This window comes from Vidua macroura, chromosome 14, assembly GCF_024509145.1.
Source record: "Vidua macroura isolate BioBank_ID:100142 chromosome 14, ASM2450914v1, whole genome shotgun sequence".
Classification (NCBI taxonomy): Eukaryota; Metazoa; Chordata; class Aves; order Passeriformes; family Viduidae; genus Vidua; species Vidua macroura.
In genome coordinates, this window is record NC_071584.1 from 16,199,697 (window position 1) to 16,269,683 (window position 69,987).

General features: G+C 48.8%; 4 protein-coding genes across 5 annotated transcripts; 3 read left to right on the forward strand and 1 right to left on the reverse strand.

Annotated features, from left to right (window-relative positions):
• Positions 1–12,771: 12,771 nt before the first annotated feature.
• On the forward strand, positions 12,772–20,346 carry LOC128814323 (putative P2Y purinoceptor 10). The gene is made up of 2 exons (XM_053990055.1): positions 12,772–12,800; positions 17,872–20,346. The coding sequence occupies exon 2, from the start codon at positions 17,874–17,876 to the stop codon at positions 18,894–18,896; it is 1,023 nt and encodes a 340-aa protein (XP_053846030.1). The 5' UTR covers positions 12,772–12,800; positions 17,872–17,873; the 3' UTR covers positions 18,897–20,346.
• A 4,275-nt stretch (positions 20,347–24,621) lies between these two features.
• Positions 24,622–30,085, forward strand: LOC128814321 (putative P2Y purinoceptor 10). Of its 2 annotated transcripts, none has more exons than XM_053990051.1 (2): positions 24,622–24,842; positions 27,920–30,085. In XM_053990051.1, the coding sequence occupies exon 2, from the start codon at positions 27,970–27,972 to the stop codon at positions 29,083–29,085; it is 1,116 nt and encodes a 371-aa protein (XP_053846026.1). In that variant the 5' UTR covers positions 24,622–24,842; positions 27,920–27,969; the 3' UTR covers positions 29,086–30,085. The 2 variants fall into 2 exon arrangements, with proteins under 2 accessions (XP_053846026.1, XP_053846027.1); XM_053990052.1 differs by lacking the exon at positions 24,622–24,842 and adding an exon at positions 26,335–26,397.
• A 9,168-nt stretch (positions 30,086–39,253) lies between these two features.
• On the forward strand, positions 39,254–40,231 carry GPR174 (G protein-coupled receptor 174). The gene has a single exon (XM_053990057.1). The coding sequence runs from the start codon at positions 39,254–39,256 to the stop codon at positions 40,229–40,231; it is 978 nt and encodes a 325-aa protein (XP_053846032.1).
• A 9,824-nt stretch (positions 40,232–50,055) lies between these two features.
• On the reverse strand, positions 50,056–59,761 carry ITM2A (integral membrane protein 2A). The gene is made up of 6 exons (XM_053990172.1): positions 59,612–59,761; positions 55,957–56,088; positions 55,552–55,740; positions 54,421–54,531; positions 53,185–53,335; positions 50,056–51,132 (listed from the first exon to the last, which is right to left on the reverse strand). Exons 1-6 carry the CDS (start codon positions 59,693–59,695, stop codon positions 51,044–51,046), a joined length of 756 nt encoding a protein of 251 aa, XP_053846147.1. The 5' UTR covers positions 59,696–59,761; the 3' UTR covers positions 50,056–51,043.
• Between the last annotated feature and the right edge of the window lie 10,226 nt (positions 59,762–69,987).

Here is a 69,987-nt window from a genome sequence, read left to right on the forward strand (position 1 = left end):
TGACAGGGGATGCCCAAATCCCACTGGGATTCCAACAGGCACAGCCCCAGGAGGAAGCTCAGCAGTGTCAGGGATAAGGGCACTAATTAATTAAAGGGGGAAAATGAGGGATGGATTGCATTTTTCTAAGGGAAAGGGAGAGATTTTGGCACAGGGGAATAAATCCTTCCTTTAGCTCTTCCAAGACACTGCAAAGGATTAGAATTAGAGAATCCTGGAATGGTTTGGGATGAAGGGACCTCAAAGCTCATCCAGTGCCACCCCCTGCCATGGGCACCTTCCACCATCCCAGGTTGCTTCAAGCCCTGTCCAACCTGGCCTTGGACACTTCCAGGGACCCAGGGGCAGCCACAGCTTCTCTGTCCCCCTCAGAGGCAGGAATTCCTTCCCAATATCCCACCTAACCCTGCCCTTCTTCAGCTTAGAGCCATTCCCTGTGTCCTGTCCCTCCATCCCTTGTCCCAAGTCCCTCTCCAGCTCTCTTGGAGCTCTTTCAGGCACTGGAAGGAGCTCTAAGATCTCCCTGGAGCTTCTCCCCTCCAGGCTGGGCACACCCAACACTTTCAGCCAGCCAAAGTTTGCTTTCAGGAGTTTGTTTTCCATTATTCCCACAATTACCTGGCACAAGCAGTGCTGAGGCACCTGCTGCCATCCCACAGCCAGAGGAAAACACTCCAGGCAAGAAAATGAACTTTTAAGGAGCTCAAAGTGGGGGTGAGATCAACTCTGCTGTGCAACCCCTTCAGCTCATCCTCTATCATCAGCTACTCCCTGGCACCAGTGTTCACTGTGGATTTATTGCTCCAGGCAGCTCTGTTTGTCCAAAGAAGCTCTAAAATATCCTTACAGAAAGAAAAAAATTCCCCCAAAAGCACTGCTGTACTTCCTCAGGGTGTGGAGCAAACCCTCCCCTCAAATGGCACCGAGAGAATCCACAGGAATATGGTCACAAAAAACCACCCAGAGCTACCCTAAATCCAATTATTGAACCACTCATCACACCAACTCCTCTTCTGCTGTCCCCATCCCGGTTCTGACCTGAGGATGAGGCTCAGGTGTGGAACAAACCCCAGCTGGGCCCATTTTCCATCCCCCTCTCCCATGAGAAATTGCTCACTGATACCAAATTGCTTCAGAACTGCAACTCGGAGTCACCCCTTGGCACTGAGACAGCAGAGCCACAATCCCAGAGGCAGAAATTCTGGGAATTAGTGTGAGACCCTAAAAATACAGGTGCTGGTTTAGTGATTCTCCTCATGACTCCCTTTATCCAGCCCATCCTTGCCCTCAAAGGGAACCCAAGTTCCCTTGGTCATTGTAACAGACTTTTCAAACAATTATAAACAGTTTATGGGCAGGAAAAGGCTGAACTTCTGCCATCTTCATAATTCCACAGTAAATCAGGAGCATCCCTGGCAGACACAGACTGAAAATCATCCCATTTCCCATGGACACTCTGACCTTCAAAGCAGACACAGCTTTGAAGAAGTGGTTAAAATTAAAAAAAAAAAAAAAACAAAACCAACCCAACACACCAAAAACACCTGTTAAACTGTCAGCCCAAGCAGAGCTATTTCTCCCTTGAGGTTTACAGAACAAAGCTCTGTCTCCTCACCACTTTCACACCATTTGGAAAGTTATTCAACTCTAAATTGAAAGCATTGATAATGACATTGGATGTCTCAGATAAATTCTGGGAAATGAATTGTGTCATGGACTCTCCTGGGTTGGAAAGGATCCCATTAGCAGCACCCCTCTAAGTCTATTTTTAATTAAAGATAAACCAGCAGCTGCAGAGAAGAAGGAGAAAGGCAAAAATGAAGCACTTGCTGAGGGAAATCTTTCCTTAAACCCCCTCAGGTTTGTATTTGCTGCTAAAATAAATTCAGGTTGGATGAAAAAGTGTCAGACCAAAAGTGGTGAAAGTGCTTTGTATCAAAATTTCATCAGGTTCCTTGTTTCAATAAAACATCTTTTCCTCCTCTCAAATCCTTTTAATAACAACTTCTCCTTCCCTACACATTTTCATCTTGTTTTCATTTCAGCTAGAAAACATTAAAAGTTCATTTAAAACTAATTCAAGTAGAGTTTTTTTTTGTGATTATTTTGTTGGTTGGGCATTTTTAGCAATTAACATTTTTCTTCTATTTCTTCTCCACCTCCATTTTATTCCCAACTCCACATCCTTAGACTCCTGCATTAAAAACTCAAGACAGAATCCAGCTTTTAACAGCACATTTGCAATGTTTTATGTGGATAAATTCCTTCATTTCATTGCTTTTCAGTAGCTGATACCTTCCAGCCTGAGGCAAATAAGGGCTTACAGAAATTTTACTATCTCAAGTGGAACTGAAGCTGATTGTTACAAATAGTCCCATAATGAGGTTAAAAGGGCCATAAATCTTCACAAAGTCAAGTTCCTTCCTGCTCTGAAGGCACATTTTCAGCAAAGGAAAGTCTATTTAGGCAGAGCATGGAGCTGAAAAATAAACTTAAAACAGCAAGTCAGCCCAAGAAGTTAAAAATCATTGTCAGAGAAATTGTTTACCCTGGAAATACAATTGCCTGAATTTGGGATGAACTCCAGGGAAGCAAGAAATGGGTGGCAGGGAAGAAGGGAGAGCCACATCACCCCATTATTGGGGGTTTTATGCTTGAAAGGAAAAAAAAAAAAAACAAAACAAAACCAGAATAGGCCCTGGATTGAAGGAGAAGGGGCCCTGCTTTGACTTTCATGCAAAATGTGCCAGGTGAGAGCCTAAAAGGGTTTTGGCAGCTCATGGAAAGGGAAATTAAGGAGCTGAAATCTTAAGATATTTTCCTTTTCCCTGGGAACACATGGGAAGGACCAACACCTTGTCAAGCCCTGCACCCACTCCAAATCCTAATATTTCCCCCTTTAACACCAGCCTTGGAATCCATTGTCTGCTCCAAGCACTTTCTTTGGGAGGCAGCAGCTCTCCAGGCATCCTCAGGGATTTGGGTGCAGCCTTGGGCTGAGCAGGAGGGCGGCTCATCCCAAAAGAGCAGGAACCTGGGATCCAGGGATAACCCCAGCACAGGGAACACCCTCACCCCTCCCTGAGACCCTCCTGGAGGGGCAGCTCAGCCCCTCAACAACCCCAGGCATGACAAGCACAGCCCAGGCTCCAGCCAGGAACTCCAGAACAAAAGGAAACAGAGCCAGGATTGGAGACGAGCCTACAGCAAGACCCCAAAAATTCCCCCAAGAGCCAGGATCAAATCCCAGCCTGGAAATAAATAGAAATGTGCATCCAGGGGCTCATCCCAGAGGGACATTATCTGCTGAAAAGTCTGTGCTGGAGGCAGGGTCAGAGCTGAGTGTGCCGAGGCAAGGAAGGGAATGAGGGCTCCAGGCTGAGCTTAACTGGAACGTGAGCAGCTCTAGGGTGAGGCTGCTCAGGGCCATTAAGGGGAGTTGAGGCTGCAAAGGTTTATATGGAACAGCTGCTGGGAGATTGGGGTCTGGGGAAGATCTGCAGCTTCCAGACTTTTCCACAAGAAGACACTGAGTCTCTCCCACACAAATTTCCTTCCTTCCAGCAGCCCCCTAAAAATCCTCCTGGCTTTTTCTGCAAACCCATGTGCACAGTCAAGGCCTCTTTCCTCTCCTCACCACCACCCTGAGTGCTGATTCCAGGCTGGGAATGTGTCCTGTGGGTCCAGGATCTGCCCTCCAGCAGGTCCCAGCTGGGCTCCTCCAAGCCCAGGGCAGGATGTGGGGATGGGGCCAGGGACTGAAGTTTGGGAGAGCTCTCAGGATCCATCCCTGATGGATCCATCCCTCTCTGGATGGAACAGAGAACAGATTGAGAACCTGCTGCTGTTCCAGGGGCAGGGATTTGGGATTTAGGGAGTTTAAAAGACCCTAAAATCTGTGAGGATGTTCTGGGGGCTGTGGCCTGGCCCGTGGCCTCAGGGAGGGCTCTCATCAGGACAGGCAGCTCCAAGGCAGAGCCAAACCAACAGTGACAGGGGACAAAGGGACCAAGCCCTACATGAGAAACAAGAAGAAGAATTAAGAAATCTCTTAGCTCTTGCTGCTTCTTGGTCCTATCTGTGAAACAGAGCTCACCCTTTCCATGCAGGCTGAGCTCGTGAAAGGCCACGAGGTGCTCAGATAATTAATCAGAATCTTTATCTAATGCACAAACACTCCTGTCACAGCTCGGTGGCCTGCAGACCTGGGGAGCTAATGACAGTTTAGCCACAGCTGCACAAAACCAGAACAGGATCTGAGCTGCAGAAATGTCCCCACACCTCCTGCTCTGTGTGCTCCTGCAACCCCTGCTCAGTGCTGAACACTCTGAGGTTCAAAAGGTGCTGCAGCAGCTGCAGCACAGGGATTTGTATCCCATAGAATCCCATGGGATGTGGGATACAAATCCCATGGTTTGGCTTCTGGCCAAGGCAGTCACGCTCCAGTCAAACACATCAGGATGAGCAGTGGGAAGGAATGGCCAAATTTATATAATGGGACAGAATTCCTAGCTTGCCACTCCAAAGTGAGTATTTCTTGAAGGAATGGGAAACCCCAGGGAATTCAGGCAGGCCCCTGTGCCAGTCTCAGCAGCCTTTTGCCCAAGTTTACTCTTTTGTTTAGAAAAAAGCACTTTCCCCTCCAAGCTGTCTTTGGTAACCTCTATGGGAAATCCTTTGCTGTCTTCCCTGGTGACCTTTCCCTCAGCAAGGACACTCCCAGACGCTCAGGCTGAAGCTGGACAAAGGACTTGAGATCCTTAGGAGTGGTTTGGGTAAGAGAAAAACCAACTTGCCAGCAAATAATGGGCATTTCCTGCCTGCAGCCTCCACCTGACTTCACTTGCACCTGACCCTGTGTCTGTCTGTGCTCAGGGGCCGTGGTGACACCGTGTCCCTGCTGCCACCTGCCAGCCCAGGACTGCTCAGGACAGGATTATCCCTTTCCTACACCTCTCCCACGGCAGCATCTTCCAGCACTTCTTGCTTTCTGGGCTGGCTGAGCATCCCCAGCCGGTGCAGCTGCTCAGCCTCTGGTGCTCCCTCTGGAATGTCCCTCCTGCCCCGGAGCTGCTCCCCCCGGGGAAGGCACAGCTCCCCTTCCTCCGGAGCATCTGTGAGGCTGCTGACAAAAGGCAGGATATCGTCTTCCTGAAGCCTGCTGTCTCTGGCTCTGCAGAAATCTAATTAATGCATGCTAATGAGGCTAATTCAAAATCCCTGATCCAGCGACTGCCCAGTGCTTCTTCCAGACTTCAGTTCTCCTTCCAGCTAGAAAGAAAGGGAGAAAAAGGAATTATCAGAGCTGATCTTTGCATCTTGACACTATTACACAATTTCACTAATGTCTCAACCACAAACCAGCAGTTTCCTTTTTTTTTTTCTCTCCTCCACCTGTACAAGAATTCTCAGAATAAAATGATTGCATAATGAATGTATGAGCTGCAGCTCTTCCAGACGAGGTGTTTGGTCAAGTGGTGGCTACAAAGGTTTTTTATCCAGACACAAAATGATGAGATGCCCTGGGAAAAGCAGCAATGGGGCTGATATCAAGGTGGAAGAGGAACCTGAGAGTTACTGATGAATCTGGGAAACACCTGGGTTCTGTTTGTGAAGAGAAAACAGGAAAAAAAACATAACCCCAAAGTTTTATGTAAACTCAGCAAGCAAAACAACCAAACCAGACCCAAACAAAAAAACCCCAAACCCCAATAACTCAGCCTGAAATGAGAAAGGGAAAAGTCCAGTTCTAATTCACAGATGATTATAATTTTCCAGTCAGAGCCCAGTGCTAACTGGGATTATGTATGGCCTGATTTATGAGGGAATCATAGGAGTGTTGTGGATTTTTCCACTGATTTCAGGGAGGAAGGGAAATAAGGACCTTTGCTTTTAGTCTAAAATTAGTTGATTTAAGAAGCCAATTCTGAACGGTTTTTCTCTCTCACTTCTCCTTGGGTTCTATGTGTGGAGCCTCCCCTGTGCTCCATTTTTGCAACAGCTCTTAAAGGTGGAGGACTTATCCCAATCCCAAATGCCTCTTCTGAATCTCCCAAATGGATTCTCAAAGGTTCTCATTTAAAAGCAGCAAGATTTGAGAGTTTCAATCCAATGAAAACCCATTGGAAGTTGATGGGATATTTGTTTTTTCCAGGGAGGGAGGACTCCTGGGATCTGGTGCCTTGAGGAGGTATCTCAGCTGAACTGCAAATTGTTTGGGGATGTGTCTGCAGGAAATGCCCCCCCAAAAATGGGATTTTGCCAGTTAAGGTTTGGATTTCGCCCCAGTAAAGTTGTGGTACTGGTTCAAGGGGAGTGGAACTGGAAGTTGTGCTTTCCTTCTCAGAGTACAGCTGGAGTATGGGGGGAAATCAATTCAGACTGACTCAAAGGCAGCAAATATTCCTTCTCCCAACTCCTGAATCTGGGAATACATGGTTAGAAACAACCATTTAGAGTAAATCCATTATAGCAACTGATACCCCCTGTTTGGAAATACTATCCAAGGAACTGGTAGTTTGATGCAATCCGCGTTATGGATAGAAAATGAAATTAAAAAGCAAAACATGAAGGAAAAACATTGGAGAAATAGGGTGTAGCTTAGCTGTTGTTTGACCCCAGAATCTGAAGGATTCTTTCTGCAAGACTGGGATGCTGCAAACACAACTTAGACATGATTGTGCTGCATTTCCTCCCCAGGTGTCAAAGGGAGAGGAAATGCAAAGAGGGAGAGGTGTCAGAGAAAACTGAGGAGTGAAAGACAGATTTGAAAGAGAAAATAGAAACAAGGAGTGAACCTAAACACAGAGCTACTGGAGAAACCGTCAAAACAAGAAGCAAAATCCAACAGGGCCGATGAATTTTGGCTGCCAAGGAAATCTTGACTCCTCTATCCAAAGGAACTCTTGTAAGAGTAAATACTTACTCATCCTTTCCAAGACTCAGCTGGATTTACATCCTCGTGGGCTGCGAGCGAAGGACAGTGCTCTCCAAAATGGGAAGAAAGCTCCAGGAGCTGCTGGCTCCTGCTCTGCTCCTCCCACCAGCTCCGGGAGACAAATCCACCTTGTGGGACGGCACAGCTCCTTCCCAGCTCTCCTTGGCTGTTGCTGAGAACTTGCTGAACTGAAGGTCTTCAGTAGTAGCTCTGGGGGGCAAAAAGTTGGAATTTGTGACTGGTGGGGTTCAGCTTCAGCAGAATCCAGGCCCATCCAGGCACTTGGAGCAGGACTAGGAGCTGCCTAAAGATCTTTATAAGCCAAAAACCCCCAAGCAGATGGTGCTGATCTGATGTTTCTCAGGAAGAGCTAAAATCAAGCTGTTCCATCAGCATCTGCACCTCTGCTGTTGGGCAGGGAAATCAAACCAGCTCCCAGGACTTTGTCCTGCTTGTTTAGAATCCTGGGGAGCAGTGATAGAGCAAAACCATCTCGTGGTTTTTCATTATTCCAATCAGCCAGTGGAATCTGGGTTGTAGCTGTTGTGATTTGTACGTGCTGCCAGTGTTTCTAATCTTATTGAAATGATAAAATGTCTCATGAGGCTGTTTTCTCCCAGGAATCATTTTCCTTGGAGTCCCTCCCCAGCCAGGAGCACCCAGAGCAGACCTGAGACACAACTGCTGCTGCTGATTTCTTGCTGATTTCTTAGTTTCTTGATTTCTTAGTTGTTGATGGTATAGAATTAATTTTTTTCTCTGAACAGATTTATATCTTAGGCCCAGGCCTGTGCCTGTGTTCATGTTTGTAACACACCCCACACGTGTCCTAAATGGCACCTGACTGCTTCCAAATCCAGGTTGGACAGGGATTTGAGCATCCTAGTCTGGGTGGACACCTGGAAGGGGGGGTTGGAATTTGGAATGAGATGAGATTTAAGGTCTGCTCCAGCCCAAACAGTCCTGTGATTCCATGAAAAACCTGACAAGAATGAGTCCAGCCTGGCCTTGGACACCTCCAGGGATGGGGCAGCCACAGCTTCTCTGGGCACCCTGGGCCTTCCCACCCTCACAGGGAAGGATTTCCTCCCAATATCTCATCTAAAAGTCTCCTCATTTTTAAATGCAATCAAGTTCTCTCTTTGCTGGAGTCTTTGGTGCTGTTTCCAGACAAAGTGAAAGGGGAAGCAGAGCCTCATGAAGAAAATGTGATGAAGAACATGACTGGGGTTGATCATATTTGTTTGGAGGGGGTTTTCTGGTCTCAGGAATTCCCCATGGAGTTCATTGGGTTTGTCTTCCAGTTCTCATGAAAATTCTCACCCTTCTCTTTGCAGCCTTCATGGGGAGGCTGCACCAGTGTCACAGACAATGTCTGGGACGTTGGCTTTTGGATCATGGAATCCCAGGATAGTTTGGGATGTGTTCAAGCTCACACTGCAACTCTCAGACTTGTCCTGCCTCTAGTGAGGGGTGAGTCACCTGTGGGTGAGAGGTGACAGAGTTCCAGGAGATACTTCCAGGCTGAGTTGGTCCCCTGAGGCTGATGCTCCAACACTTTTGCTGGAAGCTCTAAATGAACAAATTATAACCTTTACACTTAGCTGGATCTCACCAGATTGTGCTGGTGATTCTCCCCCAGGAAAAGGAGAGCAATGGCTTTAGCACAAAGCTCCAGAAGGAACACAAACAATGCACTCAATTCTCTGTGCACGTAAGGAAAAGGAATTTCATGTGCCAGCTTGTGGCAGCTGCTCCAGGGGAACTCACCACTACAAAGACCCCCTTGGGAACAGAACTTTTGTAAAGAAATTAAACTGGGCAAAGAAATTAAAACCACCACAGAAAACTAAGAGGTCATTTTCCTCCTCAGGTCCCTCTCCCTCAAAATTTTCATTTATCCCCTCAAAAAAGGCTGCTGCAATCTGTCTGTCAAGGGATTCTGAGCTGCAAGGGATGGAGGAGAAGTTTTCAGCAAAGAGAACCAATGGTTATTTTTAGCATCAGCTGCATGGAAAATACTTCTCAGAGGCTCTGGTTGGTTAGAGGGGAAGATACATTTTCTCCTTTTTAGTTTCTGTAAAAACCCAGAATTTAGGAAGTAAATGACTCTGACAAAGAGCAATGGTTATGATGGGCAAATCCTTGCGGCCAGCGCTGGCAAACCCTGGATCTCCCACTGGAAAAGCTCCTCAGACTCTCCTCCAGCTCCAGGGATTCAAGCTGCTCTGAATAAAATCCAGGGCGAGCTTCCAAGGGTTTGGCCACCAGCATTCCAAGATCTCCTTTCTCTTTCTGCTGTCAGGGGGGAATATTTTTGTTCCCGTAGAAACCCTTGGTGTGTGTTTTCAGCTCGTTACTTATCCCCAGTTCCAAGCGCCCACGGGAGGGAACGGCTGTCGTGGGACACAGGGATGGGCTGGGACACAGCTACCAGGCAGCTCTGTTAGGAAAAGCTGCTGTTTTGAATTAAAAATCAATTTCTTTGCAACAGAATCAGCCTCTCTTTTGGACAGGAGGAACGTGTGTGTGTACTGGGGGCAGAGGAAATCGTTAACGACATGGTGCAATTGAAGCTCTGTAGCAGCAGAGAGAGGGGCACTAATGAGCAATGATATTTCAGTGGCCAGAAAATGTAGGTAATTAGAAGTTATTTCTCACAGAACACCCCGTTCTGACTTTTTCCATGTGCCTCCTGCTCCTTTTTGTTGCAAGAAAAAAAAATTATTATCAGCTTGAGGCCCAAAACCAGAAATAAAAGGGAAGAATGTTTAAATGCTTGTCATTCTCTGTTCCTCTTTCTCTTATCTGATATATTACAATAAACAACACTGTTATGTAATTTAACCTCCACATATACATTTCACTCTCCTTTAAATAATCCTTTAAACTCTCCGTAGGAAGAATCACTAAATCAGGATACAATTATTTATTTTCTCCTTGTGTCAGAGTACAACTATTGACCAAACTTAGATAAATTTCTTGGTGTGATCTTTTGTTGAATGTCTGCTTTTCCACACCCCAAAGGCTTGACTTGACAGCAAAAAAAAATTGACGTGAAATCTAAATCTTGATGGTTTTTATTGGCTGCTCCATCCAATATCATTATTATTTACTGGATGCCCCATCCTTGGAAGTGTCCAAGGCCAGGTTGGATGGGGCTTGGAACAACCTGGGATAGTGGAAGGTGACCCTGCCTATAGAAGGGGGTGGAGCTGAATGGACTTTGAGGTCACCTCCCATCCAAATATCCTGGATTTCTGTGATTTTAGAAAAAAATTTATAATTATGCATTATTATGAATATTGCTATATTAATAATACTATACAATGTACTATATTAATGTTTTCTACATACCAAATAATACATTTTCATAAATTACATACCTATCTCAATAACAGTTGAGAAATGCAGCTGCTTTTCCTCTGGTTCCCACTGAAGGGCTATAATTTGTTCTATGGGAGGGTTTTTTCCTTTTTTGATTTCTCCCCTTATAGATGTGGAAAACCTCTAAAAAACCAGCTACAGTTCTATGGACTAAACCACAAAAAAGCCACAAAGCAGCCACTTAATTTTGGATTTGGGGAAAAAACTTGGCAAGGAAACAGAAGCATGGAGAAGGCATGGAAACTTCTTTCTATTTGGGATCATTGCACATCAAACCTAACTCCTTAACAGCAAACAGGCAAAGCTGGAGCTAATTTTTTGGGTTAAAACCATGGGATTGCTCAATTATCTGTCACATGATGATGGCACCAAAGTCCAGGTGGCCTTGCAGGATCCAAACTCTCCTTTAATCCAGGTAATTAATGGTAATGAATATTTCTTGGAAGCCATAACCAAGAGGAGGAAGAGCCTTTACGCTGCACAAGCTGAAGTTTTACCCTCAGAATGAGGGCAAAGAGCTCTGTAGGGAAATTCCATCGGACCCAGCATAACTGTCTGCAAAATCTCCAGGCAGTTCTGGTTTATCAGCAGAAAAAGCCACTTCCTGAGCCCTTGTCTGCAGGATAACTGATAAACCACCCCAGTAAACAGGGTTCAGATCCTCTGCAACTGTACTTATTTAAGGAAGAAGAAATTCAGCAGTACATTCTGCAGGTGCAATGAGTTGCGCTTTTAAGTTTCCTGTGTGGTTCTAAAACGCTCCTGTAACAACCTGCCCCAAGCCAGAGCAATTTATGGCCATGGGGAAAGGAAGGAACAGCAGCTGCATCTTTTCCCTCTCCTTTTTTCACAGGGATTGTGGCTTTTGCCCAGATCAGTCAAGCCTGTGCTAGATGGAGATTCATGCAGAGAAGAGCATCTGCAGAAGAGCTGATAATGAGGGTGGGCAGGCCCTGGCACAGGGTGCCCAGAGAAGCTGTGGCTGCCCCTGGATCCCTGGAAGTGTCCAAGGCCAGGTTGGACAGGGCTTGGAGCACCCTGGGATGGTGGAAATTGTCCCTTGTCCATGGCAGGGGGTGGAACAAGATAAGTTTTAACTCCTTTCCCTTCCAAACCATGCCACGATTCTGTGATTCTCTGAATGTTTGTTTTCCACAAACGCTGGTGGGGTCAGTGAGGGAAATGCTGCTCCCAAATTCTCAGCTTGCCAGGCTGCAGAGTGCGGTGATTTTATGTGAAAGCCGATTTTGTGATTGGATAAATTCCAACAAATATGTTTCCATTGCTGAGGAAAACAAAAAAAAATCAGCTAAACAGGATGTGCTGATAAACACTGCAGCACCGGCCAAAACCTCACTATTGCTTTTCACAAGGTCCATATAAATAATTTTAAAATAAATACCTGGCAAGCTCCCAACTTCTACCAACCTCCTTTGACAAGTGATGGAAACGAGACTGTCTGGAAAGAACAGCACTGCACTTTAGGGGGTGCTCATGTGGAATTACCTGTATGAGCCATCAGTTTTGGGTTTCTGAGGTTTCTGAGCTGTCAGATGTCAACGCTTGCATTGTCCCCATGGCAGGTAGGAGCTGCTGTGATGTTTGATTTCACACACTCAGACCACAGCAGAGCAGACAGAATTCAGCTGGTGACAGCTGAGTGCTGAGAGGCAGATCCCAGAGAGGCAAAGCAGGGCAGATTCCTGGTGGCTTTCTGAAAATCCGAACAGTGAGATCCTCCAAGGGGGTAAAGCTGTAGCCTCAGCTGTGTATTCATCCCCTGGGATAAGGTGAGGCTGGATCTGTGCCCGTTCCTTGAAGCAATGTCAAAAGTGCCACCCTTGGCATGGAGATCCAGCGAGTGTAAAACGAGCTGGGGACTTATTTAGTTCAGGAGAAATGTCAGGCAAAGCTCACACTGTGCTAAAAAAAGCCATTGGGAAGTCAGACCTCATCCGCAGGAGGATTGAGCTGGAGCAGAGCACCCATCAGGTCCTCAGCCCCAGGGGCAGGAGGGGACAGCAGGGCTGAGCTGCCAGGCAGGAGTGGGCAGAAAGCTCCGGAGCGTTTCCATGGTCTGCTCAGAGCTGTGCTTAGAGAGAAGGAAGAATTGGAGGGGAGGAAGAGTTGGAGAGGAGGAAGAGTTGGAGGGGAGGAAGGGGTGCTCTGCACCCAACTCCACTTGGAATCTTCCCAGTGGGTGCCCAGCCAGCCCGGCAGAGCCACAGGACAGAAAACACCTGGGACAAAGGCACGTAACCCCATTTTGGGGTCGTTGTGGGGACACCTGACCAGCACTGAGCTGGCAGGGCTGGGAGCAGGGCTGGAGCCACAGCTGAGCACCGGCAAAAGCAGCACCTTTTGTGGCACCTCATGATGTCACCCAGGTCCCCTCGCCCGTGTAAACAGTGGTGCAGGAGACATTCCACTTCCTCCTGAGCACTCGGCTGCGCTGAGCACGGCTCTGCCCGCCAAGGTAAGGCTGCTTTAAACCCTCTCCTTGGGAACTAGAGCTGCTCCCGTGCTGCTTCCTGCAGAAACGTCCCTCTCTTTCCTCGGGCTTTTCCTTAGGGGGTGACTCTTGCCAGGAGGAGTTTTGTGGCACTTGGAGCCCTGCAGCAGCAGCAGCAGCCGCTGCTCTCCTCGTGTGCCAATGCTCTGGGTGAACACATGGAGGAGTTCAAACAGCGGCTGCTGCGCCTGCAAAAACAAATGTCAGGCGTGGGCAATTAGCGGTGCTCCAGCTGTTCTGCAGTGTCGTTAATAGGGATAATTTCTGTCTCTTGCCTGATTCCTCTGGGAATAGATTTTATTTTAAAGTCATACTTGACAGTAAGGGTAAAATGCAAAACTGTTTTTTCCAATGGGGATTTATGCTGCCATAAAATAAAATCCATGTGCTGCCCATCTTTGTGCCATCTGAGGCTCTGTGAGTGAGCAGCAACAGGAGGAAATTGATAATAGTGAGGGGACACAAGATGACAAAAATAGCGGGATTGCTTGGACTTGCATTTGCTAATGAGAATTCTGAGGTGTAACATTTGCTAATGAGAATTCAGGCTGTAGTCACTGCTCTGGATTAAAACTTGACTTCATGGGCTGAAAGTTTTAAACTTAACTTCATGGGCTGAAGGCTTTAAACTTGACTTCATGGTCTGCAGGCTTTCAGCTGTACTTTGTAAAAGGTGCTTTTCTGCTGGCTTTGCTTTCACTTGCACCAGCAGCTCAGCTCTGCTGGGAGCCCAGCAAACAGCCCGTGGGATGGTCACAGACAGGATTTAGAGTGGGTGGCCCCTGAATCCAAGATTTCTGCACGTGGATCAAGAGGGAATCTCAGAGAAGGTGAGTCAGGATGTCGGGATCTGCAGGAGGGGATTCCCCAGCAGGCTGGAGCAGGCAGGAGCTGTGCAGGGACAGTGGGGTTCTTTTCAAGGGCATATTTTTGGTGTCAAGTAAAAGTGCAGGGACTTTGGCCCCAGTGCTGGCATCATCAGCTGTGGGAATTCCATCCATGAGGGAAGTGCATCCGTGGGACAGCCCTTGCCCAGCCTGGAGCCAGAGCCCCAAGGGGGCTGTTGCTGTCTCTGCTGGAGCTGCAGGAAGGAGTTCCACCAGTGCTGCAAAACGAAAATACAGCAGGCAGCCCAGACCTGCTCTTTGTTCTGTGAAAGAGAACCAAAAAAAGCACCTTTAACTGTAAAATGTTCCACTCCGAGCGCAGAGGTTTCACTCCAGTGTCATGGCTGTGCACTGAGGGCAGAGTGTGGAGATGTTTGTGCCCAGTCAAATCAATTAACCTGGCTCTGATGGGCACCTCAGACAGATCCAGGGCTCTGGAATGACATCCCTGGGCTTCTCAGCCTATCCAGATGAACATCTTTTGCCTAGGAATGCTATGCTTAGTTTCCAGTAATAACATGCTCTCTTCTTATATCCTTATTGCATCAGCATTAGGGATGCAGAATATCACAAAAATATAAAAAATAGTGGTTGGATCTCAGTGTGTTTATTTGACACTTTTTTTTTTTTTTAAATTCATATTCTGAAAGCAATGTTGCAGTGGGAGCCACATCTCTGCAAGATGTAAGTGAGCACTGATGAAACCTACTGGAGATTTCAATTTTCTGCAGCCCCTGCTGCATACCCACCATTCAGTGAAGGACTTTGGAGATGTAATTTTAGGACCCTCAGTGGTATCTCAAGCATCTGCTTTTGTGCACAAGTGGGAAGAGAAGGGGTTGGTGTGGGATTAAGCCTCAGTCTGAGCCAAAGTGAGAGGAAAAGCAGAAATGCAGTAATTTTGTCGTGCACTGTGTGTGTCTGGGTGCATTTTGATTAAAAAGAAGGCTTAATCTTGTTATGTTATTAGGGTTTCGTAATGAAATTCTTAATCCTCAGAAAGGCCCTGCTGATGAGCCAGCAGACACCACCCTGTGCATATTAATTGTGGTAATGTATTAATTGTGTGCACTGCCAGCCAGGTCACCCTGCTCAGACCCTGAGCTCCCTGAGGCAGAAAGGGATTTTCTGACTTCCACCTCCTCTGAATTAGATCTCCTGGGATGGTGGGGCTGGGACATCACCTGCAGGATGGGTTTTATAAACTCCTGGCTCCAAGGTTCACCACAGCTCAATGATCTCCACCAAAGTGCAGCTTTTCAGGATTCTTCTACCTGTAAATTGAATCATAGAGTCATTTAGCCTGGAAAAGACCTTTAAAGATCATCAGAAAAGATACCAGCAACCAGGCCCACTCCTGGGAACAATTTTTTTTCCCTAATATCAGTTATTCAGCAACACTGGATATTTTCAGTTTGGGATCCTCCTAAACGATGGCAAGGTGGACTCATGAGAGCTCCCAGTGCTGCCACTCAGACAACACTTGGGGGTGAGAAAAACAGCTTAGAGAGAGCCAAGAAATGGAATTTGGATGAACTCTGACACCTTGTGGACAATTAGCAGATGAAGGTGATGGTTGAGGGGGAAGCTCTCCATGCTCTGGGCTCCCCCAAGGCCTGGGGCAGGGTTTGTCCCACCAGGAAGCCAAGCTGAGCTCTGGGATGGAGTGTGTGCCCTCAGCATCACCCTCGTGTTCCAGGGACACATGCTGGACACAGCAGTTTGCCCTAAAACCCCTGGTCAGAGCCCAGTTTGAGTCAGCAGACCTTCACCCCATCACCCCAACTGTGCTTAGTGTCACATGAGACCTAAGTCACAGAATCACAGAATATTCTGGGACTAAACAAGGCCTTGCTGTATTTAAGGACCTGGATAAGCAAATTGGCTGCTGTAACTCATGGCACTGAAGAACACTGGCCAGCATTTAATTAGATAATTAATTATAAAAGTGTCTTTAAAATATAACATTTTGCAGTTGTACCTAATCCTGTGTGGTTTTAATGGTCACCCACCAGCTGTGTCTGGAGGAGCAGCAGGCCAGACCTTCCAACTTTGATATCCAAAGAAAACCAGGCACGTGAGGACTTGGAAAAGGATTTCTTGGCAAAGGGAGGGGTGACCTGAAGGGACAGAAGGTGCAGTGGGTGTGCTTTTACCAGAGACAAGGCCATGGCCAGCTGGACAACAGCTAGAAGGGATGAAACCTCCCGAGCAGCAGAAATTCACAGTTCTCCCAGGAATTGGGATGTAACCCACATCCCCCACTCTGAGGGGAGGAACAGCCCCGTGCTCAGCTCCAGTCCCTGTTCTGTTCCACTCCCTGTCCTGACAACTCCCAGATGGAGAGCAGGAGGCCTCCATTGCTGCTTCTCAGGGGAGATAAATCCGTGAGGCAGATGAATCTTCCTTGTGCGTTTCTGTCACACTTCGAGCCTCTTCCCTCCTCATGGGCCTGCAGGAGCAAGGCTGTGGTGTGCTGCGATGGGAACACGGAGCAGAGCATCCTGTCCCACAGCTGTGTGTGGGGAGGGGGATTGGGAAGGAGCTGGAGGGACAAAAGCAGCTCTGAGGGCCTGGGATCCACCATCTTGGTGAAGGAAGGGCACGAGGCAGAGAGCTTCCCAAAGGCAGCGCTTCCCTGATGCTCGGAGCAGCTGGAGATGCTGAAGCTGAGGCTGCTGCAGGAGATAAACACACAGACCTTGCTTTTTGAAGGCTGTGGGAACGTGAGAGAGAGGCTGAGAAAGAAAAGCAAGAATCTCTTTGGGGTTACAAGGCCCTGCACACTGGCTGTGTCCCATGTGGGACCTTGCCATGTCTGGGCATTTTGAGGGCTGGATCCCAACCCTTCCATGGCAGCCTGGGCAGAGTCTGGATGAGCTGTCAAATGGAAGCACCACAATGGTTAAGAGGCTGAAAATCCAGCAATTTGTGCTCTGTGTCATTGAGAGCTCTAAACTGAACCCTTTTGGTAACACGAAGGAAAAAGCTTCAGCAACAGAGTAGGAGTTACTAATTTCTACCTACAGAGACAGTTTTTCTGGCAAATGCCCGTTGCAGGAAATGAGTCAGAGGAGTGAATCAGTGTCTGCAGTGCCACATGAAGCTGATTTTCAGCTTTAACTGTTATATTCAACATAAGAGGGAATCACTGTGATGAGAATTATAACCTTGTGAGGAAACCCCCAATAAACCCCAACTCCTGCCTGTGTTGCCTTGCTAAGGATGAGTGACCAAACTTACTGGTCCCAGTTACAAAAGCTGGCAAAAGTGACCCAACAGTTCAACATGTGGCATTTTGCTGATGGCTGAGAGGCAGAAATTGGCAGCACCTAAAAAGTAAAATTATCTGATGGAAAATAGAGTCAGACTGAGGCTGCCATGGTGATGAGAAATAGAAGTTGGTGGCGTGACCAGGCCTCTGTGTGTTCCATCAGCTTAAATACATTTACAGAGCATTTCAGGAGCACTGGCTGTGTTCACAACAGTCACATTTTCCAAGTCCACTCCCTGCTACCCTTTTGCGTGGTCTGTGCCCGTAATGCCAGACAAGGAGGGTCCATGAGATCCTCTGAGGGGCTCGGAGGACTGTCCCCCGCATAATGCCCAACACAGCCCAACATATCCCTGGAAGTGCTCAAGGCCAGGTTGGACGGGGCTTGGAGCAGCCTGGGATAGTGGAAGGTGTCCCTGCCCATGGCAGGGGGTGGCACTGGATGGGTTTTAAGGTCCTTTTAAACCAAATCATTCCATGATTCAGTGCTTGGCACCCACACTCTGAGTACAGGGCCATGACCATGATGGAGGCTGGGATATACCACTTTCATCCATGTATTCCTGCCTTGCTCCCAGAGACCAAACCACAGGAGACCTTGAGGAGATGCCAAAGGACGGGCAGCTTCTCCTGCTGCCCCGTGATCAGTGTGGCACAGCTTCACTTGTGCTCCTGGGACTGACACACCAGGAATGGTCTCCCACACCTGAGAGAACAGTGGGATCTCTGACAGGGCAGCTCTGAACACGATTCCAGGATGTTTCATGCAGACAGCATTCCCAAACCTCTGCTTTGTGCTGAACAGCCAAATGGGAAATGCAGATGTGAGCTCTTGCTGAGCCTTTGCCTTCACATCCCATTTTTGTCTCCACAGGAATGACCCACCCGCCCTACACCACCACAGCCTCTTCCAGCAACCCAGTCATGACCCAGAGCAACCAGAGCTGCTCCCGTCAGGACATCACCTTCAAGAGCAGCCTCTACGCCACCACCTACACCCTCATCTTCATCCCGGGGCTCCTGGCCAACAGCGCTGCCCTGTGGGTCCTGTGCCGGTTCCTCAGCAGGAAGAGCAAAGCCGTCATCTTCATGATCAACCTGGCTGTGGCCGACCTGGCCCACGTCCTCTCACTGCCCCTGCGCATCTACTACTACATCAGCCACACCTGGCCCTTTGGGGATGTCCTGTGCTTGCTCTGCTTCTACCTGAAGTACCTCAACATGTACGCCAGCATCTGCTTCCTCACCTGCATCAGCATCCAGCGCTACTTCTTCCTGTACCACCCCTTCCAAGCCAAGGGCTGGAAGCGCCGCTACGACGTGGCCATCAGCGCCCTGGTCTGGCTCGTCGTGGGGGCCCTCTGCGTGCCCTTCCCCATCATGAGGAGCCATGGGCTGGGTGCCAACACCACCAGCTGCTTTGCCGACCTGCAGGTGAAGCCGATCGACAGCAAGGTGGGCACGGTGCTGATGACCGGCACCGCCGAGCTCCTGGGCTTCGTGGGCCCGCTCGTCATCATCTTATTCTGCACGTGGAAAACAAGAGACTCCATCCGGGGCTTCCATATCCCAGAGGAAAACAGCAGTGAGAGGAGAAAGGCCCTCAGGATGGTTTCCATGTGTGCCATTGTGTTCTGTGTGTGTTTTGCTCCCTACCACATCAACTTCTTCTTCTACATGTTGGTGAAGGAGAATGTCATCACCGACTGCTTGCTGAGCACCATCACACTCTACACCCAGCCCTTCTGCCTGAGCCTCGCCAGCTTCGACTGCTGCTTGGATCCCATCATCTATTTCTTCATGACCTCCGAGTTCCAGGAGCAGATTTCCAGGCACAGCAGCATGGCCATCCGGAGCCGGCTCATGAGCAAAGAGAGCGCCTCGTCGATGAAGGAATGACAAGAAAGCCACTTGGAAGAAACTAAGGCATTTCATGTGAAATCTGAGACTGGTCTGGGATACTCCATTACCAACTCCATTGTGGAAGATCCTGCAGGTTTGTCCAAGGGAGTTTTGTGGCAGTGGAATTTTTTTCAGTATGTAGAAGATAAAACCTTGTCTAAGACTGGTGTGTTGGAATCTGGTGAGTGGCCCGATTGATGTGACTGTCCCCCTTCCTGTGCCATCCCCACCTGACCTCACTCGACTAGAAAATACACAGGAGGGAGTAAAAAAACTTTTAGTGGGAAAAGGTGGAAAAGTCCCAAGCTTTTCTTCTATTTTCCCAGTTGCAGGCTCTATGATCAAGCCAGAGACAATCCCACATTCATACACTGACATCTGCTGAAGGATCTTCTCAGGGAAAACCACACAAGGACCTAAAACTGGCCAGTAGCAACCAAAGGACATTGTGGTTTGTGCAGTGGGGGCTGTGGACAGGTGAAGGTGTGCAGGTGGTTTCCATGTGCTCCTGGGTTTGGTGCATCCCACTGGTCACCAGTGACCTCTGCTCCCCCTTTCCGCACTCACCCTCCTGCTCTGCTCCTCCTGTCCCTCCTCACCCACCTCTGTTTGCTCCCTAATTGCTGACACATCCCAGAACTTGCACCTGCCGCTGGTGCAAGACCCTCTGCAAGACAAATTCTCCTCAAACATCCTGAGAGTGGCACCTTCCCTTGCTCCAGGTGACTTTCTTCCCCTCCAAGCTGGCAAGGTGGACATGGGCAGGTGGCTTTTGCCTTTGGACCCCTTGGGGCAGGACCATGGTGGTCCTGGGGTCAGTGCAGGTGGGTTTGATGGTGCTGGTGGTACCACTCAGGTTCTCACTCCCTTCTGTTTGTGGTCCAGAGGTACCTGAGATGAATCTGCCCCGAAAAAGCTCAGCTCAAACTGTTCAGTTGATGCATCTTTTAAAAAAGAGAGGAGTCCTTGCCAAGGTGATTTCACTGATAGACTGGAAATTAAGTTCTAAACTATTGTGATTTTTTTTTCCACCAGGTCCTGTCATGATCCTAATGTTTACATTTTTAGGTAGCTATGCAAAGCAGCGACAAGGAAGGATTCATTTACCCCTTATTTTTAATTAGTTACAGCTCTTCAGCCGAGTCCACCCACTCTGTAACTTAAAGGGTATCTCATGACACCTGGGGATGGATTTGGCTGAACAGTCACCAGTTTATTGCCTTTGGAAATCAGTATATTTTCAAAAGAATGTGAACAATTTGTACAGTCTTGCAACAGTTGCTACAAAACCAGAAGAAATACCAGAAACACTTGCTATGCGTATTTTAACCCAAACCACTCAATTCCACTGAATTACAATGTAACTCAGCCAAATATTTCCTTATATTGTGTTTTCCCACTTCTCTGTTTTACAAAAAAAAAAAAAAAAAAAAAAAAAAAAGGAAAAGTCAAGAATCAGGGTTTAAGCAACCATTTCCCTCTAAAAGGCAACAACACTGATTAAACACTATAAGCTGTCATAGTTCTCCTCCTAGGTGTGAGAAGATGATTTTGGGCTGAGTAGGATGCACTGGGGTCGATGGAAATGTTCTCTCTGATGTCACTGACACAAGAAATGTTTACACACTGCAAGGAGTCCCCTTCCAAAGGGGTGGATGCTCACGGGCAGAGCTGACCTCACACAATTCAATTGCTGTCAGCTCAGCAGTCTCTCATAAGCTACACTCTGCATAAAGCTGTCAGAGAAGGAGAGATCAATTTCAGTGCTTGTTTTGAGGGTTTTTATAGACCGTGCTCAGCCTCCACGTGACTGGGAGCTGTTTCCTGTCCCTTCACTTTCGCACCCTTCTCCCTTGATCAGCTTGTGAAAACAAGCTGAGGGCACTTACGGGAACTCTGTAGCTCCTTCTGTGGGCTTTACTTCCCAAGAACTGATGCTAAAAAAAAAGAAAAAAAAAAATAAAGGTTGTTTTGCAAACATCAGCTGAGTTTTGTAGTTATCACTGGTACCTGGGAAACTCTGTGGGATCAGCTCCTCCTGGGATCAGGGTTCAAGCAAAGGAGCACAACTTTTATTATTCTTAAACAGATTTGTTGCTTGTTTTCACTCTGGATAGTGGTTATTTATTTAATTTTTGAATCTACCACACTTCTATTAGATTTAGAAGTATTTTGAGGATGGGAAGGTGCCCTAGGTAGTGGGAGATGGACAAGGCATGGGAATACCTGCTCCAGCTGCTGAGTGTCCAGGAGTGACAGTGGCTCTTCTGCCCATAACCTTTGCAAGGATTTGGTGTCTCCATCAGGGATAACATTCTCCATCTCCATGATGGCATCCCCAAGCACCTGAGCTCCCCACATGTTCCTGCCTCACTCACCCTCTGAACTCCCTTAGGCTCCCCAAAATGTTCCTTTTCCATACTGCAGCCCCAGCCTGTGAGGAAAAGTCACACATTCAACACTTTGAATCTTGTGGTGTGCAGGGGATCAGATATCTCTGACTGAAAGTCTCTTCTGGTGTGGGGGAAAGTGCCCTGGTTTTGGCTGGGTTAGAGCTAAACCACCTCTGTGGGGTTCAGCTGCCAGATGGGTTTAAACCAGCAGGGAAAGTCAGTCAGGATGGGCCAGCCTAGAGAGCAACAGCTCAGAGCAGAGATCAGGGAAAACTTGCACTTTTCTGAAAGTCCAAGACGATCCATTTGACCTCCACAAACCCATGCATGATATCCAAACCCTTTCGTTCAGGCCTCCAAATCCTCAGTGTGCATCTCAAGAGAAGACAACAGGCATTCCAGTGAGGAGGAGAGAATTCCAACTGCCTTCCCAGCTGGCTGGTGCTGGATCTGACCCAGGGCCTGGGCTGCAGGGGCTGCTTTGCCTCACACAATCAGAGGCACAATAAGCCTGGCTCAGGTTCCTGTAATTCACCCCATTTCCTGTGACCAAAAAACATGTTTATTATTTTGACAAGAGGAAATATAATTTCATGATGTTGCTCCTGGATTATCTCTTGTGCTGGTCCTGCTGCTCAGACTCACAAGTAGAAAAAGACTTTTCCCTCTTGGGCAGACACAAAAAAGCTGTGTTAACAGACATGCCACAGAAAGGCAGACTTGAACCAAACCAAGAGGTTTGGTACAGCTCCACATGGGTGTGAAAGATGGCTCTGAAGGGCTCCTGGGGTTGGAGCATCTGACCCTGAAGAGAACTGTTTGGGATGGAGATGTGGTGAGGTCTCCAAGCCAGCTGCACTGGCCCGTCCCCAAGGCACAGCCCTGGGCAAGCACATTTCTTTTCCTCTAGAACATAAGCCATTCACCTTTTTGCAAAAGCAAATGTGTTTCTCTGCAGTGCCACCCCATCCTAACCAGGAGCAGATGTCTGGTACCTCCCATCCTGCTTGAAAGGGCCCTCCCGTGCATGGGAACAAACATATATGGAAAAAACTCCTGAGGGATTGAAAGCCTTTCTGCAGCTTCAGGTTCTGAGCTGCAGAATCTTGCAGTACCTCTTGCTTCCCTTAAATGAAATTACCAGCTCGCTGCCCAGAGAAAAAACAAAATATGCTGGAAATGCAGGATAACAACCCCACAGTTCGAAAAACATGAAACCACTTCATTGCACTTAAAAGATTTTGGGGATGAATGGTGCATTTTAACCAAAATGCTGGGTTTGTGGATTGGACAAAGGCTTAGCCCAGAAAGTAAGGGAGGCATTGACAATTATTTGCTGTAAAATATATTAGAGCTCCTCAAAATGCTGTCCCTGCAGAGAACTCTGTGTGGCAGCAAGAGGGACAATGAGCTGGGGGCTCACCCAGCCCTGCTCAGCTCCCTGCACAAGGGTGAAGCTGCTTTGTGTGAACAAGCCTCCTCCTCCTCCCCCTGCTTTTCATACATCCTTCAGGTGCATCCTGTCAGATATTCTCAATGCTGAGCGCTTGAGAGATGCTGATCATCTGCATTTGGCCCCCTGCCCACAGGATACCAGGCTGCAGGAGAAGAGACATTTATCTGGAGGCCTTAGATAAAGTCTCACAGTTATTTTAAAAGTTATTTTAAAAGTTCCTTTGTGTCTTCTGCCTTTGAAAGCAGAACGTTGCCAAGTGTGAAAGGCACGTTAGCGTCGGGGGTGAACCAGAGAAACAGAAATGCTGAACAAAAACATGCTCAAGTTGAAAGAAGAATGGAGAAGTTGATCCATGTGTGTGGAAGGATGAGGCCTGAGGTTTTATCAATCCCTCAGCTTTTCGTGGCCAGGAGTGTTGTGATCTTCTGCAAAAGTTCTCCAAAAAGCCAAGGAGCAGAGGAAGGGCTCAGCTTGGTTACAAAGCCCTGGCTTGGCTCTGACATCCTCTGATCTCTCCCTCCCCAGCAGCACAGCTGGAAAGAAACACCTAAAAATAGGGCTCAGGGATGGCTGGATAGGCTGCTGCAGACACAGAAATAGGATGTCCCCAGCAGGATATCCTGATAAAACAGCCCCTTCACTTTGGGATTAACCTCTGCCCCTGGAGAGGGACGGGGCACTGTGCCAGCCTCCCTTCTGTGCTCTCTGAACACTCCACAAACACACGAGCGCTGCTCCTTCTTCCCAGGATCAGCACCAGCTGCTGGAAGAGATGCACAGGAAGAAAACCAGCTATGACAAAGAGCTCTTGCATCTCCCAAATCCTCTGAGATGAGAACCATGGGGATTTAGGGTGCCCTGAGAAGCTGGGGCTGCCCCATCCCTGGAATTGTTCAAGGCTGGACAGGGCTTGGAACAATTTGGGATAGTGGGAGGTGTCCCTGCCCATGGCAGGGGTGCTGGAATCAGAGAGTCTTTAAGGTCCCCAATCCAAATCACTGTCAGATTCTGTGATTTCTTGGCACAAGGAGACCTGGCAGCTGAGTGGGTGCACTCCTGACCCCAGCCCCTGAGCTGTTAACAAGTTTATAAGATCTTCCTCCTTTCATTTCTCTTCCATAGTTCTCTTCCAGTTAATTTTGTGAGGTCACAGAACCATTTACAAAACATAGGGTAAGAATATTTCTATGTTTATGTTACTTCCAGAAAGGCAAAGTAGCCAACAGCCAAATTATTTGTACAAGCCCTGGGCTGTGAGCTGTGACCCTGGATATCAGGTAAAACTGCTCAGCTGGAAAAGAGGCTGCCCAGAAGAAGTCACACCATGAAGTTGCACCACTTCTTCAGCCATGCAGAAAGGAAGTCATGCTCAGCAGGCAGAAAAACAGTGAAAAACTCTCTATATGTGCATATGTATAGGAAGGGAATTAAAGGAATTAAAGAAAAATATTGGGAATTATGCACGTTATGGGTTTTTTGAACAACAGTATTTTGGGGAAATCTCCACCTTAAACCATCACATGATGTCAGGAATAAAGTCCAAACCCTCCAGCTTTAGCGTGCAGCCTTGATAGTCTGAGGCTAACCAAGCTTCCAAGAAAATGAGGGAAAATTACTCCCTTCCAGTAACTTACACTGGCAGAGTGCTCGGTTTTCCTCCAGCGAGCACTTATTGGGAGGTTGCTTCTGTATTTTACAGCTCTTTCCAGGCAAAGTGACCGTGGAGAGGAGCAGGAGCAGCCGGAGGGAAGGGCACCGTCCCCTCCCACAGCCCCTGTGCCCAGCGGGGACAGAAATCCGTGGTCTCCATCCCAGGGCACCAAACGACGTCATCGCCTTCCCAGCGGCTTTAACGTCATTAACTGCACACGTTTGGTGTGGAGAAGAGAAAGAAAATACAGGATTTCCTGTTCTGCAGCCACCGGACCGGGCTGCAGATGCCGGCAGGATTCCAGCGCTATGAGAACATGTGGAAGTTAAGCGAGGAGGCGCTGGGACTGCTGAGAAAACCAGAGGGAAATAAAAGCAGGACGCTGGCTGCTCCTGCTCCCTAGCACGGCTATGACCCCCCCGGAGCATGGGAAGCACAGCAAGGTGAGTGGCATTTCTGCTCTTTTCTTCAGGAGACTGAAACTGGCGCATTTTTAGCAACTTTATCACTTCTTTGTAGTTCTTCAAGAGATGGTATCGGGCAGGAGCTGGTGCAACATCCTCAGCCGCTTCTGCTGTGCCCACAAATTTGTCTCCGAGGGTGGGTGAGGGGAGGCAGTGCCTGGGGCAGGCTGTGGTGTGGGGGAGGACATGGGGAGAGGCTGTTTTAGCCAAAAAAACTCAGTTTTGTCCTTACTGACAGAGGCTGCCATCAGCGACCAGCTCTATTTACGCATTTCCTATTAGCGCCTAGATTAAACAAACAAAATTGTTGCTTACAACCCCAGTGCCAGAAAACTCCACTACTTAAACCAAGACCTCATTTCAAGCCATAAGTGGATTTATTAATTTTTAATTTTTTTTTTCCCAAGCCTGCTTTTCCCTCCAGCATCCCAGTGCTGAAGGGAGGCAGCTCTGCCCCCATCCCCCAGCTCGGAGGGCTCTCCCCAGCCATGCCTGGAGTTCAGCTTTAGCCTGGGTTGTCCAAGCAGCCCATGGAAAAGATGAGGATGAGTTTGCCAGTGGATCGGGAGCAGCAAATGCAGGAACACCCCGGTGGTGTGGGGCTGGGTGGGGCCCGGGCTGATTCACAGGAGCCGGGCGGTTTCCAGCTCAGCCAGCCACATTCGCCTCCAGGAACGCTCCAAAAATCAGCCCCGGGTGCTCTAAGAGCTGCCTTGCCTCCTAATTAATTGCAGTTATTTGATGTTTAATGAATGGCGGGGCTGCATCCACAGTCAGTGCTCTGACTTCTCAGGCACTGGTATTGGGCTCCCTTGTGGAATTTCAGCTGATTAAAACTCAGCTTTGCCAAAAAAAACACTCCCTGCTCCTGCCTGTGTTTAAATCCATGTGTGGATGAAATGGGAAAATAATCAAAGAATGGCAGGAATATTTTATAGAAGATTTATAAAGGCACTGAACAAAACTCCAGACAGAGCCCACAGGAGCATCTCCATCCTGACACCACCAGCAAGGCAGGAGGAAGCTGGAGGGACATGGGGCAAAGGGAAAACTGGAAAACAATAAAAAATTTACAACTCCACCTTCCCAGGAATTGTTGTAGTGAACAAGCCTGGCCTGACCCCAGCCCAGGGTGGGGATCTCTGCTGCTTTCCTGCCAGTGCCCTCCAAAGCTGTGCTGGGTACCAGCAGTGCCAGCCAGCCCTCCCGCCAGGAGCAGGCACTCCTGTGCTCCCAGGGAGAGCCAAAAACATGGAGAAAACCAGCAGGGAGGCTCCCCATGGAAGAGGTGCAGGATTTGGGCTGAGTTGTGTGTCGGGGACACCGGGGGCTCTGCGACCCCTTCCATGAGCCCACACCAAGTGCCACCTCTGTCACTGGACAGCTGTGACAGGAGCTGGGAACAGCTGCATTCCCCACGCTCCATGGCAGTTTTCCCTCTCTATTTTCTGCAGGGATGTGAGGACAAGTCCTGCCACCCCTTTGCCTGGGTTAAACAGACAGAGTGCAAAGTCCCTGATGGATTTTTGGGCAGGTGAGGAGCACAGGGATCCTGCAGGGACCAAGGAGCTGTTTCCCAGTATTCCCTCAGCACAGATGTCCACTCTCCCCTGCCTTTCCCAACTCAGTGGAGCAACCACAAACCTCTGGCACAGTCGGCAACCGAGAGGTGCCCTCACTCAGCAGTCCCAGTTCCACTGGAAAAACAAGGAAAAACAAGAAGGCAGATTGGGAAAGGCTCAGTTTGGAAAGCAGGGTGGGAGCACTGACCCTGCTGACATCAGAGGTGAGGGTGGGGGGCAGCGAGCCAAGAGGCCAGGGCTGTATTTTAGATATTTATCTGTGCATAAAAATATAAAATATCTAAAATGATAATTTCCTGCTGATCCTGAAAATGTGGTAACCCCACCAAAGAGCTGCCCAGGTGAGGAGGCGCAGGATGGAGGAGACTTCATCCTGTACCTTGAAGCATTGGGATGGATTTGCTCCTGGAAATCCATCCCTGGGACAAACACCAGGCTCTGGGAAACAGCACTGTGGCTGCTTCTTAATTAATTACTGCTGATGAGGGGCTGGGTGACAGTGACAGGAGGTGCTGAGGGCTCTGCCAGCCCCAGCCCCAGCTCCAGGCAGGGAAGGGCAGGGCAGGCTGCCCACCTCTCACAGGCTCCATTTCTAAATCCTCTCTTCCCAAAAGAACATTTCCTATGGGATCTGCTCATGAATGTCAAAATCCATCATCTCTCCAGAGAGCAGCAGGAGCACCTGAACTCCCCATGACTCCCTAATAAATCCCCTCAGCACTGGGTGAGCTGGGATGGGTAAATGGAGGAGAAGAATATCTACTTGAACTAGAAAGGAGTTGTATTTATCTCCCTGCATGTCCTGAGCAGTTGCTGAAGGATAATTCCTGCTGCTGAGGGATAATTCCTGCTGCTCCAGCACGATGCCTGCACAATGTGCCGGAGTGGCGGAATTGAGTTAGCAGGACCAGCAGAGCAACTGGCGTGTGTTCGGCCAGTTATTAACTTATAAATCCAGCCTTAACTCTGGAGCCAGAGCTGATGGATCTGTCTGCAGCTCTCCCCTGGCCTCAGCTGCCTGGGGATGTTAATTATTGACTTTGCTGCCGATTCACATCAGATCCCTGCATGGATCTACAAAGACAGTGCCTAAATCCATTTCAAATCCCTATTTATTTACAGTCCAGCTGAAGCTGCTTGTAGATGTGGAGCACCAATTTGACAGAGTGCGATGGGAAACTTGATAAAATAAAAGTGGTTCTGGAAAACCCAGGGAGCTGCAGAAGCTCTCTGGCAATCAAGAGATGGATGTTTCAGAGCTCAGGGTATTTGCTGTAATTGGGGCATCTCACGAGATCCCGCAGAGCGCCTCTGCAGGGAGAGGGTGGAGGATGCCTGGAATCACTCCCTGGGAGTGGGGCCACGCTTTCCCCCACACACACTGACTTGCACACACAACTGACTCTTCTGTCCTAAAGCACACTTACTCCATGGAGAGATTTTGGCTTTACAGCATCTTTTTACCCACTCCAGAACCCCTCCCCCTGCCGTGACCGCCCCATGAGTGAGGAGACCCGGCCAGGATGGAGAGCAACGTGTCCTCCGGGAACTGTTCTGACCCTCAGATGTCCTTCCAGTCCACCCTCTACGCCACCACCTACACCCTCATCTTCATCCCGGGGCTCCTGGCCAACAGCGCTGCCCTGTGGGTCCTGTGCCGGTTCCTCAGCAGGAAGAGCAAAGCCGTCATCTTCATGATCAACCTGGCCGTGGCCGACCTGGCCCACGTCCTCTCACTGCCCCTGCGCACCTACTACTACATCAACCACACCTGGCCCTTCGGGAGCTTCCTGTGCCAGGTGTGCTTCTACCTGAAGTATCTCAACATGTACGCCAGCATCTGCTTCCTCAGCTGCATCAGCATCCAGCGGTACCTGTTCCTGCTGCACCCCTTCCGAGCCAAGGGCTGGAAGCGCCGCTACGACGTGGCCATCAGCGCCCTGGTCTGGCTCTTGGTGGGGGCTGCCTGCCTGCCCCTCATCATCGTCAGGAGCCCAGCCCTGTCCAACTCCATCAACAGCTGCTTCTCGGACCTGGGCGTGAAGCAGCTCAGCCCGGGGGCCGCCATCGCGCTGGTGACGGTGGCGGAGCTGTTCGGCTTCGTCATCCCCTTCGGCACCATCGCCTGGTGCACGTGGAGGATGTGGCATTCCCTGCGGGAGGGCCCCACGGCGCTGCAGGACGCCGGCGAGAAGCGGAAGGCCCTGAGGATGGTCCTCATGTGCGCCGCCGTCTTCTTCATCTGCTTCACCCCCTACCACATCAACTTCCCCTTCTTCATGATGGTGATCGAGAACGTCATCCGGGACTGCGCCGTGCACCGGAGCACGCTGCGCTTCCACCCCATCTCCCTGTGCCTGGCCAGCCTCAACTGCTGCCTGGACCCCGTCCTCTACTACTTCATGACCTCCGAGTTCCAGGCGCAGCTGCTGCGCCACGGCTGCGTGGCCCTGAGAACGCGGCTCCCGCCCCGCCGCAGCAGCGCCTCCGGCACCGACACCGCCCACGACATCCGCGTCAGGAAGAGGAATCTCCCTCGCCTCAAGTTCTGGTCTCTTCCCAAGTTCTTTGGCCAAATAAACAGCATGGACATCCCCACTGTGCCACCTGACGAGCTGCTGCTGGAGTCCATCTCGTGAGAGCCCTGTCCGTGCAAGGGCTTCTCCGAGCTGCAGCGAGGATTGCTCTGCTCTCCAAATCCGTCTGGAATTGTCCCTGCGTGCCGCAGATGCCAGGACCTGATCCACGAGCACATTGTGATGCCAAAAGATTTGCTGGTTGTGCTGTTGCTGCTGGGGACTGTTGTCTTCCATCCCCTCAAAAGCCATTGTTGATGCCAAAGTTTCCCCTGTGCCGAACTGCAGTGGGTTCAGGTGCCTCATTTCAGGTGTTTCTGTGCTTCTGTATATTTGCCATTTTTGGGAACCCTTCTGAACCCCGAGCTGTGAGTGAGAGGCTCAGCCTTGGCAGAGCTCTGGGGATTTCAGCCCTGATCCTGGGTACCTACAGCCACCATCACCTGGAGCATCCACCATGCTCACACAGGGCTCCAGATCAGGACAGTTCATTATGTCCACGTAAACCAAAACTCTTCCACTACAAAAATCCATCACCTGGGTCCAATGCAGCCTAATCTGGACTGCAAGACTATAACCAGGGTATTAACCTATATCACAGCAGTGTTATAAGGGAGGGCTCAAACAAACTGGGCTCAGCTCACGCTGCTGGAAAAGGCACTGAGAGCTGAGCAGAAGGATCCACCTGGCTCCTGGGAGCTGCAGGTGCTTGGCTGATTATGGGGGATCAATATTTGGAAGACAAATTACAATAGATATGCCACAAGCAAGAGGGAGATGTGACACCTCCCAGGATGGTGTTAATTCACAGAGCTCTGGTGTGAGCTGCAGAAACAGAGACTTGTCATTGGTGTCTCTTGTGTTGTTCTTGGGAGTCTTGTGTTATTTGTTGTGTTGCTGACGTGTGTGGTTGCACATGAAGATGTTATCCAAACTTTCAGTTTTGCTTTGAACACCAAAAATCATCCCAGCCTTCACTGGGTACTGAGAAAATTTACAAAACTGACTCCAGAACGCCCTGAAAGCTTCAAACTCTGAGGAAATAAAATGATCCCAATGTGTATTTGAGCTTCAGGAGTATTATTTTAAGTGCTTGGAAATAATCTCATTATGCTCCACATCTGCTCTCAGAGCAGTGACATAATCTGGGGGGGACACCCAAGTCTGGGGCTCAGAGAAGCCTTGAAGAGTCACCAGTGCAGGGGTTCTGAGGTCTCCTCCTCCCAAGAAACCCTCAGGGAATTTTTTAAGTAAACGTAGGCAGAGAGGGATTGATAGAAAACAGCTTTTCCCATGATTGGATGCACATTTCCACCCCATGCAGCATGTCTGGGAAGCACGGAATGGGTGCTGAGGCTGGATGGGGGAGACCAGATGGGAGATCCAGACAAACTGGAGGAATTTGCTTTGGTACTTAAAGTGTGCCAGAAACAGGCAGACAACTCCGGGAGCAGGCAGAAAAGCTGCTGCCCTGGGGCTCATTCTGTCCCAAATCTCCTCCTCCTCTCACAAAAAATATAAATAACAAAAGGGCATGTTTTCCTTGTTTGCTTGCGGGGGGGGAAGCTTTCAGGGCTAGAAAAATGCTGTTTCAGATGGCCCAAACCCAACAGAGCCGAGGCAAAACAGGAAAACCAAGAAAACCTCACCGATGCCGGGACTGGCTCAGGGCAGCTCCCACAGACAGGACAAGCCACACCAGCAGGATCTTCACCAGGACTGTGGCTTTTCCCAGGTGTTTTGGGAACGGCACAACCCCGAGGAGCTGGGCTGGACATCCAGGTGGCCCTGAATGACCACAGACAGGTCATTTATAAGCCCCCCCCCCCCCACCCCCCGCCCTGAGCAACAGCAAATCCTGGATTGTGGCTCCAACTTTACTGGCAGCACCAGGTCCAGGTTTCCCAGGAGCTCCAGTTCCCCCTGGGACTTTGCCAGTTTGTTTTCAGATTGCTTTTCTGACATTTCTGCAACACAGCTTGCCCCTTCCAAATAGAGAACAGGAAAGGGCAAACCCAAAACTCTCCCCAGTGTCACACGGAGACTCAACAGCAAACCCTCCCTCAGGCTGTGCCTGCCTCAGGCACGGCAAGTACAGACAAATCCCTTGCAGGGTGGGACACCCTGGGTAGCAGGGATTTTGCTGGGTTCTCTGTAAATCAATCCCTGAAGGAACATCCTTTTCCAGTACAAACTGGTGCTTCCTGCTCTTCCAATGCCTGCCAGGCTCCTGCTTTATCAGTTGTAGGATCATCGTGGAATGGTTTGGGTTGGGAGGGACCTTAAAGCTCATCCCACCCCGAGCTTCCACGAGCCCAGGTTGCTCCCAGTCCCATCCAGCCTGGCCTTGGACACTTTCAGGGATCCAAGGGCAGTCACAGCTGCTCTGAGCAACCTGTGCCAGGGCCTGCCCACCCTCACAGGGAAGAATTTTTCCCCAAGATCCCATCTAAACTTACACTTACACATCCCTAAAATTATGCAGTACTTGGGAGTATCCAAGCTGTCCCTTGCACGGCACTTTTTAGGGCCCCAAAGGGAGGGAGGGGAGCTGCTTTTCTCCTTGCTAAAAATACCTTTATCCTCCCTCCATGACCACACGCTCCCTGTCCAGCCCCAAAGTGCCTTTGCCTCTGGAAAACCACTCAGCCTCTGTGGAGCCCTCACAATCGAGCCTCTCCTGACTTTTGGCACCACTGCTGGCCAGGGGCAGCTTCTCCACCCACCCACCTCGTGCTGGAGAGGGGAAGTGCTGTCCCTGGCAAGGGAACAAACACCAACAGCTCCAACCCTGAGCACAGCTCCAACACACTCAAAGAGAATTTTGCTGCTTCAAACCCAGGCGAGCCAGGGAGTGCTTCTCCAAGCCAGGGAGCTGTTTTACAGACAGCCATGATTTCATCAGACCCCAATCCAATTTTTTGATCCATGTGCTCAGCCAGCAACACCCTGCAGAGCCCAAGTTTGGGGTGTGGTGGGACAGCACCGTGTGACAGCCCCAGGTGTGTCCATCACCCCTCCCATGCTCTGGGGTCCTGTTCAGGGCACGGGGGAGAGGATTTGGGAATTCTGTGCGGATGCCATGGCAGCGTTCAGCACTGGGAGGGCGCTCAGCATTCCAAGGAGCAGCCAAAGCCTCATCCCTGCACAGCCAGCACATCCTTCCCAGCAGACGCTGCCACGCCATCGCCCAGCCCTGCTCTTTTTGCAGGGAATTTTGGATTTTTAAAGAGAATTCCCTGCTGCAGGCACACAGGGCAGGGAAATCCAGCAGTTTTAGCCCTCAACCTGGTGTCAGCAGCACGGCTGCATCCCTGGCTCCACGTGAGCCCTGCCGATGTCGGGAGCTGCATCCATGGACCTGCGCCTGCTCCCCCTTTCCAGACACGCTCCTTTCCCCTGGGACAGCCCCAGCCATGTGGAGAGCAGGCAGACAACTTCTTCCCAGGAATTATTTCTATTAAAGACAGGCAGTGCAGATCAGAAGGACCTCAGCTGGTTCTCTCTGAGGAGCTCCTACAAGGTCATGAAGCACAAGCCTACATAAACAGAGAACTTTCAATTCTTGTAAGATACAAATGTAAGTAAAGAAAAAAAATATATATAATCAATACAAGAGAAAAATACAATTTAAAATTTTTATTTTTTGCTGTAAAATGATTGCTTTGTGATTGGATGCCCAGCTCCAAGACCAAGGACCAAGCTCCAAGATTTTTGTTGGCCTCAACTGCAGCAGGATTGGAAGGTCAAGCCAGAGTTTTCCCTGGGGACAGCAGAACTCAGAGACTGGCACTTGCCTGCTGGTCAAGGCACCCTCAATTCCCACCCCAGGAACGCTCCTGGTGTGATGGGAAATGGGATGGATGCCAGTGGCAATGCACACAGAGCGTGGCACCAGCAAAACAGGATTTGGGGGTGCCCTGCAAGGTGGTTTTGAAACAAAACCCCCCTCAGTACCCTACACCCACTCCCTGCCCCGAGCTCAGGCTCTGCCTTCCCCTAACCAGGCTGACTGCTGTGGAAATGGCAGTGAAGCAGAGAATCCACCACGTGCTGCAGTGGGAAAAGCAAAGGAGCCCATCCCAAGCCCAGGTGCTGCTCAGCCACAAGGGATCAGTGATTCCTGGGACTGGCCTCAATTTTCTTGTCTAATAAAGTCACCTCCAAACCATCCCCCTCAATCCTCGTGGGAGGCAGGGAGTGCCAAGGTCCCACAGGGGAATGCTGGTGGAGTGGGGGCAGAGCCTGGGGACCCTGGGTGTCACATCACACAGTTTTGGGGAGAGGGAGAGGAAATAAAGGAGAGCATGGCAGAGATAGCTGGTGGGAGGTGCTGGGAAGGTTTCACATCTCAGATCCTGCTGAAATTAGGGAAACACCCCAGGACTGACATGAGCTGAGGCAGCATTCTCCTCTGAGGGCTCAGTGAGACCCCAGCACCACGGAACCCCCCTTCAGCACTAAACCCCACCCCCCACTGCTGCCAGCCCAAAAACATCAGTCCAAAACCCAGCCCTGCACCACAGGCACAACTCTGCAGAGAAGATCCCACAGCGCTGAAAGCTCTGGCTCCCACGTTAATTAAAGCCCATCGAGTCATCAGCAGCTTCAGAATAAAGCTGGAAGCTTTAACCAGCGGGAGCATCAGCTGCTGGAACAGACACACAGCTGCAGTTTTGGGAGATGTGGTCCACAGAGCCTTAGAGAGGGGCTGGGCCATCACAGGGTGACAAGCCCTGTGCCCTGCGATGCTGTAAGAGCCATTAATCTGTAAACCGCCATAAAAAGGAGTGTAGAGAGCTACAAACCCTAAGCTGGAATTGTGATATGAGTAAATCAACCATGCTTGAAAGGAGCAGGTGTAATATAATGTATATATATATAATGTATGCTGTTCTCCTGGGGAGATGTGAAAGAAAAATGAATAAATGCAAATCAAAAAGTCGCAAATCTCTGCAGAACTCTGGAAATTATTAGCAAAGTCACTTTTTTCAAATTAACCAACTGAATCATTGCTCCCTTAACAAGAATTCTTCTTGATGTTCCTCGGGCTGAGTCCTCCTCTGGATCAGCAGGGAAGTGCTGCTTTTCAAACTGGAAGCGCAGCCAGCTCTGCCCTCTGCCGATGGCCGGGGACCGCGATGGCCCGGGAATGTGGCCGTAGGTGACACCACTTCGTGGCACGTTTGGAAAAGAAGAGCCCTTGGCTCTCACCCTGTTTGCTCCATGAGAGCTGCGGGAATCCCCCGAGTGAAATAATGACCGCGGAGGACTCGCTGCCTTTGGGGAGCCCAAATCTGCCCACGATCAGCTTCGGGGGGACCCTAAAGCCTCCCAAATCCCTGGGAGCAGGGACTGCAGCACAGGGGTGCAAACACCCCGGTGAGAGGGAAGGAGCCTTTCCCAGAAAGCTGGGGAAGGAAAATAATGGATAAATCCTCGCATTCGGGCTCCTAACCCCCCACCCCTGGCAGCACGCACAGCTGCTGGGGTGACACCAACCTCGCAGCGACAGCTCCCAGAACACCCCGAGAGCATCGGCACCCTTCCAAACATCTGTGCAAAGCAGCGAAGGAGAAGGAGAGCGGGTGATTCCAGGCAGGGCCCAGGGCAGGGACACCCCAAAGCGGCGCCGCGGGGCCCCGCCGTGCCCGTGCCGCTCCCCAGGGCGCAGCCGCTCCCCGGCACTTGCGCTTTTGCTTTGCACGGCGAGGGAGGGACCCGCCGTGGGGACCTCTGCAGCCCCGCGGGGACACGCCGGGACAGCCTCCGGGACAGCAAAGGTAGGGCTGGAATTCCTCTGTCCCGGTTACCTGCGGGTGAGGCTGGGGGGTTCAACTGGGCTTTTTTTTTTTTGGTTGTTGTGCCCTAGATTTGGTGAGGCTCTGCCGGGAGTGCTGAGAGGGGATGGGACACTGCAGGGACAGCCAGGGGGGTCCTGCCTTCACCGCAGACCTGGTGTAACTCCCAGAGTAAATAGGTAGAAGGGAGGAGATAGAGAGTAAGCCCAGCTATATTAATTAACTGAAGAGATAATACTTCATTTATTGAAGAGCTCCTGTGTGTGTTCTGAGCATCCGAGCGAGAGCAGGGGGACGGCTGAAGCTAAAACACCCAGCCTTGATGTTTCAAGCTGTGTTTTCTGCTATCATTGAGCGAGCAGCTGAGTTTAAGGATTAACCCCAACTCCAGCGATTCTCAGCCTCTGCAAAGCCAGCACCACCTGGGATGGGACTAGTCTGAAAGGGGCCTTTGAGGCCACGCAGCCCCATTCCCCCTGCACAGGGATAACTGGCCCAGTTCCCACTGCTCCACACTTCCCTTGGGTTTGTCCCTCTCCGTTTGTCCCATGAGTTTTCCCAAGTGCTCTGTTCCTCACAAGTGGTACCACACTGATGTTCCATGGGCCAATTTCCATTTCACTGCTAGAACCAGGAGGAAGAGGACAGGGTTGTCACAGCACGGGGGCATGGCTGTGCATCCCCGGGGACCATGTGCTGATGGTCTGGGGGGATAACTTACAACTTTGGTGCCAGAAGCATCTCTCAGGGACATCAGGGTGTGCCAGGAAGGGAGAAGGAGGGTGGGGGATTAGGCTGACACACAGCACTGCCGCTCCGGGTTACATTCCCTTCTTAACCAGGATAAATATTAACAAAGGAGGACAAGAGCTTTTGCAAAGGATTAAAAGGCAAAAGCAGAGTATTTCATATGGCATTAAACCAGAGCATTTATTTTTTTCCCTCCATATTCTTGGAATTTAGTTAGCACAGCAAGAGGCAACATCGTTCTGATGGAGAAACAGAAAAATCCCAAATATCTACCAGGAAACTACTTCAAGGCAGAGAAGGCTCTTCTTCTGTCATTTGTTAAAAAAAACCAAAAAAACAAAAAAACAAAAAAATCAACCCCATACAACATTCCATTTTAGCATTTCCATTCTCAGTTCATACCTTGTAAATTCTACTTCCTGCCAAAGCAGGCCAGCAGCATTTCAGGTGAGCCAGAGAACAAAGCGGGCACCGGGAGAAGCCCAGGCCACCCCTGGGCCAGCTCTCCCCTGCCCACAGGGCCCCTTTGGAGGCACCCAGCCACCCTCACCCTGCCTTCACTCTCACAGGAAACTGAATTTCTATTTGATGTTTCCCCTGTGCATGTTCTGCTTTTATTTTAGGTTGTGGAGGAGAAGAAGGAAAAACACAAGAGAGGTGCCAGGCACAGCCCAGCCCAGCTCCCCCAGGAGGGTAAGTGAGCAGGGGACACCAGGGTGCTGCTGCTGTGCCCCTGTCACCCCCACCACAGGTTTTCTGTGTTCTTAAAACACATCCTCACCCTGAACAGGAGGGGACTGAGCACCCCCAGCTCACCTGGGCCAGCAGCAAGGGCAGGGCTTGGTGACGGATCCATCCAGGCTCATCCATCACCTGGCTCTGGGCAGGAGCGGGAGGAATTGGCAGATCCCAGCTCTGAGAGGGCTCCGGGCACGAGGAGGCAGCAGCAGGGACAGCACCCACAAACTGAGCCCAGCCAGGAGCTGCTCCCAAAGCCAGCACCCACAAACTGAGCCCAGCCAGGAGCTGCTCCCAAAGCCTCTCCCCCACCCAGCTGGGTTTGGGAGCTGCTGTGGGTTAAACCCCCAGGATTTGCTGACAAGGATTGGACACCCCTAAGCAGCCTCAGGTGAGGAGCCTGAGCACTGCTGAGGGTGCTGAGCTCTGCTGAGGCTGTGGGAGCAGCCCCTTACCCTGCTCACAGCTGGGCTCTGCCCCACAGCCCCAGCTCCTGCAGGGGTTCTCATGGAGCAGACGGATACCCAGCTGTGCTCCAGCATATGGAAAATGCTTTACCCAGGATGTTCCCAGCTCTAACAAGCTGATTTTAGGCTGCCTGCAACTCTTACCTGCTGCTCTGACTCATTAGGCACAAATCTTCATCCAGTGCCCCAACGTGGCTGATTTGGGGGGCACCCATGGAAAAATCAGGGGGAAAAGCTGTTCAGGGGGAGAAGGAGGCTGTGCCTGTGGAGAGTCTCTCACCCACCCCCTCGCAGTGAGGGGGAAGCAAGCACAGAACATGCAAACCCAAATTTCCTCTTTCTGGAGATTTTTTTAGCATCCTGCTGTTTTTTTACACAGCACACAGGGCTGAACTCTGTGATGTTGCTGCTTGGGATTTCCAAAGTGCCATTTCTCACACTGCTGAGTTTTTACTCCCCTCCCTCTCCAGGCCTGAGGGTGCCTCTGGGTGCCCTGGCTGAGCCCCCTCTCTGCTCCCCACCTTCAGCTGTACCTCGGGGACCCCTCGTGCCACAGGGACAGGCAGAAAGTCCTGCAAGTGCCTCCCTGGAGCCAGGCTGGAGGGGGCAGGGAATGGAGGTGCAGGAAAGTTGCTGTGTGATGGGGATGGGGAAGGGCAGGAGCTGAGGAGGAGCAGGAAAAATAAGATGTGCACGTGTGGAAGGGCTGGGAATGACTTTGTCCTTCCCTCTGTGTGTCCCATGGCTCAGAGATGGAGTTAAGGTGGGTTTTCCTGCCTGGGAATGCTGCCAGAGGAAAAGGATTGAGTCTTTCTCAGAGGGTGACAGGAGCCTCTGCCAAGAGGAGAAGAGAGGCAAGCTAGTTTAAATCGATAAGAAAAATTGTTAAAATACAAATACTATTAATTGTCACTTCTGAACTGTAACAGGATCATTTCACGAGCCATTTTACTCCACTGCTTGAGTTAGATACTCCCTCTTTAAAAGGAAGGAAGGAAGACATCTCAGTCTCCTTGGTGAGAGAAAATGCAAAAATAGACATGTTTCCTTTTATGGCAGATTTTCTGCTTCCACCCAAAACTACTTCAAAGTTTCGGTACCATCACCCCAGCAAGTCTTGACCATCATTAAATAAGTGTTCACATTTTTTACCTAAGCATTGGACAAAAACCAGCAGGGACTGCAGCAGATGTCATTTTCCCTTTAAAATTAAAATGTAAAAAATTAAAAACATTAAAACATTTTAAATTAAGTAAATGTGCCTTTAGCATCTGGGTTGGTACCTACAAACTTCTCCCACTTAGACCTGCAGGATAATTCTTCATGTGGAAGCCAAAGCAAACCTGAGACGGTTTAGGCAGAGATCTGAATTTCCTCTAGATTTATCAGATCTGGCTGAGGTTTTTTGTGTCTGACACATTCAGATAACATCACCTGTTTGGCTGCAATTTTAAATAAAATCCACCTCCAGCCTCCTTAGTACCAGTTCTGGTATTATCAACAGCCTCAGATGTGCACAATGGGTAAGGACAGGCTTAGAAAAAGCAGCTGTGAGAAAGTCAGGTTGGATCAAATGCAGGTAGTTCTGCAAAGGATGGTTTATGTCCTATTTTTAAAAGTTGACCCTGGTTTGGTGAAAGCCACTGACCTGGGACTTCCACCCCATGACACAGCAGTGGTGGCTGCACCAGGGGAAAGGTTTGTGTGCACATGGGTTACACGAGGAGCAGATTTCCTTCTGTCACCTGCAGCTGGGGAGGGTGGGAATGTTCTGAGGGCTTTCCTGGGAAGCCAGGGGAGTGTTCCCCTCAGGAGTTTTTGGGAGGTGAGAATATCCCCAGGGAGGGAGGAAGGTTCTGGCACTGACCATGTGCTGGGACACAGGAAGAGCAACACCCCAGATTTGTAGCAGTAAACAAACACGATTTCTATTTATTCCTTGGTGGTTCTGCACCTCCACTGGACAGGGCATGGTGCTTGCTGGGCAGCACAAGAGCTGATCACCACCACAGCCACACAGGTTTCTGCTGGAGAGATGCTCCAGCTTTTTCCAGCTCTCCCATAACTCTTGCTCTGTTCCTCCCCTGTCTCCCAACAATGCTCCAAGTGCACCTTTCTGTCTTCCAGCTGTTGAACGCCTGTGCTGAGAGAAGAGGCTGAAATGCCACCCAAAAGGTGACAGAGACACAGCTCCGGTGAGGAATTGTCCACTCGGACACAGCGATGCTTTTCCCAGTGTGGATCCCTCCTGCCCATCCTGCAGGTGACCCCAGCGAGCTCTGACCAAGAGCATGAGCAGGGCTCGAGGGCAGGACTGGAATTAACTCCCCCCGTGCCAAAACTCCCCGTGATGAGCCGGTGAGCGGAGCCTCCCCCACGGATCCCAGGTTCCCTTTGGATCCTGAGGCCCCCCCTGGCTGCAGGATAGGCGGGATGGACGTGTTATGATGCTGAGCACGGAGCTGGAGCACAACCATGAGCAACAGCTCCAACTGCAGCGAGACAGACCTCAAGCCCTACTACGCCGTCACCTACACGGTGATCCTGATCCCCGGGCTCATCGGGAACACCCTGGCCTTGTGGGTCTTCTATGGCTACATGAAGGAAACTAAAAGGGCCGTGATATTTATGATCAATTTAGCCATTGCTGACTTATCACAGGTGCTGTCCTTGCCCCTGAGGATTTTTTACTACCTGACGGGCACGTGGGAGTTCGGAGGAGGTCTCTGCATGTTCTGCTTCTACCTGAAGTACGTCAATATGTACGCCAGCATCTACTTCTTGGTGTGCATCAGCGTGAGGAGGTACCTGTTCCTCATGCACCCCTTCAAATTCAGTGACTGCAGGCGTGTCTGTGATGTCTACATCAGCATCGTGGGCTGGGTCCTGGTCTGTGTGGGCTGCCTGCCCTTCCCGCTCCTCAGGATGCAGCACCAGGAGGATAAAAACTCCTGTTTTGTGGATCTTCCCATCAAGAAACTCGACCTCCCCACCTCCATCACGCTGATGACCATAGGGGAGTTGGTGGGGTTCGTGACCCCCCTGCTCATCATCCTGTACTGCTCCTGGAAGACAATCTTATCACTAAAAGAGAGGCACTCTGCTTCCCGGGACCTGGGCGAGAAGAAAAAGGCTTTAAAGATGATCCTCACCTGCGCCCTGGTGTTCCTGATTTGCTTTGCACCTTATCACATCAGCTTCCCGCTGGATTTCTTTGTGAAAACCGGGCAGATCCGGGAGGGCTGCGTGCAGATCTCGGTGTTCCACGCCGTGGCTTTGTGCCTCGCCAGCCTCAACTCCTGCGTGGATCCCATCATCTACTACTTCACCACGGACGAGTTCAGGAGACGCCTCTCCAGGCAGGATCTGCAGGACAGCATCCAGCTCCAGCCCCTCAGCTACGGCAGGAAGCACTCCAGGGATGTGCTTGGGGAGGACACCACGGAATACTAGAGCTGCCCTTCCCAAACAGCTGACAGCACTTCCAATATTCATACAATTTTGGCCTTTGCCAGAATTTTTTCCCTCAGGACACTGAGAACAACTCAAACTTCTGCTTTCAGTGAGGGCTGGAATAGCAAACAACCTCCCTCACAAAAAAAAAACAAAACAAAAAAAAAAAAAACCCAAACCTGACCAAAAATGTGTTGATTTAATACTTCAGGTGCAAATTTTCACTGAATAGAAATAGGAGCATTTCCATTCCTCAGCTGGGCAGCAGGAGGTCATGGACCCATGGGAGAGGTGACACCATGCTTCACTGTCACCCGTGGCATCACCCAGCCATGTCCTGGTCAGCAAGAAACAGCAAAGATTCTGGGGTCTTGCTGTGCAGAAAGAATTTGATCCTAAAAATCACTGGATGCCACAATATTCTCTGTTTCTGAAGCACAAGACAATTCAGCAGAGACTGATTCTCCAGAGAGTGCCCAGAGCCTGCTCCAGCCACGCTGAGCATGGAGTGAGCAGCAGAAGGTGGCCCCAAAGGACTTCCCACTTAAATAATTAATGAAGCCTCATTTGGGCGTGTAGCAAATGCCATCACCCCAAATCACACAGCCAGTGAAGCTTCCACACACTATTTTTCTGCCATCAGTTCCCACTTCTGGGTGCAAAGACAAGGGTTAGGGCCATGCCTTGGGTTTTGAACCGTGGGGTTGTGCTTGGAGGGTATTTATTCAAGCCAGGTGTCCATCAGGCCTTTCAGATTGTCTTTTCACCAAAAATGGGGCAAATTATTTCCCTTTCACTGATAACTGACCCACAGCCATCACATCCACTCCCCACTAACAGCAGCAGGATTCAAACAGAGGATCCAAACCTTTCCAAAGCTTGCTGTAATGAGAACTCCCTGGAAGCAAAGTCAAAGGTACCACGAGAGATTTTTAAGAAAGGCTCAAAGGTGGATGTTGTTTTAATAATATTTGCTTTAAATTCAAACCACAGAGTCTTCAGGCTTGATTTTGGTATTTCATTTGCACCTTCTTGTAAAATGTTATTTTTCTGTGAACATTGCAAACGTTACAATGTTAGTGTTTTGGAAGTGTAAAATACTGTGACAGTATCATTTTTTATTTATGCAAATGTTGTTTTGTAATTTATATAAGGGAAATGCACATTGTAGGAAAATGATGTGAAGCCCAGAGAGTGTCAGAACACAAGGAGTTTGTTTTCTTTTCAAAAACTTTTCATATAATAAAAGAAAACTCCACCACCTCTTCCCCACAGGAATCTGAGCCAGTGCCTGATGGCTGAGCAAGCACTGATAATTCATGGAAACCACATTCACAGTGACAAAAAAAATATTTATTTTTATATTTCCTGTTGTATATAATAAAATAATCATTTCTAAAAATGGTTTTTAAATGCAATTCTTGGCTCCTTCTCTGCCCTGCATCACCAATACACATGAACATGTGGCAGCACCTGGATTTGCTGCCTCTTGAGCACCTGCAGAACATTTTAGATGCTTCTCCAAAATTATTTGACTCTTCTTGTTGCACTGGGGAGAAAAGGCAAGGGCCAGGTTTCCCAGGATAACGGGAATTCCTCCAGCTGCAGGAATCCAGCCCACCCCTGTCCTTTCTGGCCACCATGGGAGGGGACCAGGGTGGCCCTGTCCAATCCCCCCAGAGTCACTTTTAGCTCCTGAGGGGAAAAAGTTGTTACATAAAGTGGTGTCAGAAGTTCAGAAATTGTTCAGTGACAGAAACCTCAAGCAGCTGAAGTTTTCCACCCAGAAAATCCCGTGGGTGCAGCAGCGCCTTCCCCCCGCCACTTATTCAAATGAGTGTTAATTATCTCTTTTTACAGGAAGTTGGTGCAATGGTCGGGGTTGGTGACAGGAGATGAATTCAGGGGACACCTCCCTGCCCTCCCCAGGGCACCTCTGCTCCAGGTGGCATCTGCTGGGGCCACACTGAGGTCTCACAACCCCCGGGGATGCTGCCACCAACAACTGCAGAACGATGATGTTCCTTGGATTAGCAGGAGGTGGATTTTCATGCCGTGGGTATTTTTGCCATGCCCCTGTATTTTTAGTGTCTCAGGATCCATGAGCTGGACTCAATCATCCTTAGGAGTCCCTTCCAACTCAGAGTATTCTGTGAATCTCTGAAATAATCTGAATAATCTGGTCTGCAGCACTGGAATGGAAATCTGAATGAGAATGTAACTGAGAACAAAAGGACCAAACCCTAAAATATCCCCTTTATTCAGCAGGAAGGATTTCCTCTGGCTGCAGCCCTCCCCAGGGTGTTGTTATCACTGAGCAGCAAAGCACTGAGCTCTCTGCCCGTGCCCTCACCAGGCTGGCTCTGGGCTGAAGTGACAGGTGGCTTTTGGGCACAGAATCAGCTTTAATTCCTGCTGGGCCAAAGGAAAGCCATTGTGGCAGGAGTGCAGCCTCAGGGGTGGTTTGAGGGATGCTTGGGGAGCCTGAGCTGCTCAGAATGAGCAGTGAGCATTTTGGGAGCCTTACACAAGGCACAAGGTAGCTGAGGGTGCAGGGTCAGGGGGAAGCAGAGTTCTGGGTCTGCTCCAACCCTGCCCCACCTCCATCGCCTCCCCCGTGCTCCCTGCCCTGCAGCAGCTGCACAACCTCTCATAACCCTCGGGCACCGCCTCTCCCCTGCCCCTGGCACCGTGAGAAGAGACCCAGCGGCTTCCTTGGGGCTTTTTCTGTGCATGCTGAGACCCAGAGCTGCCCTCGCACGTGACAGCTGGCACAGCAGTGGGAGCACAGCCTCCTTCCCTTCCCTTCCCTTCCCTTCCCTTCCCTTCCCTTCCCTTCCCTTCCCTTCCCTTCCCTTCCCTTCCCTTCCCTTCCCTTCCCTTCCCTTCCCTTCCCTTCCCTTCCCTTCCCTTCCCTTCCCTTCCCTTCCCTTCCCTTCCCTTCCCTTCCCTTCCCTTCCCTTCCCTTCCCTTCCCTTCCCTTCCCTTCCCTTCCCTTCCCTGATGGGATCAGAGCCCATGGAATCCCAGAGATCTCCTTTTGCCACGAAAAGGGCTGATTTACAACTTCTCCTACCGAAGCAGAATTTTTGTCCTCTCACACATCTTTTCTTTTACCAGCATTGTTTTATTTGCTGTTTTGTCACATGGTTGCTCAACATCCTGAGCAGAGTCCCTGTTTCTCTGTAACTCGTTAGATTTTCCTGCTGGGGTTAAGGCAGCTTTGACACATTTTATTGCACTTTTTACTTCCTTTTTTACTTTGCTGTTAAAAATGAGTCTTGGCCCCAGCTCATGGGGTGTAAATGCACACACAGAGCACCCCTGGCACTGCTGGACTCTGTTCCTCAGACCTCAATAACTAAAAACAGCCTCCAGAGAGTGACCCAGATATGAGCCCACCCCATCCAACACAAAAATAAAAAGCTAAAATCTTGTCAGAGATGTTTTGATAAATATCATGACCAAAAATAAGCAGGATCCATCAGGGCAGTGCCTGGTTCATGCTGCCAGTTAAGTCAGGGCAGAGGAGCTGGAGCCTTTGGGGTGATCAATTCTACAATTGATCTACACCATCTACAGCTGTGGCCAAATAGCTGATTTAGAAAAAAGAATTGGTTTTGTAAAACCATGAGAACAAAATTATAAAGAAAAAAAATGTAGTAATGTCATTGCCTCAGAGGGGAAGACCTGGTTCTGGTTCCTGCTTCCGGCTCTGTTCCTGTCTTTTAGGTCACACCAACCCTGTCAGGGCCAGTGTTTGTTCTGAGGTGCCACCATGAGGTTAAAGGGAGGGAGAGAATGGAGCTCCTTGGGGGTCAGGTACCTCCATGGTCACCAGAGGCTGAGCTCAAATCATCAAGATAATAATTTTCTACACCATTTTGTTCAAGTTTCCTTCTACTCCCATTTCTCCCCCCCGAATTCAGGGAAGAAAATGAAAAGTCCAAGCAACCAGCAAAGGCAGGATGAACACAATGATGTGACTGAGTGCCATAGGGAATTGTGAGAATGAACCACTCTTAACTCATCTCCCATTTTCCCAGGGGCCCAACAGAGCTGTGAAAAGGGAATAACTTGGTGAGGCTCCAGCTCATGGAAGGTCATGGCTTTTACCACACACAATGTCCAGCTTTGCCTCCCCACTTGCACTCCCACAAGTCCCAAGAGAAAAAACTCATTTTAAAGGATTTAACCCACCCAAGCTCTTGTTTTGGCTGACTCGTTTCCCTCATGTGCCACCAGATCACCAGTCCTGTGACCAGTGCCATTATCTGGGACAAAGGACAGCCACAGGACACTGGATATTTAAGGGCAGGGTAACTCCCTGTGGTCACACAAATGTCTGCACAGCACCAGAGAAAGTTCTCAGGGGACCTGAGTGTAACAGAAGCTGAAACTCAGAGAGCTGTAGGGTTCTCTGTTTTAATGAGAGGTTTCTTAATTAAGTGAATCAACACAAACCATCAAAGCCCACAGCCCAGCCTGTTCCTGCTGCTTAACAGCCTAAAAATCCTAAAGCAGCACCATCCCAAGCCCAAAAAGAACAGCAGCACTGCCCATATTGGTGTCATGCTGTTCTTTGAGGTCCTTCACCCAAAATTTCTCCCTCTGGGCTTGTCTGCCCCAGCCCAGAGTCTCTAATGGGACTTCAAGTCCCTGGTGAGATCTGGTTCAAATCATCACCATGCTCGGACGTAGATCCCAGCTCTGCAGGGAGGACACATCTTGCCTTCAAGCACAAGAGGGTTTTGGTTGGTTTTTTCAAAGAAAATAGAAATGAAAACACAAAAACCCAAGAAAATCAAATTATATGGAGAAAGCAGAATGAAGGGTTTTGTGGAAAGAAGCCATCAGCTCCACTGCGAAACAACAAATATTGGGATATATGAGTCTGCAAAAGGATAAATGCACGTTATCCAATATATCTGCAAATGGGATATTTATTGGAGAAACACAAAGTGTTTCTGGTCTAGGGACCTGGTCTAGTGGGAGGTGAACTGGCAGGGGCTTGGAACTCAATGGGCTTTAAGGTTCCTTCCAACCCAAACCATTCTGGGATTCTAAAGTCTGTGAAGATCTGCAGCTCACTTTTTCCTCAGACAGCCACAAATTTGGTTTTCCCTCAATCAAGGGGGAAAAAAGGGCCTGAGAAGTGCCCTATCAGGCAGCAATCCTGGGCAAGCTGTGCTCAGCCACGTCCACCAGCACAGCCTCACCACGGCAAACCCCTGGAGAAGAGGAGGAGCCACGGCTTTGGAGCATCCTCCAGGGATGCAGCAGTGCCCTGCAACTCCTCGGCAGCAGCAGCACGAGAGCAGTGAGGGGAGCAGGAGGGAAGGCAGCTCAGGTGAGGCACGGATGGATCTGATAAGCACAGAGCCCTTCCTGTGCCCCCCCGGGGCTGCTCCGCTCACCACGGAAGTGTCGGCCTTGGGGTGTGTGAAAGTCTGATCCTCCCACCTGTTTGGGGTTTTTTTTGGTCATGAGATGAGGAGGCAAAGCTGTAACTGCTTTCAGCTTCAGGCTGGGTGACAGTGCACACTGGTAAGGGAAGAGTGGTCTGAAGTGAGGCTTCTACATCACTCTTATTTTTAAAAAAATTAAGGATTAATTAGTGCAAAGGGCTGAGAACATGAGATGACAAAAGCTACGACCACCAAGGGCAGAGAACCCAAAGGAGTGAATTACTCAGCACCAAGTAACCACTGAGATCATCACCCCACAGAACCAAACAGCCTCCACAGCCCTTCCCTCCCAAGGGATTTTGGGCCATCAGGTGGAAGGTGTGGGCTTATCCACAGAACCATGGAATGGCTTGGGTGGGAAGGGACCTTTAAGGTGATCTCATTCCACCCCCTGCCATGGGCAGGGACACCTTCCACTATTCCAGGTTGCTCCAAGCTCCATCCAACTTGGCCTTGAACACTTCCAGGGATCCAGGGGCAGCCACAGCTTCTCTGAGCAACCTGTGCCAGGGCCTCACCACCCTCACAGGGAAGGATTTCTTCCCAATATCCCATCTAAACCTCCTCCAACCATGGATCCATTCCTGATGAATCCCACATGCTGACACGCTCATTCCAGAATAAAAGCACTGGGTTCCACACCAACAAGGGATTAGGTCTGTGGGAAGGAAGTTCCATGTTCCAGAATCAGGTGTCCACCCATGGATTTAACCCACAACAGCTCCAAACATCAACAAGCCCTAAAATGGAACAGCTCAGGAGAGCCCAAACATTTCTGCAAGACACAAACCACCATCCACAGTGAGAATGAGTCTGCAGACAGGAAATTCACTCTCACAGCTGTTAAGGTGGAATTCAGGGCTGTCACAGCACAAAAAGAGAGAAATTACATTCAAGTAAACAGAATTGTTAAACTATAAGAAATAATTTCCTTGGGAGGTGGAGAGCCTCTAATTACTCTCAAGACAGGAAATACACCCATCCTATTGCCTAGGTAATATCACAAATATATACTCATAATGAAGAAATAATGTTAATGCAATAATGTTACTGTAATTATCCATATTGTAATTATTTTGGTGACAGCCTGGAAGCTTCAATCAGTGCTGGCATTTGGGCTCTGTGCCACAGCTGGCAGCAGAGCCATCCCCCACCCGGCCTGGAATTAGGACAGGCAAAGCAGCTTTAATCCCTCCAAGCCTGACCTCGAGCTCAGCCCTCCCAGGGGGGTAATTCAGCCACAAAGTGGAGGTTCTGGGGGCTGCACCCCATTTATCTGGACCTATACAGCTCTGATGTGACCCCGCCTGCAGTGCTGTGTCCAGTGCTGCTGTCTCCAGCATCAGAAGGACACAGAGCTGTTGGAATGAGTCCAGAGGAGGCCACGGGGCTGCAGCACCTCCCCTGTGCAGACAGGCTGGGAGAGCTGGGGCTGCTCTGCCTGGAGAAGGTTCTGGAAGAAGAGACCTTCCAGTGTCTGAAGGGACTACAAGGAAGCTGGAGAGGGAATGTTCACCAGGAAGTACAGTGACAGGACAAGGGGGATTGGGCTCACACTGAAAGACAGGAAATTCGGATATACAGAAGAAATTCTCCCCTGGCACAGGGTGCCCAGGGAAGCTGTGGCTGCCCCACCCCTGGAAGTGTCCAAGGCCAGGTTGGATGGGGCTTGGAGCAACCTGGGATAGTGGAAGGAGTTCCTGCCTGTGGGAGGGATGCAATGGGAGGAGTTTTAAGGTCCCTTCCAACCCAAACATCCTGGGATTCTGGGACATGGGTTCTGTTCAGGTCCAGTGCTCAGTGCTGAGATTTCAGCCATGGCTCATCCCAGACTCTGCTGAGCACAGCTGGATTTTGGGGAGTTTTCCAAGAACTAACAAAGTCCACAGGAGCCAGCCCAGAATTGCTGGAGTCCCAGCAGGCTGTGTCCCCAGCCCTGCACAGACCCTGGGAGTGCTGCTGGGGGTGGAGGTGACAGTTTCTCCCTGCCAGATCAAGCACAGCTGTTCTGCAGCGGGCCCTGCACAGAGCTGAGCTTATCACCAGAAAAGCCTGGTTTAGACAAGCAGTTTATCAAGTCTGAGGTGCTAAAGCTCCTTTTCATACCAGCCTGAAGCCTCAGGGTGTCTTTCAAAGGTCTCCACACTACCCCTCTTTTTTCTCCAGATCTTTATCTCAAGATATTTATATATGTAAAGAAGTTCAATTTTTACAGATTTTTATGAACAGTAAGCCTGGAGGAAAATGAAGTTCTAATTTAGACCATTACACACTCTAATGGAAGAGTCTGTCACCACAGCCACCCACACCTCAGCAGTCACACAGAGCACCAGGTTCTGCAAAGGGCAACAGCACCTCCTCTGAGAACCAAAATCAACTGTGTTCTTAATAATTGTTTCTCACATGTATTTCTGATTAAAAAAACCCTGAATGAACTCCCATGTAATGCTGGAAGAGGAACTATCCAAAGCGCTGCATTGCCAGCTTCATGTTGAAAAGATATTTAAAATTTACATCTAATTTTGAATTTATTTGGTCAGAAAACGAACCTGCTGGCTCCCCCAAGGAAGCTGCCCAAAGTCCCTGCACAGATCTTGCTGATTGTCCCGTGCCCACAGGATGCTTTTGCAGTAAACACAGATGTAAATGAAGCTCTTACAGTAATTGAGTTTGCATTTGCATCCCGGCAGTGTCACCTCCTCAGTCACTGCACCCATGTCTGTAGTACAGTTCTACTCAGATATTAACAGGGGTTTACACATGTTAAGTTCTAGTATAAAAATGTTCCTTACTATAGATAAAACAAAGCAAAGACACTGAGCAGCAGCTGGATGAAGCTTTGATCAAACCATTTTTAGGTTTAGTTTTGGTAAAATAACTTAAAAACTGTCTGTTGGGTGAATACAGCAAGTTTTTGCCAGTTACACACAGTTTACACCCAAATGTTTGCTGCCTGTGCCATCTACTGGTGCAAAGGACTCCTCTAACTCGTGCTCCTTCCTGCTTCTATAGCCCAGCTGAACACAGGAGCTGCTCAAACCCAAACACAGCATTAGGAGATCCCAGGAATACCTTCAAATTCCAGTATTTTGGCTTGGACACCCAGCCCCAGCCTAAAACGCTTAGGGATAGATCACAAGGCCAGCAGAGCACACGTGGGACCAAACCCAGCTCACCTCAGAGCAGGTGAGAACAATCTGTTCCTCCAGTCCCTGGCTCCCTGCCTGGAACATCCAATAACATCTTAAAGAACTGACTTCACTTCGTTCCAAAGGTACAGAAGGTGTTCCAGCCCACGTGGAAGCAGGTCCAGCATTCCTGGCTGGAGGTGCATCCACTGCACGGACACTGAGCTGGGGAAAGAACAATTCCTGGGTTTTATTTTCCAGAAAATCAGACCTCAGTGCTACAAGCAGGTGCTTCTTACTCTCTACACCCAACACAATCCCCAAGTCCTTCCACTCAAGGCTTCTGAAAGAACTCATCCTGGTTATCCCCCCAGCCAATCCAGAGGAGCAGGAAATCATTCTTTGTCCAAGGACACAAAACCTGGAGGAAAAACTTCCCAGGGCAGCTGCTTCTCCCAGTAACACCTGTGAGTGAAAGGAACCTGGGTCACAGGGACAGGAATTAGAGCTTTCTACAGCATTTAATTCACTATATACTTCAATTTACTGAAATACTCTCCTATACACCCTATTTTAGAGCCAAAGCTCTGGTTTTAGGACACATCCTTGGGGGAAGAGCTGTGTTACTTTCTGTGCTAAAATTCCTGTGTTCTCCTCTCTCCTGCAGTTTCCTGAGCAATGACAGAGCACAGACACCTCTCCCTCCTCTCTGTGAACAAATCCTGTTTTTCTTCCAGCTGCACAATCCCAGGCACTTTCCAGGAAAGCCACAAGGGTTCAGCAACACTTTAGCTCTGAGCCCCAGCACTTTCAGGGCAGGACTCTCCTGTCTGAGCTTCCAGCAAAGCTCAGGGTCAGAGCTGAGGGTTCATTAACCTCTGTACAGCCCCTCATTAACACCCAGGAACACCCTGGGACAGGCAAACCTTCAATCACAGCCTCATCACCAGCAATATTCAAATGAATTGTAAATACACCCCGTCCTTGCAGCGAACACCCCCAGAGCTGCCCCTGGGGATCCTGTTTGGAGAGCTGTCTGCTCTTCCCTCTGTTCCTCGAGCTCTTCTGGCACCACAAAGCATTTCCACAGCAGCAGAAGAGGAAGTTCAGCTTCACAAGCTCAAAAAGAAGTAAGAGGGTAAGAGAAGAGCAGTGCTCACTGCCCCAGGCCCACAGCATCACCCCCTCACCTCTGAGCACCAAACAGAACACAAACAAAACACCAAAGTTTTAGAGAAACATTTATTATAGGGTTGCAGAATTTATGCCAATATAAAGTCCCTTAATAAAACTCTCAAGTTTATCAACTGCAGGACACTAACTCTTCATTCTTTTTAGACTGCAGCTTTCCAAAAAAAGGGAACAATGCTCTGACTGCAGCAGTAATGCTACTTGCTCATAAAAAGTTGATCTAAAAAGTTTTATATAAGCCCAAGTAGTTTAAGTTTACAACTACAGTCACGTTCACAAGTGAGCTATACCAGAACAGACCCTGGAAATAGGAAGTTACAGGATAAACCAAGTCATAACCAAAAATACTGACAAGCTTTAAGAGCAACTCTATCAGAACCTAACAACTAAATGCCACAAAACCAAACTAAGGGAGAAGAACTCAACATAAGCTCAGGGAAGGTTCCAAATATACATACGAATTCAATACAGTAATTGCACAAAAAGAAACAGGGTAGTGTTAAAGGTTTCTGATCACTGAGCTTGGATTTTACATGCTGCACACATGGTCATTAAAATAAACCTTTAATGAGCCAGATCAGGAAGGTTTTTGAGCCAGGATACGGAGTGCAGAGCTATTCTACAGAACTACACAAGATGTGCAAACCACAGATTATTAATAGTAATCATTCTGTGAAAGTTAAGGTGAACATAACTGGTTCCAGCCAAGGAACTGGTTAACATTTTTATATATATATTTTTCTGCCATTCCCAGATTACACTAAATCAAACACATTCAACAGATAAACTGATATTAGCCTTCTAAAAAAACCTTACTCAAATTTAAGTTTTACATGAGACAACTAAAAAGTTATACCAAGGATCAACAAAAGCTGAAATGGTGACTTTGTCTTCTGAAATACAAGCAATACACAGAAAATGCATAAGGCTTTTGATTATCACTGCACGGTTTAATTGCAGAAGTCGATGTCTAATGCTGACTTCTCCAAGAAGGTGTGACCTGGTCACCTCCCATCTGTCACCTTTCACTGCTGACAGATCTTTGTCTCAACCACGAAAGAGTTTTCAAAGTGTCTGATTGAGTGACAGTTCTCCGCTGCCCGTTTCTGCACACCTGGGGACGAGAGAGGACAAGAGGCTGAGTGAAGGGATCCACAGCCCAGCATCGCCAGCCCTCCATCACTGCAAGACACAATCATTCAGTGCACAGAGCTTCTCCAGTCAGGAATTGCCACCAGAACCTGCTGTGGGGCTGTTTTCCATCCCAAATCCCTCATCCAGTGTGCATTTGCACAGGGTGTACTTTGCAGAGCACTTCACCTTGGGAGGATTTACCTCAATCTGGTTCTTCCTAACACTGTTAAAGTAATTTTCTCTATTTTGGGACATGCCAGCACTGGGTCTGTTTACAGGCAGTTTACCTGTATCAGCTGTGGCCCAGTAAGATACAGGAACACAGCAGTCCTGCCATCAAAGAGCTACTCTCCTCAAATCACTTCCATTTGCAGTAAGTCAGAAGGATTTAGTTTGTTTAATAAGCAGATGTTCAGATGAAGCAAGAGAAGTACCAGCTCTTAACCCCACCAGGGCACTGCTTTGGTTTATAAACACCTAAAATCCAGGCTTGTCCTTCAATCCCAAGGCATCGGGATGGAGGTGAAGTTTCCAGAGCCCACCTAACAGCATGACCTGGGTTTCTCCCACACCTCCAAGTTACAAGTCCAGGAAATTGCCACAGCACCTGAGGTCAGTTTGATCTAAAATGAACACACAAACTCCACAGAAGCTGAGGGCCAAGGCAGCACTAGCTAAATGAGAATAAATGAAAGGATTTTTCCAGAGAAGTTCCAGGAGCTTATCCACTGCAGTCTCATTTCTGTGTCACGGCTCGTACATTATGTGCTAGAAATGAGATGGGGAAGGCAAGGCAAGACTTGCCCCTGAACAATTTTCTTCTCAGTTGGATCAGATTTCCCACCCTCTCCCCTCCACAGGCAAACAAGGAGAGTTACAGCACAGCAGCTGTACCAGGAAACATTTTCCATTTAGCAGAATCCTTTTGTACAAGTTCTCTGCAGGAATCTTTTACTCTGCAGCAAAGATGTCAACAACATGTTAGAGCAGGATGATCTCAGGGAACATCATAAACACTCTTCACAGGGCTGTCTATAGACACAGCAGCTGTCAATTTAGCCTTGTTCCCAAAATCATTCTCACAACAGCACAGTCACATGCCTCTGCCTCCCATGAGGGCAGGGTGTTTAGTGTTCCTTCATGTGCCCCACACAGAACCCCTCTGCTGCTCCCACAGAGGGAGCCTTGCTTCCATCCACAACAGGATGTTGTGTGCAGCAAGCAGCAGATGTGGCTCCTGATGCTGCAACTGGGCTGAGGAAACTCTTGCCTAAGAGCTTGGCAGCCAAACCAGAGCACAGAGCCCTGACAAACCAAACATTTGCATTCTGAAAGGCTCTAACTGACAGCGGGTTAGCTCAATGCGTTTGGTGGGAGCAGCAAATACAAAAATGCTTTGAGATACAGCAAAACAAAATTCATAACATCAGATTTCTGCTCCCCAGCCTTGTCATAGTAGGTCAGAGCACAGACACTTCAGCTTAGTCCCCGTCAGGGGGTGGCAGGAGCACACAGGCAATAAGGAACCAGAGCTCAGCAGTTCCTCTGAAGTGTTCTTCCTCTTTCAGAGAGGAAGTTTGGGATGTCCGGAGCTCACTGTTCAATTACCTTTTTTTTTCAGAGCAAGTAAAGCAGAAGAAAATGTTTTTATTTGGTGCTCCTGTAACCCAGTTTTAGATAGGACAATGACAGAATAAGCTGCGCCTACAGAGACTCACCTGATGATTACCTGATGGATTATATGAATTTTAAGGTCAAACTAACTTTTAACTTTGACCAAAAATTGGAACAGAAACAGACTTCAATTTGGTTTGGGCATGTAACCTGTAATTGTGCAACTGAAAATTTCTCAGCGTGTTCAAATGACAGTTCACATCCAGACAGGAAGGGAGGGGAAATACCCAGCAGGGCCAGGAGTAGCCTCAGCTTCTGCTGAACACTCAGATTTCCCAGATTAAGAACTCCCCAGGTTTAAGTTTTTACCCCTTCCCTAGTTAAACAATACATTTGCTTTTTCCTGAGGGGAACTTACCCATGACTTGGTCTCTGCGCTGGAGCCTGAAGGTCTCTTTTCCCACACAGAGCTGGTAGATGAAGATGCCCAGGTCAGACACGTTATCGATCTCCTCTGTAACCACCATCTCCTCACGCACCAGGTACGTCTGGGGCAGGTAAGAGCCAGTCTGGAAGACACAAAGCCTGAAGGTACAGACTGCTGCTAACAAGGGACAAACCACTACATTTCTCTGCTTTGGAAGGGATTCAAGCAGCAGAGTTTTAATACCAAGATACACTGAGCTCAACCAGTCTCATACCAAGGAAGTTAAAAACTGACAGAGGCCATTTCCAACAGCTGCAGTTACATTCAAACAAAGCACAATTAACCTCAACTCTGCAAGCCTCACGTGAAGCAAATGTAAACAGAACCTGGTCAGGTTTATCTGTACACAAAGTTTGCAGCTAAAAGAGAAACAAAATATTGTGAAAGACTCCAGGTTTGAGGCAATATAATTCTAATATAAAAAAGGCAAGGCAACCTACAAAAGGCTTCACCAGATGCTCCCAGCACTACTGAAATGGCTTCTTACCCCCCAACTCCTAAAAACAGGAGCAGGGACATACACTTAAAACTTGTCTTCATGGAGCTATAAAAAAGAATGCAACAAGCAAAACTAGACCAGTGGCCTCTAGAACCAGGTGTAAGAGAGCCAATGATTTTTTTAAAAAGTCTATTTGATGCATGATAGCCAAGTATTGCATTTAACTGGGAAGCAGCAGCCAGCTCTATCAACTTGACCCATAAATCATCTTGGAAAAACACCAGTTTTAGTCACTGAAGAGTCAAATGCTTGTGGTGATCTCATAACTGCAGTGCCAATAACTGGGGAACAAGTTCACATTGTTCTTTTCAGCAAAACCCTCACGGGGCGAGAGAGCGAGCTAGCCGGCAGTAACTCTCAGGTTTAGGCTTTCAATCATATTTGGAGCTTTATCAAATTCCTTTCTAACAGCTAAATTTAACCTTATCTGCTGGTTGCTTTCAGCTCTCATAAAGCCAGGTATTAATAAGAGCATTAGGCATGAATCTACTCAACATAATATACACTGACAGCTGGCCTTAACTTCAGTGCAGTGACTGAGCCAGGGGATTACGGACTTTGATGGAGGGAGGACTGTTCTAGCAAGGGCCTGGAGTTCAGGAGCAGCACCCAGCACTCTTAGCAAAGGCAGTCTGTCAGCAGAAGCCAGCAGCAAAGCTCCCACATACCGCCAGCTTGGCGAAGAGATCCATCAGATTCCTGGGAGGCATGACTATGGAAGTGTTCAGGGGGATCACGTAGCAGTTCCCCAGCTGCAGGTCGAGATACGCTGTCAAAAGCTGTTTTAAAAACAAGTTTTTAATTAGTCAGGGGCCTTTGATTAGGAGAATACAATTCCATCAGGAGCAAGGCAAGCTAAAAAAGCTGGAGATCACTCACAGCTACTACAAAAATGATGCATTCAAGAACTGCCCAGTGTTAAGAACTGAACTGTTACCACTTTGGCAAACCAGCAATAGTTTAAAAAACTTTCCTAGATAAGAGAAAGCTGAATATAAAAGCAGCTTCTGCCATAATTGTAAAGGAGTACAGTTTGTACTAACATAGAGGAAGTATTTGGGAGTATGATCTCATAACTGAAAATGTCTAATTAAGCATGGTACAAACAAAAGGTATCCAGCTGCTGATAAACAATGATTCCCTTTAAATAGTTCTTCAGGAAAAGTGTTAGTCCCTACAAAAATCTCATCAGCCTTGCCACTGAGTGCAAGAACTGCAGCAACTAGAATTATCTGTTTATTCTATCTGCATTGCCAAGGCTGGATTTACAACCAACCTCTGAGAGCTTTTACAGCTGACTGAGGATAATGTTAACACTATCAACACAAGTTTGATTAAAAAGACAAATGAAAGCCACCCTCTCCTCTTTGCCTTACAGAAACTCCATGCAACTACCACAGCACTGTCAGGTTCCAGGTTTTGGCTGCTTGAAGTGATTTTTCAATGCCCTTCTCCTGACACCTGTTTGCAATTCTACATCTTGCTGTGACATTGTGCTGAGTCCTCAGTCCCTTAACTCACATTTATGATGTTCTCCACTTACATGGGATTCTTTAGCGGCACTTGCAGATATCCCACGGGCAACAATAAAGCTGCAGAGCACTGAAATGCATTTTTCTGGGAAACACCTCAAGAGCTCCTACCCCCAGCGACTGTAACACCCATGCAGAGTTAATCCCTGTGTTCCAGAGTTCACAGGGTCAGCTCTGCCTCGCTTTAAGCCAAGGAGCAGGCTGTGCTGACAGCGAGCTTCACAGCCCCGGAGCCAATCCCGGCGCTGTGGGTGCCCCCACACTGACCCTGTCGAAGTCGTGCACGATGGCGGCGGGGTCGCTGTCGGAGAACTTGGGCACGGGCACGTCGATGATGGCGATGTTGTCGTCCTCGCGGATGTCGGCCTCCTCGGCGATGGGCAGGAAGTACGGCTCCACCGCGCGCTCCCGGCCCTCGTTCTCAAAGTAGCACATCTCCCCACGGTACACCTTGTGCTGGGACACGAGCAAGGGCAGGTAATGAATGCACAAAGCAGCTTTAGCTCTGCACTTCTGTCTGCTGAGACTGAGCACAGCTCTGTCGCACCCAAGGGACACACACTCGCCATGTCCTCATCATCTTTCTTTCCCGTTCATCTTTCCAGTCTAGTGATAATCCATTTATATTTTTTAAATCAATGCTGTTTAAATAAAAAAGAACTCTCAGATTACCTTTGGCATGAAGTACTTGTAGATGCAGGCTCCACCCACAACAACTCCTGCCAAGATGAACGCCAGGCCCAGCAGAGTCAAGAGACATCTTCCAGATGAGTTTTCACCCCTGTGTGTGGCAACTTCTGGGTCCTTTAAATAAAGAAGGGGAGAACTGAGAAAGGGCAGTTGCTCTGAATTTAAAGAAAGTGATTATCAACTGTTTCACTTTGATCCAGCGTCTCCTATTTCTTCTAGGTGTGGGAATTACAAGTCAGCATCATAAAATAAAACACTCACATGAAATGTTACTGCATCAAATTAAGATCAGTTTTCAAACAGTACCAAGAGTATTTTGTGAGTTAGAGGATGTTTTCTAGACAAACCTTTGTCCAGAAACTATTGGAGATGCACAAAACCTAAATAACTGTAACAAAAGATCCTGTGCTGCAGCCACACTGTAGTACAAAAAGCAGGATTTGTAGATCAAGGTCATTAAAGGTGCACAGTGTCTTCAGGCCTCTTCCCCTCCTCCTCTCACTATCACGTGCATTAACATCACTTTTCCTCCCAAAGCCGGATTAACAGAAGAAGCCAAGATGCAACTTTGTCTTTTGGCTGGGGAACAGACAACTGACACGAGTCACCAGGTTTTGGAACTTTTGATATGCACAAGCAAAGTCCATTATGAAAGAAAGTGACTCGTCAGCTTAAACACAGCTTCCAATTATGCCAAATAAAAACAACTCCCTGTGGCACATCCTACCTTGCAGCCTCAAAATAACTTCTTTCCTACCCAAATCTCAGGAAGTTTTGTTTGTAACAGCCTGAAACTTCTCTCTTTAGCTCAGCAGCTTGTTTTCCCTCACCCAATGTTCTCTCAAACAAAGATGACTGCACCCAAAGGAAACTACTCTCCAGTGGTGGTGAGTTGTGCAATCCTCACTGCAAAGGCAGAGGTGGTGTCTGAAAGGAAAATTTAACCTTCCAGAGCTCCTGCAGCACCTTCCCAGACTTCCAGCTGCAAGCCAAGTGAAGAGAACAGCAAAAGCGCTGTCAAATAGCAAACAATCAGAAGAGACATTCTCTCCTGGAATCACACACTGGGCCTGAGTCTTTAAAAGGAAAAAACAAAACACAAAAACAACCATGAAACCCAAAATGTTTAGATAACCCCTATATTTGGTCAAGAATGTCCCTTTAATGATTCCTGACTCCAGGATTTAATAGCTTGCTTTCAAGATCTGCTCTTTGTCCCAGTCAGGAAGGAAGAAAATCGGATTTCACAGTAAAAGATCTTTTCCTTTGAGGTGTTCCCAGAATCAGTGGCTGGGCTGGGCACAGCAGCTTCCACGGCCTTTCTTTATTTGGGTCCTGCAGAACACAACACATTTAGTGACCTGTGCTCCCAACAAGCGCCAGCATTATCACCAGGGCTGCAATATTTCCATGCTCAGCAAGATGCAGCAGCATAAAAGTCAGAGCCATCAGTTATGCAAGTGCTGAAACAAACCCCAAGCTGTTTTGTGAAAGTCAATACTCCCACATTCCGCTCGCGCATCCTCCAAACACAAAAATGTTGGTTCAGCAGGACACAAGAAGCTGCTACAATTGGCATGCAAAGCATTTGTTAAAAAAGAAACCAACTACAAAACCAAAGCCAAACCCTGGTTTCAAGTCAGAATGATGCCACATTTCTGTGGCATTGTGTGAAAATCTCTTTTCAGGGTTAAGCAGCTGTAAGATGGAGATTAATTCTGCTCTCTCCACGTTCTCCCACCCTCACCTCCACCTTGGAGCACCTTACTCATCCAGCCTGTCCCTACTTGAACACACCAGTCTGCACCAGTTTTGGCACTGCCGCCATCCCAGCGCAGGGGTGATGTCGACATCTAATTATCTACACTTGCACTACACCTATTTCAAACAAAGCAAAGGTACTTGAGCATATTAAGCAGCAATGTGGGCAGCTGAACCTGAGAGGGAAGAGTTGACAGAGCTGCTAAGAGAACACAATAGCAAGATTTTGCTCGAGCAGGTTACAAAACCTCTGCACAAAGAAACAGGTAAAAGTCGTCAAAAACCTACAAAGAAAATGCAGCTCTAAGCTGTAACAAGCAAAGCAAATGAGGGATAAGAGACAAGAAGAAAAATCGCTTGTTTTAACACTGCTGACAGCCCCGAAGAACCTGCAGGGAGAATATGCTGCAAGCTCAAGGGTTCTGTGCAGATACTCCAGGGGATTTTTATTGGGCTGTTTCAGCCAACATTCACCTTTAAGCTTGTTTGCTCTGCACAAATATTCCAGCTAAAGAAGACATTAACAACCACTCCAACAAGTTTGTCTTGGAGTAAAATTATGAACTTTATGTTTATATGCAACTCCAAGCCCTGAAGTCAGAGTGAAGAGTTGTTAAAATCCCACGAACATGTGTGCTAACACACAGAATATTCCAAATTGAGAGGAGCAGCTCTCAAGAGAACAGAAAAAAGGGGTATGTTTATTAGAACTATACCAGTCAGAACTTTCACAGTACAGGGCTAGTAAATATACATATAACCAGTTGCCTCAGGAATAGCTGAGGGGTTTGTCCTCAAGAAACTGGCCAGGCTAATGACATCTTCAAATTTTAAATCCTTTATCTACCCTGTTTTCCCACTTTCTCTCCTTTTGATCCTGTAATTGAGTGCTACTGTATTAAATGTGCACGCATCAAACTGACAGCTCAGAAGAGTGCACTGAGCAAGAAAATCACTCTGCATCCCTTCTCCTTCCAAAGGAAGGCTATTTCAGGTGAGGCTGTGTAGGCTGGTAGGGAAGCTGCTTTCCTGATTACAGCTTAGAAGGGGAGAAAAAAAAAGAAAAAAACAGAACTACAGTCCAACTCCACAAGTTTTGTTGTTTCTAAAATTTTCTTACTCTCTAGTGCAAATAAACTCAGCCCATGCCATCTTCCCCGTCTAGAGCCACTGAAGTATTTACCTACAGGCTGAGCCTCTCCATCTCCCTAAAAAAGCAGGACACCTTCAAAACAAATTTCCCACAAATGGGGAAAGTTCCACTCAAGCCAGCGACGCGCAGCTCGCTGGGAAGGAAAAGCCAACCACAGGGTGCTCGCCTGGGTTTCTATTTAAAACCCTTTATGGCAGGTTTCTTAATTTAAGCGCGACACCGACGCCTCACCGCAGCTGCCGGGAGGCTCCGAGCGCCGCCGGGAGCGGAGGACGAGCCTCAGCCCGCTTTGTTTGCCTGGGAGGCGCCGGCCGAGCGCTGCCCGCGCCGGGGGGAGCTCTCCCTGCGCTTCCCCGGCCGGCCCAGGGCCGAGCTGGGAGCTTTAAAGCGCCGTCAGGAAACGCGGCGCTGGCACGGGCCCAGCTCGACATAAACACCCGGTGCCGGCGCTGGCCCGCGGGTGTCACGGGACAGCGCACCGCCACAGCGCTGCGGAGCGGGACAGCGCCGCGGCGCCCGGGCCCCACAAGGCTGAGGGGAGTCGGTCCCTCAGCCCCGGGCAGAGCGCGGCGGGGCGGCCGCCACACGAGCGAGAGCCCCGCGGCCGCCGCCGCTTCCCCCGGCCGCGAGAAAATGGCGGCGGCTCCGTCTCCTCGCGCCCCCCCTCACAGCGCCCCGCTCCTCCCGCCGCCGCCGCCGGCCGGGACACCCCTGTGCCCGCACCTTGTCGGCCACCAGCGCCTCGGCCGCCTCCTTTTTGGGCTCATCCTTGAGGGCGAAGGGCGAGTTGAAGGCGATCTTCACCATGGCGCCAGCGCTGCTGCCGCGTCCCGGAGCGGCAGCGGGGACAGCGCGGAGGGCGGGGCGGGGTCTGCGGTGGCCACGCCCCCAGCCCCGCCCGCGGGCACCGCCGGGAGCGCCCCCTGCTGGCCGCGCCCTCACGCGGCTCCATTCCTCCGCAGCTCGCCTCAGGCGCTGGGAGCGGGTCCCGGCATGGAGAGTCGGGATTGGGAAGGCTGGGAAAGGCCTCCGAGACCATCGAGCCCAGCCTGTGACCGACCCCCACCTTGTCACCAGCCCGGAGCACTGCGTGCCACATCCAGTCCTTCCTTGGACCCCCTCAGGGATGAGGAATCCAACACCTCCCTGGGCAGCCCCTTCCAAGGCCTGACCGCCCTTTCCATGGAGAAATTCCTGCTGATCTCCAACGTAAGCCTCCCCTGGTGCAGCCTGAGGCTGTCCCCTCTCCTGTCCCTGTTCCTGGGAGCAGAGCCCGACCCCTCCCCGGCTGTCCCCTCCTGTCAGGAGCTGTGCAAAGCCAGAAGATCCCCCCTGAGCCTCCTTTTCTCCAGGCTGAGCCCCCCCAGCTCCCTCAGCCCCTCCTGGGGCTCCCTGGGCACTGTCCCAAAGCTCTGCCCCCACCATGGAAAGAATTTCTTCCTCATGTTGAGGTGGAACTTCTTGTGGTTTAGTTAATGTCCATTGCTCCTTGTCCTGTCACAGATGCTGGCAGCATCCTCTGGTGCCCCTCGGAGATATTGGTATGGATTGATGAGGTCCCTCGCAGTCGTCCCTTCTCCAGACTAACCAAGCCCAGCTCCCACAGTCTCTCCTCATCAGAGGGATGCTCCAGACCCCTCATCATCCTTGTGGCCTCTGCTGGACCCTCTCCAGCAGCTCCTCGTCTTTTTTGTCCTCAAGCAACCCAGACCTGGGCACAGCCCTCCAGAAGTGCCTCAGAAGGGAGAATGAAACACTCCATGCATTCGACTGTCTGAAACAATCTGCTCCTTCATATGGATGGAAATCTGTGTCCGTCTCTCTAGAATTTGACTTTACAGCTCTACAAAGAAATCTGGTTTGAATCTGGTGCCCACACCATGGAACCCTCCCTTACAGACAGCTGTAATTAAACAGAGCTGAACACTTATGCAAATATTGCAACAAGTAATTCTTCTAAGTGTAAACAACATGCAGTGTGTATTCCAGCATTCAAAGCATGTTCCTGTTATTCCACAGATGGAATACACTGTGTTTCCTTTCAAGATCATAGGTTTGATATTGCTGCCTTTCATGTCCGTAAGAGTTTTGACTTTGACTTCAGTCAGGGAAGAACAAACTGTTTTATGTCTATTTAGCCTGACTTGGTCTAGTAACAGAAAACACTTTAACCTCATTTTACCAAGAAACCAGTGAAAAATCAATTTTCATATTTCCCAGCTTTAGCGTGTTGGGAATAAGTCAAGCTCCACTCTCAAAGTCCCTGGAACACAGATTTAGAACTCATTAAGAAGTTTCCTGTGTGGCCAGTGCAATATCTGTACTCTCCAAACTGCCGGTTGATAAATGCTGTGAATAATTTTTGGTATCTTAATCGAATGTAATTACTTCATGCTTAAACAAATTGTCTTCAGCTTCCAATTACCCAACACCTTTATTTGAAAAAGAAGGCAGAAGTAAAACTAGAATAGAACAGAAATAGACCCCTGCTTTTTATCAGCTGTACATCCCAGCTGCCTCACTGTCCATGTTCTGTTGCAAGGGGTGGACACACCTGGAAATATTGTGCTCAGAGAAAAAAAAAGTTAAAGAATAGAAGAGTTGTTTTTTTTACATTTGTCTGCACTCAAATTTGCAAAACTGGAACTTTCATATGAATTGTTGTGGATTTTTTTTTTTAATGTGCATTTCTGTAGTGTATGTGACAATAATTTATCTTAACATGTTCAAAACTTATTTAAAATGTGCAGTGTCTGGGAGAAAGTCATTCCAGCATCATCAAACAGTTTTACACAGCTGATACTCTCAGTTCAGTCAGCAGCAACTCCTTCCACACACATCTCCTCCTACAATAATCTGAGTGTGTTTTGTAGAATACCAGGTTGGGAAGACATAAGAAAACTCAGATTTTTTTTTTTCCCCTTCTAGAAATCATCAGGCTGTTTGACTGAATAAATACTAGAGAACTCCATGGGTGATTCTCCCACTTCATCCCTAAAATGCTTTTTCACCTTAGTCCTGGCCCAGTTTTCTTTCAGACTTTTGCTATATATTGATTAGAGTTCGGCCTGGAAATCCCAAGCCATCTAAAGAAATCATATCACTTATTCTTTTGAATTCTGCAATATTTCTGCTTCTCTTTACTGTTAAAATACCCTGGGGTTAATTTCCTGATATTTATCCTGAGGTTGTCTTTATCACCTTGGCAGGGAAGAGATTATCCCCTGATGCTTCATTATCTTTTCAATCCTTCTGGTGTCTGTACAGTTAAAGCAACACTCCTTTAAAAAAATAACAAATACATGGAGCAAGCTGTTTTAGAGACTGCAGAAATTTGGCCAAGGGAAGGGAGAACTGGAATGCTGTGGTGAGGCTGTGATGCTGTTACCTTTACTCCCAGAGGAGAAAAATGTATTTCTTAGAAGTGCCACTAAACCCCAATGCCTCCCTTTTAGCAGCAGTGATGACATAAGGAGCCCAGACAGTCTAAGAATATTAAAGACCAGGCTTTGGAAGGTGAGGTTGTACCTTGTATTGCACCAGGCAGTGATTCAGCAGATAATCCCACTGGAAGCTCCTTTTTGAGCAATCCTGAATTAATTTTTAACGTGTAGGAGGTTTTTTAGCTCTTCAATGCACTTTTTTTAAAACTCCAGCCATAAGATGTGTTTATATTTATTCTATCTCTTTTTTTTTTTTTTTTTTTTTTTTTTTTTTTTATTTATGCTAGGATAATCCTTCCTTACTTTCTGGGAACAGTGGGATGTTCTGTTTATCCTAGTTTTTGAAATAGTCTGCCACTTGGAAGTAGAAGGTGCTGTGTATGTGCATAATCCTGACTCGTGTATCTTGTCCTGGCTCAAACAGAGTGGGAGGAGGAGGAGGCTGCAGGCTGGCAGGACATGTGAGCACATGTTCTGTATTTCAGTGGTCACTCACAGCTCCTTAAACCTGAGTAATGTTTTGTTAGACTTAAATCCATGCACAGAGTTCAGCACTGAAGTGTAAATTCACTCAGCTGAGCCTCACACCCTCACTGGTACTGCAGAGCTCACAGGGACAACGACTCTCAGAGCTCCAACCTGGACTCAAGGTGTAAAGAAACAGCAATTAATACAAGTAATAATTAACAGTTTTAAATATACACTATATCAAACAGTTGGGTTTTTTACGAGCAGTCTAATTACTGACAGAAATGCATTAAAGTAAACAAGTATGTCATGCAGTGCTGTTAAAAATTAAAGAGAAACTACAAACTCTCTCCTTTCCCAAAGACCTTACCCCAGTTTGACATTTAATATTTATCCAGATGTCTGAAGTTCTGCTTTTTGCCTCCAGTCCTTTCCTAACTCTCTTGCAAAGCATTCCTCTCTCAACACCTCCTCCTGTTTTTCCTCCCTCTCCAGCTCTGATACTCCATCTCCATTCCTTCCCTAATCAGTGACCTGGGACCTCTTTCATCTTTCTGCCTGTTCCTAAGGCTGTTGATACTGAATCCATCCAAAACTGCAAAACTCAGAGCTGCCAGTTTAAACTTCTGTGGAGGGAAATTTTTCCCAATAAATTTGGGCCCTTTAGTGAGGATCTGTATGTCTGGAGAGGAAATATTGTTTGCTCCACTGCCTTCCCCTGCTGCCTGGCAGGCTTCTCTCCACTGCAGCAGTGTTAGATTAGGATCTGTGGCAAGGAAAACACACATTACTCACTTCTACTGATGCCTTGTTACAAAACACCACAACAGGAATGTTGGCTGCATGGAAAGTTGCCTATTTCCATGCAGGGAGAAGTTGGGAGTCCCTTTTCTCTGCAGCGTCCAGCTGTGGAAGGAACGAGGAGAGGCTGAAGGACACAGAGATCCTGTTGATGTGGTCAGGTCAGTGTTGAAGAGACCTCACTGCCCACACAGCCATTGCCTCACAGAGCAGAATTCCACAAGAAATTCCAGTCCTCTGGAACATCTGCCAAGCGAGCAGCACGCCCAGGGTGATCGGCAGCCCCAAAGGATGGAAGGGCCAAATGTGCCTGTGGTGTAACTGCAGTGAAGCAAGCAGAGATCTGTCAGGAACCCGGAGTCCTGGCAGGGCTGTAACAGCATTGCCACACTCTGCTGCTGCAGGAAACCCATCGCTCAAAGCTCAGAGTGTCTGCTACTGAACCGGCCAAATAGACATTTTTGGACAGAGATTCGTGTTTGCCTTGGCACTGAGGGGTGGCATCCGGGATTCCCCCTCTTTCCTTTCAGGCACGCTTTCCCTCAAACCCACTCCAAGAGTTCTCCCACTGGCCAGGTGGGCTGGCAGAGGCTCAGCTCTTCCAGGGACTGCTGTAGGCGAGGAGCCCCAGGCTGTGTTTGTTTTGTTTGAATGGGACAAACATGTTGGACACCCTAAATGGAAAAGTGCTGAAGAAAACTCACCCCTTCATCCTCAGTATTCTCCCTGTGCTGATCCCTACTCAAGCAGGAGCTTCAGTGGCTCTGCTGTCCTGCTGGAATGCTGCACATCAGGAGAGCCCACACCTACACATGCAGATGCTGCTGCAAGGGGCAGCCTCTTCTCAAACAGCCCAGACTTGATCCTGCTGTGACCAAGTCATGTTTGAGCTCAGTTTAACCATGAGTGTGGACATGGGAATGTCTCGTTTGGCTGTGCTGTCCAAAACACGATGCTGTCCCTGCCCTGGGCAGGGTGAGGACGTTCCCAGATGCACAGGGCTGGGCTGGCAGAGGCCCCCAGTGCCCTGGCAGAACTGCAGCGGGTGGTGAAGCTCGTTTGACTTGTTCTCTGTGGCTTTGCTCTGTGCCTGTCGATAGGGCCGTGCACACAGGGACAGCTCTTTCCTGCCTTAATGGAAGCAGTACCCACAGAGCTGGTGCTCCTGGACTCAGGAAGGATTGCTGGGAGCTCACATCATCAATTTAACATCCATTAAGTCTCCCAGTGAGTCACAGAATCACTGAGGTTGGGAAGACCTCCAAGAGAATCAAGTCCAACCTTTGACCAGACACCATCATGTCAAATAAACAATAGCACTGATTGCCACGTGCAGTCGTTTCTTTGAAGACCTCCAGGGATGGGGAATCCACCACCTCTCTGGACAGCCCCTTCCAATGCTTCACCACCCCTTCCATGAAGAAATTCCTCCTGATGTCCAACCTGGCACAGCTTGAGGCCGTTTCCTCTTGTCCTGTCCCTTGTTCCCTGGGAGAAGAGCACAACTTTCACCTGGCTGTCCCCTCCTGTCAGGAGCTGTGCAGAGCCACAGGGTCCCCCCTGAGCCTCCTTTTCTCCAGGCTGAGCCCCCCCAGCTCCCTCAGCCCCTCCTGGAGCTCCAGCTCCTGCCCCAGCTCTGTCACCCAAAGATGCAGCTCTGGAAACAACCAAGGAAACGCGAGCCCTGCCTTGGTCTGTTTACATCCTTGTGTATTCCATGCTTACCACCTGCTTATGGAGCAGCTCCATCTGTTAATATGACATTAATGAAGGATTTATGGCCACACCACATTCCAGCTGGAGGATTTGCTTATGTACAAGATGCTGTAATTAGGCATCTCTAAGAGACTGTAGAAGATTTTTGGAGCAAGGGTGAAAAGTCACAGGTAAATCTTTCAAGGGCTTTAGCAGAGCTCTGTGCATCATCCAGAGCTGGACCCAAACTGGAATTGGGAATATCCAGTGATTAAAAAAGGCATAACTCAATTACAGAGACACTTTTCCTACAAACTTCATTAACACTAACAGAAATCAGCCCTGAACTGTGAATAAGAACACGTTACCAATTTTTGTAGCCAGCTTTCACCGGAAGAAATAATACAAACTTTAAAATAAAAATTACTGGTGGAAAATGAACCTGCCTTCACCCACATCTACTCCTATGGGTGCTTTTTTTTTAGAATACAGGTGTCCCTTTTCATCTGTGCAAAGCCTGTCAAAAATAGCAATCCCACAGAACACCTGTGCTAACAGAGCCGGAGTACAGATCTTGTCAGCTAAAGAGATTTATGGGGCTTTTGTGAAGTTGTGCAGGTTTTCTGTTGAGCAGCAGAAGTGGCAGTGGTCTCCTGTGCTGATGTTTATCTGTGAGCCAGCTCTGAGAGGCAAAGCCTCAGCAGAGTGTGGTGTCTGCTGCTGGGGACGGTGCCAGCTGGGGGTGACACTGCCAAGCCTGGCCCGTGCTTCCTCTTCTCCACGCAGAGAGCAGGAAGCCTCTGATCTGAGCCACGAGTTTCCTCTGTGCAGTGCAGGCAGGAACAAACGTGGTCACACACACGCACAGGCACAGCCTCAAATAACCACGTTTACTCCATGTATGAAAAAGTCTGTTCAAACAGACCTCAAGAAAATCGTTTTTACATCCTACTTTGGAGAAAATGCCTTTTGATTTGAAGCAAAAGCAAATCAACTGCCCACACCATTTTTACAGAGCACAGGTTTCAGTGCAGGAGGTGTTTGTGTTTGTAGCACAGATATCACAGCATGATACGGGAAATAACTTGTGGTTCTTTCTTTTCCTGTTCCAAAAAAATCTCTTCATAGTGAGGAGACACCTGGTGATAATACAAGGCTTTGATGGGACCTGTGCTGCTGTATTTGAATTTGTTGACTCTCCAGCAGACAGCAGAGTGAACAACATTTGTGTTTTGAAGGATTGGAATTAAGAAATCCCCCAAAAATCAGTGGCTTTCTTCTATTGCATTTTAGTATGAAAGCTCTCAGTTCAAAAGAATATTTAAGGAAAGCAATTTGGGGCATATTGAAATCTCCCCAAGTTAACATTAAAGACATGCATTGGCCTGAATTTAAGATCACAGAAACATGGGAATGTTTGTTGGAAGAGAATTCTTTTGGTTTTTAGCCCAACCTCCCACTCAAAGCAGAACTATCACCAACATTAGGTTTGGTTTTGTGCAGCTGAATCTTGGAGAACACCAAGGATGGAGAGTCCCCAACCTCCCTGGGTAACCTTCTCCAGCACTACACTCCCTTCCTACTGTTTTTTTTTTTTTTTCCCTGAGGTCCAACCTGTATCTCCCAAGCCACAGTTTGAGGCTGTATTCACCCTTTGGCCACTACTTCTTCAGGGAACAGTGGTTAAATAAAATGTTCTGAGTCTCTGCTTCATGTAATTAATATTTAAAAATTAAAAATCAACTGTATTATGGACTGATGGGAATATTCACACCCACAGCCCTGTGGCAGGATGCTGGGGGGATGCAGCTCTTGGGCACAGCTCTGGGGATGAGTGGGAACAGCTTTGGGACACAGAGGCAGGATGGCTGCTCCAGTGCCAGCCCTGAAGAGGGGCAGTGTGGGCTCTGCTCTCTGACACCATTTCCATTCCTTAAGAACCTTCCAATCTCCAATGTATTGGAGGAAATCGTGTTCCCACTGCCCCATTTCTAGCCCCTGGCTGTTCCCCTACCACTTAACTGAGGGTACAGGATAAAGGGTTCCCAGCAATGTGACCTTTTGGCCAAGTAAACAAATCCCTGTTTTCTGCAATTTAGAAATTTCTTTAAAATTTGGCAGCTCTTTCTAAGTGTCCATTGTGTCCATGCTTGGAGCTGTTTCTTCGAGGTGGCAACGCAGTCATCCCAAAGGAAGAGCCTTGCCAAGAGGCAGGACGAAGTGTTTACTTCCACTTCTCCAAGGATTGCATCCCACAGAAATACAGTTCTGGGCAGTTCTGGTGCAATGTCTCATGTCCTGGTAACACTTGGATTAACCAAAACCAAATTATGGCCCAGCTTTGATAACCTTGAATGGCCCATGTGACAATAATCTCAGAATCCTTGTGTTGGGAATTCCCACAGGACCATTTCCCCTAGAGACACTTTACAGACTCTCCTCTTGGGATTTCTGATATTTCCAAAGAAACCAGAACTGCTTCCACTGCTGCTGTGTGAAATGGGATCCTCATCCTTGTCAGGCTCAGCAGGAAAATGAGTTCAGTCTCAGCACTGCTTGAGTGTCCCCTGGGGCTGCCAGGGGAACAATGACCTTATTTCTGGGTTATTTTCTCCTCCTTCTTCCCAAGTGGATATTCCCATTAGTGAAGGATGTGACCTCCCCTCCTGTGTCCCCCTTATTTGATGTCACACTGCAGGCCTGCAGATGATGCTACCTTGAAGGCAAATTTAACCATTCTCCTAAAATTCGCCTGCTTGCATTCAGCAGAGTTGGGTGGTGTTTTCTGATAGGAAAAGATACCACTGAAATTGATACAGCATTAGAAATTCTTCCATATGCTGTATTCCAGCAGAGAATAATAAATACACAGTGTAGAAGATAGATCCTTGGAATTGCCTGCTTCAGTTTCTTGGGTGAGCTGCTTTTTTACCTGAATTAGCACAGCTGGATCTGGTTCCTTTCAAGGCTTATTGAAGATTAATCTCAGCTGAGGCAGTTGCTGCTCAATTCCTGCATTAGAGGCCAAGGTGCATCTCCAGTCGTGGTTCCCATCATGGAGGTGTTAGAATTGGTCTTTCCACTACGCTGTTCTTTCCTAATGAAGTGGCTCCCTGGGCTTTAATTTGTCTGGACAGTGAGACAGGAAGGGTTGGAAGGCACAGGATGGAGCTGGGGAGACCAGGAAAACAACTGGCATGAGAGGGAAAGGGATGCAGGGCAGTGCTGGGAAAAGACAGAAGGAAGTATTGCCATAATTTAAAATCCAGTGTTCCTTAAAATTAAAAGTATTCTACTCTTCAGAGTACTCTGGAGAGCTCAGAGCCCCTTCCAGTGCCCAAAGGGGTTCCAGGAGAGGGACCTGGGACAACGGATGGAGGGACAGGACAAGGGGGAATGGTTTCCCTTAGATGGAATGCTGGGAAAGAATTCTTCCCTGTGAGGGTGGTGAGGCCCTGGCACAGGGTGCCAGAGAAGCTGTGGCTGCCCCATCCCTGGAAATGTCCAAGGCCACGATGGGTGGGGTTTTGAGCAACCATTCCATGTTTCCATGACTCAGAGATCCATTCTGGGCAAGTCACTGCAGCCATGTGGGAGCCCTGGTCAATTACAGCTGCACAATTGAGGGCAATTGCACAGCTCTGTCCATTCTCAGGAATTGTATCCTCAAGCTGAGCACATCCCTGTCTCCTTGCATTCCCATCTCTCTGAGGAACACTGACATTTTCAATTAGAAAGCAGAAAAAAAGGAGCAAAATCCTTTGCCATGCCTGGAAGTGAAAGTTTGGGCACAGCAGAGTCACGATTTACAACTTTTTTTTTTGTTGGTTTTTTTTTTTTTTTTGGTTTTTTGGTTTTTTTTTAAGGAGCTGGTACAAGAAAGCACACGAAAGGGTGTTGGCCTTTTATCTGGAAAAGGCAAAGACCTCTCCAAGGGTGGGGTTCCCAAGAGAGGGATTGCTCAGCCCTGGAGCTGCCGAGGGCTGCAGAGGCTGCAGGAAGCCTGCCCCATCCTGCCTGTCCGTGTGCTTCCCAGCCTTGACAGGCTCCTGGACTTGTGTTCTTGGCTGGGGACAGGCAGGGACTGGGGAATATTCCACAGCAAATCCTGGCCGGGAAGGCAGCAGCAGTGGGGCTGCTGGAAGGATGTGGCAGCTCCGGAGGGCTGGAAGCTCGGAGTGCTGACATCCAGGTCAGGCTGACTCTGGCAATGGATGTGCTGATCCAACCCCTCCTCCTCTCTGCTCACACTGGATTTCAAGCCTTTGCTGCTCCCCTCTGGGCTAACAATAATCCCAGACTGGTTTGGATTCAAGGGGACCTTACAGAACCCCTTAATCTCACCCACCTGGGCAGTGACACCTTCCACTGTCCCAGGCTGCTCCAAGCCCTGTCCAGCCTGGCCTTGGGCACTTCCAGGGATCCAGGGGCAGCCACAGCTTCTCTGGGCACCTGTGCCAGGGCCTCCCAACCCTCACAGGGAACAATTTCCTCCTAATATTTAATTTTATATGATGCCAAAGGTGAAATTCTGCAGGGACACACTCAATCCATGAGCAGGACCATTCCTTTGGGATCCATGACCCAGAGGAGACAGAAGACCATAGGGATGGGGATGCAAAGAAGTCTTCTTGCAGGAACGATGCCTAAATGCACACATTTGTGATTTTTTTTCTTGTAAACCCCCTTTCC

Bases quoted from the DNA above. Each gene is read 5' to 3' on its own strand.
- LOC128814321 (XM_053990051.1), top strand. From the start codon at position 27,970: ATGGAGAGCAACGTGTCCTCCGGGAACTGTTCTGACCCTCAGATGTCC.
- ITM2A (XM_053990172.1), bottom strand. From the start codon at position 59,695: ATGGTGAAGATCGCCTTCAACTCGCCCTTCGCCCTCAAGGATGAGCCC. The intron at 56,089-59,611 runs GTGCGGGCACAG...CTTTATTTAAAG, and splicing joins AGGCGCTGGTGGCCGACAAG to GACCCAGAAGTTGCCACACA. The intron at 54,532-55,551 runs GTCAGTGTGGGG...TTTTTAAAACAG, and splicing joins TCGTGCACGACTTCGACAGG to CTTTTGACAGCGTATCTCGA.
- GPR174 (XM_053990057.1), top strand. From the start codon at position 39,254: ATGAGCAACAGCTCCAACTGCAGCGAGACAGACCTCAAGCCCTACTAC.
- LOC128814323 (XM_053990055.1), top strand. From the start codon at position 17,874: ATGACCCACCCGCCCTACACCACCACAGCCTCTTCCAGCAACCCAGTC.